Below are 72,089 nucleotides of genomic sequence, written 5' to 3'. Positions count from 1 at the left end.
GTGCTTCCTATGTGATTTCGTATCATTTAAAGTCATTGCTTTCAACTTCCCCTTCCTGTATTGATTCCTGCTTCACTTCCCACTGTGGCAACAATGGCTGATCCCTCAAGAGCAAGTTGCTCTTGCTGGGAGCAACATGATGTAGTATGCAATGTAATATGGCAAGTTATTTGCTCCTAAAATAAGACATACTACTGAGATATTATTTTGAACAGGATGTTTGTTTATCCATTGACATATGGCAACTAGCATTGAACTAACAAAGTACATATTGATGACATTCTGAACTACATGAGAAAACACACTACTGCTAATTGGGTAGATTATGTTTCATTCAGTGCCTATGAATAGTTTAATCACCAAACTCTTCCTATATGTTGTACACGTTTATTAGGCATTGCACAAAGACCTGATGATGTGTTTAGATAACAAAATCTAACAAAACATTACTGTTTCAGCTTGTACATTTTTTTTTAAATGTTACCTGCTTTGGATGGCTTGGAGTCTTGTTTCTCATGAACACTCGTTTACTCGCTCTAATCTCCTGACTTGTTAACTGGCCTTCTGATGATGAAGATAACTTGAAATCTGGTTGAATCTTGAAGTGACGGTATTCGTATCTCATTATTAAGACGAAAGGAATTGATGGTTGTTGAAGGTGGCTAAAATTTTGCCAAAGATCTAAAAGGAGGTCAAAGTAAAGCAAAGATGGTACCTGACCTGTCACAAGGGACTTCACATTTTGAGAACTCATTATATTTTATCTACAGTAAGAGATGATTCTGAGTGCATGGTTGAAGCAGTTGTAGTTTTGACTATCTCATCTTTGCTTTCTGTGCCACTGTCCTTTACTGCAAATCTAGAGATCCGCAACATTGGTGCTCTTACTGTGAGACTAAAGTGTTTTGCAATATCTTCTCATTTGGCCTTCTATAAATTTCATGGTTCCTTGGAGCCCATGGAGAAAGCGATTGATCTCTGTATGTTGTCTTATTGCATTATTCAAATACCACTGAAACATAAAGGAAGTTTGCCAATTAATAGTGAAAAGTAAATGGACAAGTTTTATTATGGATAAAAATATTAGGGTTGAAAAGTGACTTTAATATTTCCTTCAAATAGTTTTAGCTTTTTTCTGATGAAGAATAAGAATGATTCTCATGATGGATGTTTAGTTTTTTCTGATGAAGAATAAGAATGATTCTCATGATGAATGTTAATGTTGATATTTCTGTACATCTAACATTTATTGGCTTATTTCATTTTCTGTAACCAATTGTTATTCTGCTCCTCATGCATTGTAGTCATTCATTGTTTAACTTCCATCTTTAGATGCTCGGGCTGCTGCTGGACACATGCATTTTGGTCTCTCTCTCCCTCTTGTGTGTGCTCCCTCTGTTTTATATGCTGCTTATAGGCAGAAACCCTGCAATAACTTCAATTCTATTTCTAGATGCTATATTAGAAGGGATTGTTGAATCATGCTTGCTGCTATGCTCTTTTTTTCTGTCTTCTTGGCATGCACACTTTGTTTCTTCATACCTCATCTTGCTCCTCTGTATTCACTGCATCTGACCATCCTTTCCCTTACTATATTTAATGCCACATCAGCCAATTCACCTTCTTGAAATGTTCATGTTATGTAACTCTTCCCTTTCCTGGTCACTGACCCATGATTCTCCACCTCTGGAAACCCTCACTGTTTCTATTCATGCCTCCAAGATTTCTCGTCTTTCACTTTAACCCTTGGGGACCTATGGCAATTCCATCCCCCCTAACACAGACCAATACATGCTGGTCACCTTAGGCAAAGTGCTTTTTGAGGAAAACTTGCATTCCTCCCAATTTTGAGGGTGGATCCACCATGCCAATCCATATCATTGCTTTCCATTATGTGGATGCATATTTATCAGCCAATCATAAATGCGAACAATTTCAGTACACTGTGATGAAGACATGTGATTAAGTTTCTTGTGGATTATGCATGTGATCTTTGATTACAGGATCCACTCTAAGGTGCGATCTGGAAATTGCCAATTTGTTCTCTTCCCACAGCTATATCCTCATTAGCCTAGTTCTTCCCATGCCAAGTTTATAGGAACCTTGATTTACACCCAAAATTGTCATGAAAAGCTGTTAAATGCATGAACTGGTTCATGACAAATTACAAAAGAAACATCCATATTGATAGCCAAGTTATTACTGTTTCACCAGGATGAAGCCTTTATCTAGCGGAACAATGGCTGAATTTTCAATTATGGAATGATAGGCCCAGGTGGAGATTGACATGCTAAATTAAACAAGGCAATTTATGCTGATGATTTAGTCTGCCTGCACTTTACGTTTAGGTTTGAGGTCACGTATTTTTCACAGGTGCTGTGCACCCGTGCCCCATGGTGCAGGTGCCATTTGATCACATTTGAACTTCTCTTGTCAATCCTATTAATTTTTTTTCATGTTACTAAAAGAAAAAGATCCTATTATGCTGTTCTATATTGTGGTATCTTTAATGCTAGATTAGATATCCTTAAAATTGTTCAAAATTGCTTTCATACAGTGATTTTCTCAAAGTTAGCTTCTTCATTTCCTGCCTCTCAATTTTCAATAATGTTGTGCCTCTTACGGCCTGCTTGTTGAAGTAATTCCCTTCAGGAGCTATGATGATGATTTCTCCCTGTTTCAGGTACAACAGTCTGTTAAAAGGAACATCAAAAGTTCAGTACTGAAATTGTTTGACTGGAAGCAATAAAATCTCTCCAGAATTTTTGCTGACATCACTCAATGAGCGTGAGCTGTTTTATTTCATCATCTCATCAATTATGATTGGGCTGTGCTTATCATTATACAGTGAGATGCCTTTGCAATATCTGTTCTAATCATTACTAAAGTTGCATTTTGGTCCATTTCACGATTTGATGACCATGGATTGACATGAGCATGAACGTTTTTTTACCCTTCTGTTGATGCATGTCTGTGAGAATGATAATTTTTTGAAAAACTACAATAGTTGAGTCAAAGAAGATGAAATTCTAACAAGATTTCTCGTTTTTTAGAATGGTTGGTAGACCTCGCATTGAAATTGGATGAATCTGAGCACAATTATCTTCCCAAGCAATGACAGATACCTGTGTGAGTGACAAAGATGCTCCTAACAAAGTAGAGAAATTAGAAAGTGGTTTTGCGAATGCGTGGATGATACAAACACCTAATACCAACTACAATAATTGTGCAGATGATATAAGTCTTCATTGCCAAAATGTCGTTATTCCCTACATTTGTCAGAAATTTGTGATTTTTCACCAAAAAATTGCTTCATCATGATGGTGTTTCGTGCATTATTAACTGTTAGAAGAAATTTTCAGTATCATCATAGACATTTGCAACACTTTTTATAATTTTGTAGAACTTATTAGCCATTAATGCAAAGGGTCAGATATCTTTTCCTCTAGACAAGTAAGCCGGAGTGGTCAGATCAGTTCGACAAAGAGGAATCTTGAGGTTTTAATCCACAACTGCATTTCTAAGAGCTTGACTGCTGGGTAACTGAAGGGGCAGCCTTACCACCTGGATCTTGATTACCAGGAGTTCCACACGTGCACGCACAAACATGCATGCCCGAGCACGCACACACACACACATGCATGTATGTTACTTTGACAGTATCTTGCTTGATAAAACACTTGATAGAAAAGGATTAAACATCCCCCCAAACAAAAAAAGATAATCTGCATCCAAGATGGTGCATAAGACAAAGGATTTCTGATGCAGAGCATCTAGAGACAGAAGCGGATTTGGATCACAATCCAAATATCCAGACCCGTTTCGGACATCGCTATCCAAGGCGATCCACACCCTTGCAGGACATCCGTGGTCTTAGTGGATCTCCCAGTTAGTTGATGCTCATCGTGATCCTTTTATTGCTTTGATTCCATTACGGAATCATATTTTTGGATTTTACTTTATCAATAGTTATTTTATGTAATTTTTTTTTTATTTTGTTTTAGGAGCCAGATTCTATGGATTCGGATAGTTCTGGTACCCTGTAGGATCTTTTTGTGGTACTAGAGGGTGTATGGGGTCCAAGGGTAGTTTTTATTTTTTCGCAAATTCGTTTCTCTCTTGGTGTTGGTGCAGGATCCAATTCACAGCCTATTTGGATTCGGATCTTGATCCATCTTCATGAAGGGGGTCCTAGGTGGCACCACTTTAGTGTGGTCCATCTTGGACCTCATTTAAATTCATGTTGACCAGCTCAAAGTCAAAAATGGACTGTTGGTGGAGTTATTAGCATTTGACAAAATCTAGGCTTGCACACTCGTTTTTTGTGCAAAGCTTGGGAAGGCCAAGGTCTCTTTATTGTGGCTCTTCCCAAGCAACCTAAGCCCTTAACTAGGGAGGTAGTCCAAGGGGTGGGGGGTCTTGTTCAATTTCGAAATTGGTAGTGTGACTTGTTCTAGAGTGAGAAAAATCAAGTTTTTGGTGTGGTTGGTGCTAAAAAGAAAGCTATCATGGTGTGAAAGAAAAATCGAACTTCGTTTTTGTGTGGAAGGTGCTCTTGTGAAGAGGTTCTATTCGTGGTGGCTGTTCTAAGTTTGATTTTGGTGGTTGGTAATCCATCCTTATTGTTCGTGGTTCATCTTGTGGCGTCGGTTGCTTCCCAACGACGACCATTATCGATTTCAGCCAGGATATCAACATTGGTTCTTCGTTCTTGTCCTTTACTACCTTGATTCGCATTTGCTTGCGATTGTTCATGTTTTATTGTTGCTAAGTTGTATTGAATCATTAGAGAGTTGCAAATACATGCTTAGAGGAATTTTATATTAAAATTTGTCTTCTTTGGTCTTAAGTTCTTTCGGATTATTGTTGTGTGTGAATGAACTCGGTCACTACAAAAAAGACCAAAAAGTTGTTACGAGATAACAGAGGAGTCTCTGATAAAACATCCGTATCGGACTCAATACTGAACGGATTTTCGTGTTCTTTAGCTTCCTGGAAAGCTAAAACAATTTCCTACAACTGTGTAGTTGAAAGGTTTCTGAGATTCGTCCGTTTGAACCTCTCAAATTGTCTGTCAAGTTGTTAGATTGACAGAAATCCCCTGTTACATTTCTGCTACAGAACCAACTTAATAGTGTTCGGTATTTTCTGATTATCTGGAGATTCCCTGAATGAAATTTTGATTTTTTTGATTCTTGTGGAAAGTTATAATCTAGACCTACAACTTTCATGTTTTTGGTTTTGATTGAATCGTTGTTTAGTTGCCTCAAAAATATTGATCTTTTCTGCTACTGTCGAATTTTTGAATTTTATTTTCTGAAACAATAACTCATATCATTCTGAAATTCAAAAATTCGTAGAGGACTGTAGAAAATTCTAAAAATTGCGATCTTTAGTGTTCTGGAAAGGTTTGTATCTGACCTTTATTTCGTCAGTTATGAGTTTGTCCAAACTTCAACGTTTGAAGGGTCAAAATTCCCTTCAAACAGTCTACCCCTAAATTTTGATAATCTGTGTTGGACTTGTTTAGCAGTCCCAATGTCGAGTCCGTGGAGCGGTAGTTCTTGCTCCGAATTTAGTATTTTTGGATTCGTTGGAAATATGTGCGAATCACGCACAACTTTCATTTGGATTTCCTTTGTCGAAATAGAGCGCACAGATCCCGAAAATCAGTTTTTCAGAGTTCTGTCTGGACTCTATATCATTTCAGCTTCCGCGTGCGTTTGGATCTTGGATCGTGGATCGTTGTGTACCGAGTCCACCGTAGCATTTCATCATTTTGGTATCCGAGCGAGGGTTGCTGGATTTTTTAATCCGACACGATTTCCTGTGTTGCGGGGAGTTCAAAAAAAAGATTTAGGTACCATTCACCATGGCGGGTCGAATGGGCGGTCGAGGTCAAACTAATTTTAATAGGGAAAATGATGATCGTGACCATCGATATGAGGTGCGAGATCTGCGAAGACAACTGACTGAGGCTAATCGCCGAGTTAAAGATTTAACTCGTCAAATGACCGAGAATGTTAGATTTAACGATCGGCGTGAGGAAAAAAGTTCGCATAGTTCTCGAGGAAATCGAGAAACCCAATCGTATGATTCTGATGATGACTTTGAGTCACATCGACGAAGTCCAGAAAGAAGAGATAACTTACAGCCACGAAGATCCCATTGGGATTCGGGCTTACGTTTTTATATCTCAGAATTTAAGGGAACTGGAACTCCCGAGGAATTCCTGGATTGGATTAGCGAAGTTCGCGAAATCCTTGAGTTTAAGGAGGTACTTGAAGATCGTCGTGTGGGATTATTATCTCTCAAATTAAAGGGTCGAGCTGCAGCTTGGTGGCGTCAGCTCAAGCAGAAACGCAGACATCAGGGCCGAGCCCCGATTGAGTGATGGGAGCACATGGAGCAGAAGCTTCAGGCTCAGTTTTTGCCGTTAAACTATCATCGTGAGCTATATCAGAAATATCAAAGTCTGAAACAAGAAACCAGATCGGTGGATCAATACACTAAAGAATTTCATGATCTCGTGGCACAGAACGACATTCGTGAGAGTGAAGAACAATTAGTTTCAAAGTATATTGGAGGACTGAACTTTCAATTACAAGATATGTTGACCCAGAGATTGAATCCTTTGAAGAAAAACCAGAAGAAGAATTTGGGGAAGATGATATATTGCTACCTGATCAAGGTGAAGCACTCATCACGAGGCGAGTTTGTTTGGTCCCGAGGCAAGAAATGAGTGATCGATGGCTAAGAACTCACATATTTGAGTTTGCTTGCACCATTAATGGGAAAATGTGTCAGTTCATCATAGACTCAGGTTGCTGTGAGAATGTCATTTCAGTTGAAGCCATGACTAAGCTAGGTTTAAGTTGTAAGACTCATCCTCGTCTGTATCAGATGTCTTGGCTCCAAAAGAGCGTTGATGTTCGTGTCGACCGACAATGCTTGGTCAAATTTTCGATTGGAAACACCTATTTCGATCAAGTATGGTGTGATGTGCTTCCCATGGATGCTAGTCATATCATACTCGGAAGACCATGGCAGTATGACCGTTCCGTTATTCATAATGGTCGATCCAACTCATACTCATTCACATTCGATGGGCGGAAGATCCATTTAAAGCCATCAAAGGATCTACCACCTTTGTCTTCATCTTCGTCATCTGCTTCATCTTCTCGTACTCCAGTTTCCACCCAAATTTCTCACCCCACTTCATCCAAACTTGCTCCTTCAAAAGTTAAGCTTTCAAGTGCTTTTATTGCTAGACACGAGCTCCAAGAGGCTCTGAGTCAATCTAGCATGTGTTACTTCTTGTTCTCTGTTGATTCTAATTCATCTCGTGGTGAGTCAAAGTCTGACACCATAGATCCTAGAGTCACACCCCTTTTAGAGGAATTCTGTGAAGTCTTTTCCCATGAATTACCGGATGGATTACCCCCTCCGCGGGAAGTCCAACATCATATTGATCTACACCCTGGCGCAGTATTGCCACATGCTCCGCATTATCGCATGAGTCCTATAGAATATGAAGAGCTTCGTAGACAGGTTGAAGAATTGCTGACTAAGGGTCACATTCGTGAAAGTGTTAGTCCATGTGTGGTTCCTTCTCTTCTTGTTCCCAAGAAGAATGGAACGTGGCGGATGTGCATTGATAGTCGAGCTATCAATAAGATAACCATCAAGTATAGGTTTCCAATTCCGAGATTAGATGATCTGTTCGACCAATTGACTGGTTCAAAGATATTTTCTAAGTTAGATCTGCGTAGCGGATATCATCAAATACGAGTTAGGCCTGGCAATGAATGGAAAACCGCATTTAAAACTCGTGATGGTCTCTATGAATGGCTCGTAATGCCATTTGGTCTATCCAATGCTCCATCTACCTTCATGAGAATCATGAATCAAATTTTTCGACCTTACATCGGTAAATTTTTGGTCATTTATTTTGATGACATTCTCATATATAGTCAAACCGAACCTGAACATCTAGAACACTTACGTTTAGTGTTCGATATCCTCAGAAAGGAACAATTTTATGCATCTATCGATAAGTGTGTCTTTTGGGCCACTGAAGTTTTATTCTTTGGTTACGTGGTCTCGACGTCAGGTATATCTGTTGACCCTTCGAAAGTCAAGTCGATTCGAGATTGGCCTGTGCCAAACTCCATTACTTCCGTGCGTAGCTTTCATGGGTTAGCTTCCTTCTATAGGAGGTTCATTCCGCATTTTAGCAGTATTGCTGCTCTATTGACCGATTGTGTTAAAGGTAAGACCTTTCAATGGAATCCAGAGTTTCAACAATCATTTGAGTGTTTGAAATCCTATCTTTGTTCGACATCGGTATTAGTATTGCCTAATTTTAGTCTTGCTTTCGAGTTGTCATGTGATGCATCTGGTGTAGGTATAGGTGTTGTGTTGAGTCAAGAAGGTAAACCTGTGGCTTATTTTAGTGAGAAACTGAATGAAGCCAAATTGAAGTATAGTACCTATGATAAGGAATTCTATGCTATCGTCAGAGCATTAATGCACTGGAGGCATTATTTGGTGCATCGAGAATTTATTCTCCATACTGACCACGAGGCTCTCAAATACATCAATGGTCAGCATAAGTTGAATGCCCGTAGAGCCAAATGGGTAGAATATCTGCAAGAGTTCACATTCGTTCTGAAACATAAGGCAGGAAAGGATAATGTTGTCGCTGATGCCTTAAGTAGGAAAACCATTCTCCTGTCTACCATGAAATCATCCGTTTGGGGTTTTGAGGAGTTCGCGTCATTATATGAGTCAGATAGCTATTTCTCAAAAATTATTAAGGAAGTGACAAGTCATCCTCATGACAATTTCTCACTGGTTGATGTGTTTTTATTTAAAGGAAATTTACTTTGTATCCCAGACTGTTCCCTGAGGCAACGTTTGATTTCTGAGATACATAATGAGGGACATTTTGGTTGAGATAAAACAATGCATTTAGTGTCTTCAACATATTTTTAGCCCCATATGCGAAAGGAAGTGAATAGATTCATGGAAAAATGTCATACATGTCATATCGCGAAAGGAAATGTCACAAATGCTGGGTTGTATTTGCCGTTGCCTATTCCTGAAAAACCTTGGCAAGATATAACCATGGATTTCGTTTTAGGATTACCTAAGACCTCTCATGGTCTTGATTATGTCTTTGTGGTCGTCGACCGATACACAAAAATGGCTCATTTTATTCCGTGTAGAAAAACCATGGATGCATCTCATATTGCGGATTTGTTTTTCAAAAAAATCTATAAATTGCATGGTATTCCAAAAACTATCACTTCTGATAGAGATGTTAAATTTGTAGGTCATTTTTGGCATCAATTATGGAAAAAGTTAGGAACCAATCTACAATTTAGCACTGTCCATCATCCTCAGACCGACGGTCAAACTGAAGTTGTTAATCGGTCCTTAGGAAATTTGTTGCGAGCTTTAATTAATGATAAACCTATGTCATGGACTCAAATAATTGCACAAGCTGAATTTGCCTTCAATAAATATGTGAATCGTTCTACTGGATTTAGCCCTTTTACTGTTTTGTTTGGTTTTAATCCATGTTCTCCTGTTGACTTAGCTCCTATTTCTATTGTTGGTCTTGTTTTAAATTCTGTTCAAGATCATGTTTCTTTGTTGCAAGATATTCATGAACATGTACATTTGAATCTTCAAGACAACATCAGTAAGTATAAAGCAAGCTATGATAAGAAGCATCGACAAGTATTGTTTGAACTTGGAGATCTGGTATGGGTTACTCTTACTAAAGAACATTTACCTTCTGAGTTGCATGGTAAGTTGGCGCCTAAGCGCATTGGTCCTTGTGCAGTTACTGACATTATTAATTCTAATGCTTACAGGGTTCAGTTGCCGCCTCAATTCAAAACTTCGAATGTGTTCAATGTCAAACACTTGGAGCGGTACCGTGGTGATTCTTGGTGTTGGTGCATGATCGAATTCACAACCTATTTGGATCCGGATCTTGATCCGTCTTCATGAAGGGGGTCCTAGGTGGCACCACTTTAGTGTGGTCCATCTTGGACCTCATTTGAATTCATGTTGACCAGCTCAAAGTAAAAAATGGACTGTTGGTGGAGTTATTAGCATTTGACAAAATCTAGGCTTGCACACACGTTTGTTTCAAAGCTTGGGAAGGCCAAGGTCTCTTTATTGTGGCTCTTCCTAAGCAACCTAAGCCCTTAACTAGGGAGGTAGTCCAAGGAGTGGGGGGTCTTGTTCAATTTCAAATTTGGTAGTGTGACTGGTTCTAGAGTGAGAAAAATCAAGTTTTGGGTGTGGTTGGTGCTAAAAAGAAAGTTATCTTGGCGTGAAAGAAAAATCGAACTTCGTTTTTGTGTGGAAGGTGCTCTTGTGAAGAGGTTCTATTCGTGGTGGTTGTTCTAAGTTTGATTTTGGTGGTTGGTAATCCATCTTTATTGTTCGTGGTTCATCTTGTGGCGTCGGTTGCTTTCCAACGACGACCATTATCGATTTCAGCCCGGATATCAACATTGGTTCTTCGTTCTTGTCCTTTACTACCTTGATTCGCATTTGCTTGCGATTGTTCATATTTTATTGTTGCTAAGTTGTATTGAATCATTAGAGAGTTGCAAATACATGCTTAGAGGAGTTTTATATTAAAATTTGTCTTCTTTGGTCTTAAGTTCTTTCGGATTATTGTTGTGTGTGAATGAACTCGGTCACTACCAAAAAGACCAAAAAGTTGTTACGAGATAACAGAGAAGTCTCTGATAAAACATCCGTATCAGACTCAATACTGAACGGATTTTCGTGTTCTTTAGCTTTCTGGAAAGCTAAAACAATTTCCTACAATTGTGTAGTTGAAAGGTTTCTGAGATTCGTCCGTTTGAACCTCTAAAATTGTCTGTCAAGTTGTTGGACTGACAGAAATCCCCTGTTACATTTCTGCTACAGAACCAACTTAATAGTGTTCGGTATTTTCTGATTATCTGGAGATTCCCTGAATGAAATTTTGATTTTTTTGATTCTTGTGGAAAGTTATAATCTAGACCTACAACTTTCATGTTTTTGGTTTTGATTGAATCGTTGTTTAGTTGCCTCAAAAATATTGATCTTTTCTGCTACTGTCGAATTTTTGAATTTTATTTTCTGAAACAATAACTCATATCATTCCGAAATTCAAAAATTCTTAGAGGACTGTAGAAAATTCCAAAAATTGGGATCTTTAGTGTTCTGGAAAGGTCTGAATTTGACCTTCATTTCGTCAGTTGTGAGTTTGTCCAAACTCCAACGTTTGAAGGGTCAAAATTCCCTTCAAACAGTCTACCATTGAATTTTGATAATCTGTGTTGGACTTGTTTAGCAGTCCCGGTGTCGAGTCCGTGGAGCGGTCGTTCTTGCTCAGAATTTAGTATTTTTGGATTTGTTGGAAAGCTGTGCGAATCACGCACAACTTTCATTTGGATTTCTTCTGTCGAAATAGAGCGCATGGATCTTGAAAATAAGTTTTACAGAGTTCTGTCTGGACTCTATATCATTTCAGCTTCCGCGTGCATTTGGATCTTGGATCGTGGATCGGTGTGTACCGAGTCCACCGTAGCATTGCATCAATTTCTAATCGAAGTTTCTTATTTGTATAATTTAGTATTTATTTCATAAACTATGGATGAGTCTCTTTCACGCAACTGTCAAATTTCGATCACCCAAGGCACAGAGAAATCAGGTCATGCCTGCAAGGGCTAGTGTCCACCTGCTTGATCCTCACTTAACCGTGCAACTATTTTTCCTGTATATGGATCAGCCTATCCGGATCCAAGTACTATACGAGTTGGACCTGATTTAGATTGATGGGGTTAGGTTCAGAAGGTTTCTGCCGATACATTGCTCTAAATGCCTAGGTGTCATATATGCCTTTAATGAGACCTGTGTTCAGCTCACTGGATCTAGTCAAAGGGCTCTAATCCAAATCCAACCAATTTGCAGCACATATCTACGTCGTAGCAACAGTCCTCTGCTCAACATTTACACTAGTATGAGCAATGGGTTCCTGCAGCTTATATTTTTGCTTACATGCAAAACTAGACAACGAAACTGATTGTAAGTGAAATCTTCAGCCAATTTGAGAATCAGTCAAAATACAAAATGCAGTAAAAGTATTGTTTGAGTTGGAAGAAATAGAGGTTCGGTGTGGATGGTATGGAGGAAGACGCAATCAAGTCTTGTACGTGAGTAATTGGAATAGATTCAATCCAGCAGTCGACTGAATTATAAAATTCAAACTCACATTTATGATACTTCATACATAGTTATTATAAATGAGTTATCATTCAGGATATAGTTCATAATTTATAAAACTTTAAAAATTATATATGAATCATTGAGCCAAATCTATCACAATGGTTTCTTGACCCAGCTCTAGATTCTAATGAAAAAAAAACCTTGACTTCCCACTCAAAATGAAATGAAAGCTTTGCTTCAAAGGAACCCCACTTTTTATATTAATATTAAAAGGACCCTTAAATTTTGGTACAACTGGCTATATGAAATGATGGAGAGCTGACAGTTGGTTTGTACCTTGGTACCAGTAAGAACAATTGCGCAGAAATTGTGTTTACTCATGCCACTGTGTTAACTTCAAGATGCCAAAGTCATAGTACCAAATATCGGTGATATAAAACCTGATATAATCGCAAAAAATCGTGATATTGTATAAATATTGCCTATTTTGAAAATATCATGATTTTGTGACTATATTGTTGCCTTATTAATAATGTATTATCATTTTATTGTATATTGTTAATGTTTTTATTTTATTTTATTATATATATATATATATACATTTTTTAGTTTGATATATGTATTTATATTTATATATTTTCAGCCTGCCCCCAAGTTGCCCAAGTGGGTAGGGTGATTCTTGGGGAGGGTGTGGAGCCCCATCTTGCCCAAGATCGATTCTCTCTATAATCAGAACAGTGGCTTGCTCAGTGGGTGTTAGGGCATCATCTGGGTCCTTATCATTAAAAAATGATATTTTTTGAAGAATTTTTTAAATTATCACGACATTATCTCTTTCTGAGAAAATCTCTTTATCGAGAAAAACAAATTCATTCTAAATTATCACAAGATAATCCCTTGCTGAGAAAATTTCAAAACCGAGATTCCTGACCATGCCCAAAGCAGATGATGGTGGTCTGGGTTCTCATGTGTCTTTCCATATACAAAGCTTACTGTTACTACCAATTATTGGTGATACTTGGCTGGATTTTAATGCGTCTTTCCAAGTATAAAGCTTAATGTTACTACCAAAATCTGGTGATAGTTTTATGGGGCTGGGTTTTAACGTGGCTTTCCATCTACAAACCCCTGCTGTCACTACCAATATCTAGTGACAGTGGACTGGATTCTCACGCGAATCTTCAAATGTGAAATCTTTAGATTGGGGTCGAATGAGATAGCTGGATGGTTAGGTCGCACTATCATAACCAAGGGGTCTCAGATTCAAATCCCAAATGATTAAAAAAAAGCAACAAACAAGATGTGCCTTCACCAATAATTCATGCACCTCGCAACCAACTTAACAATGGAACCGGCCGTTTTGGCTCATCCATTGGATTGCACCACAGTGCACCCACAAGTTAAACCCAGTTGAGAGTTTTTGGATGCCCAATCTCCCAGGCAATGTAAATTTTGGCACTGCTCATAGTTCTTTGGAAGTTGCTTGGAAAGGGAAAAGACCCTTGAATGACAATCATTCTGTATCTATAGGACGATCATGCATGTCGGAGTTTTGATGGTGATGGTGCACCCTCAGATGCATTACTGAACCCAGTTGTGTGCGGGCCCCACCTGTGTATGGGGGCGGTATGTTACCATCCCCTCACTCATAGAACAGTCAGTGTGCCATATCAGAGTTCAAGAAGAAAAGACACCCCATCCCTAGTGACTCTTCTTGTCCAATAGGACATGTGCATCACCATTTGTCCTTAGGCATGGTAAGGGAAGGAAAAGGCCAAAGCCAAACACTTAATGTGATACAAACTGTTATCAGCAAGGCTCCAAATCCCCTATATGTGATTCAACAGAAAAAGCAAGTGGGTGAGAGAAAATGATTTGTCAAGAAGCTCCATGTATAAAAATGAATCATAAAGTAAAAAGAGGGGCATACCCTAGCTAGGCATCATTTTCAGACCCAGGGTTTTATCATCATCACTACCTTATGGTTAAAAGGGACAGTACATTCTGTTGAAAATGGGATTCTTGGCTTTTACTTTGGTTGAGGATGGAAGCACCCTTATGCTGAAAAAGAAGCATGTGAAAATGGGGTTCTTGGCTTTTACTTTGGTTGAGGATGGAAGCACCCTTATGCTGAAAAAGAAGCATGTGCATCTCTGCTGTCATCTTAAAATCCTCTTCTTTTTGTTGGGATCAAGAGGATGGAGATTTGACCACTCAATGAGATCAAAGTTGGGTTGACCTTCTCCATATTAATCCAAATTCTTCAAGAAATTTAGTGAAAAATAGAGGGTTATGTAGTAAGTAATCTCAAACTTTATCTTTTTTTTTTCGACAGAGAAAGCTGGGGTTAGGCAGACCCCTACCAGTTATACAACTATACCATTGGGATTCGAACTTGCAACATCCCAACACAAGGTGACATGCACTAACTGCTCACTAATCTCAAACTTGAAGATGCCACCTGTTTGTTAGGGTGAGCATCGAGATGTCCGGAGGCCCCGGAAGTCACCAGTTTGATTCCATCTAGGACCAAAGCCTGCAACAGCTGTGGAAGAGCACTGTGGGGTTACTCGATTCTCTCAGTATTTATCACTGTAGGGTGTCCAGTTAGGGCTCAGTCCTGGTAAGTTCCTTATCATTAAAAACTCAACCTTGAAAGTTATTTAACTGAAATGTTATTCATGACACTACGAGTTCTCTTTTCTTATGGTTATAATTCAAGACTTGTTTTTTTTTTTTTTATGACGAAGAACTCTCGCTGAGAACTGGGTTACTTAATGGGCCCACCCCCACGCGAACTAAACCCCAGGTGGGATTTACCATCAACCTAGCCCTTACAGAGCCCACCAGTTAAAGGCACGGGCACAATGGCCTTAGGCTTCATTTTTTTTCAAGGAGCCTTAAGCTTCATTTTAAACCACCCATTTTGAAAAGAATTAGTCGTTATGATAAATCTCAATCAATAACACGATTTGTGAAAATCCTACATAAGCGATAATCCACTGTTGACGTGCCTATATTCATATTATAAGGGCCCAGTTTCACACGCGCCACTTGCTTGCTTGTTTATTGACCAATAAAGCAATCACGTTATTATAAAAATAAAGAGAACTAAAAAAAAGCAGATTTATGTTTAAATTGTACCGGTCTATCTTGATAAAAAAAATTTAAAAAAAATGTCAATATGATATATCAACATGTTGGTGAAGATGCAAACAGTATGCATCTATAAACAAAAATCCATACTAGGTATTCAGTCTCTAGTCACACAATAGAAAAACTGAGTGTGAAAATGAGAGCATAGGCACAAACACATGCATACAAACATATGAGAGAGAAGGGGAGAGAGATTTTCAGTGCTTTGGTCACAGGCAATGTTGCCAAAATCGGCCTGAGTCGGCCGATTCAGGATAGAATAGGCAAAAAGGGCCGATCCACCTGTCATTTCAACTTTATTTATGAAATATTTTTAAAAGGTTATTTTTTTTAATATTTTTTATTGTTTAATAACGCGCACCATCTGATGTAGGGATGGCAGTGGGGCGGGGCGGGGGACAAGGTCTCCACCCCCGCCTCCATCCCCGGCAGGGATGGATTTTATCCTCCACCCCCGCCGTCATCCCCGGTTCAAATGGGGATGAGGCAGGGCGGGGATATTGCGGGGAAAAGTGGTCGGGGCGGGGCAGGAAAAAGTGCACGTCCATCTCCGGACGGGGATGGATTTTAACCTTCGTCCCCGCCTCCATCCCCGGTCCAAACGGGGCGAGGTGGGGCGGGGCCCAGCTTTCCCCGGTCCACTGCCATCCCTAATCTGATGGTAAAAAGTTGCCTATTCACAATTGATTTCATTTGATTAAGGTTTCTTTTTAGGAAAACGATGCACCTAGTGAATCGATTTTAACAACATTGCAAACATGCATTATTGAAAAAAAAAAAGCTGAGAAAGCCTAACAGAGTCATACGCTGCCAGGACAGCGACCATGAGTGTGGCAGGTAGAGCCAGAGAGCTAGGTCTTTGATCCTCAAGGCAGTTTCTCTTTGTAAATATAAAAAAAAAAAATTTATTAACCGCTAATTAAACATCCTACCCATATTATTTTCTCACTAAAACTAGCATTTCGAAAATGAGAAATAAACTCTCTCCCTCTCTCTTACACAGTGAGAGGGCACAGTATAAAGTGTGACGGTCCCCCAATAGAAAGATTGATGGCGTCACACAAGCCGACCAAAGTAAAAGCCAAATTCCCAATTTCACATGGTAAAAGCTGAGACCAAGAAGCAAAAGCACATATTTCATCACACCCGATAAAGGGCTTGGAAGACCGAACATAGATGCATGATATCATCTTTCAATACCAGCCCTTTATGATCAGATCCATCCATCCATACGTCTCACAAGAGACGAGCCATAGTTGCACTGCAGCCCCTCCGCCCCCCCACCCCCCCCCCACCATGTCAATTGGCAGCCTTTCACCAAAAAAATGTCTAGAGAGCCTGAAATAAAACAAACCCACGCCCGACATCTTAAACCCCACCACCACCATCACCAACTTCAAGTCTTATCAATCAAACCATCCATTCAATAATCAAATGAGAATGTTGTTGGAAATAACTTATTGCTTGTATGATTTATCCATGACTAAACGCCAACCTTCATTTCCTCATTGCCAACCATGTTAACACACGCATGTTAATTAAGAGTAGTGTCCATGGGTAGAAAAAAAAGGAAAATTTTAATTTAGAAACGACCTAAGTTTGAATAATATTGTTAACAACACACCTAAGTATATGCTTTGTTAATTAAAAACACATTTTCAATAAATTAAGTTGAGTTAATAGGATAAAGTTACTGATTTACCTTTAAAACAATAATATTTTCAGAAAAAAGCTTTCAAAAAATACACCTAAAGTTTGGGTGATAATTAAAACCTAAGTTTTCAAAAATGAGAAATAACTCCCTCTCTCTCTCTCTACATTTAATGGAAACTTTGACAGAAGTAAACATTGAGTTTTTTTTTTTAAATTAACCATGAAAAAGTTTAGGTGTGCTTTTCTATAAAAAAAAAATCAAATTGTAAGCTTATTTTTAAACTTAATTAAAAAATGCATCTATATATTAAAAAACTTCAAAAAATGAACATAAACCATGTTATGGTTAATAAAAAATACCCTTGAAATGTAACTGTGGATCCTAGATCATGTAACTCGTCCGGCCAAGGTGATCATGCATTGAGTCATTAGGAGAGATACGGTTTGTATTGTGAATGCTCAGCTAGAAGGTAGAGGGCGTCTACCAACGGGGGGCTCCACTTGTTTGGTAGGAGCTGTTAGTACATGTCACCTTGTGTTGGGACGTTTTAAGTTCAAATCCCAGTGGTATGATGTATAACTGGTGGGGGTCTGTCTAACCCCAGCTTGCCAATAAAAAAAAAAGGTAAGAAGAGGTCCGGGCTTGATTACAAACCAGCTTTGCAATGTTTTTTTTTTTAGTTTAACAGGTCAGAGTTATTAGAGTTCCCAGATCTTGTAATTTTGTTTCTAGAACTTTAGCAGAGCTAGCAGTTCTAAATCCTTGTTTATCTGGAAGGATAAACCTCCTGACTGGTTTCCTTCTGGTTTATCTTCTTTGAGGCGATCTTGATTAATTCAATTCAATGAACAGGTAAGGGTCTGCCTAACCCCAGCTTTATCATAAAAAATGGCATTGAATTTTTAGCAGAATTTTAAATATGACCTTTACAAATTTAATTATTAATCACTTTTTTCGTCTTCTCCTTTAAAGTTCAATCCCTTTTCCCTATAACTTAAAACTAATTTGTTGTGGCATGAAAATCAAGATGGTCGTAAAGATCAATGTCTTTTAAGTAAAACACAATAAAAGCCAAAATCAAGAGATCAGGAAGCTACCAAGAATCTGCCTTATTCCTAAGCCTCCCAAAGCAAGGTTGGCATATGAGACCAAGAGTATATTCTAATCGTTAGTGGACAAAAAGGTAACTTTTTTTTATACTAAACTAATACATAATGTTACTAGCTAGCAACGACAGTTCATTTTTTAAAAAAGTTTGTTCTTGACAGATACAATCTAAACTTTGGTGTCTTTTTTAAAATCTTCAAATATCAGTGTATATTTTCCAATTACACCAAAAGTTTAGGTGCCATCTTGGGATTTACCATATCTTTTTTGCCATTTACTAGATCTAAGTATGGAGCTAGGTATTAATACTAACATCTTTACTCTTAGTTGTGGCAATTATTGCAGAGACCTTGACAACAAGAGCATCGGATAGACTCGTAGTTGTTTCCTTCCAAAAGTCGTTGACATCATGTGCTTCATGTTTTCTCCTTTTTTTCTTTAAGGATCAGAAAAGAAGTGTCGGCAATTATGATAAATGGGTCAAGGGCATAATGTTAATGCATTAAAGTTTCCCCTTCCTTTCCCTTTGTTTGCTTTTCTTCCTCTCTTCCTTTGCCTTTAGTTGACAGGTCCCTTTTTAGATGAGCCATAGACCATGTGCCCCCATCACCCCCCACCCCATGGTGGTGGATCATTGGGTATGAAAGACAAAAAATATAAAACAAAAAGTGATAAAAATAAAAAGCATCAAGTAGTACTATGTCACACTAGAGATAAGAAAGGTATTACAACTAAAAAGCTTGCCTGACATGACAGGAACATTGGGGTGCTAGAGGATGCAAAGACGTCTGAACCACATATTTTAAATGCTTTTAGAATGACCTAGCTAAGCAAAACCCTAATCATTATTGAACATTGAGATCCTTCCTTTTGGCTCCATGGCCCTTGTATCTATGCATACTTGATTACTAATATATACATACTTTAAAAAAACAGAAAATGACATGACTCTAGGGTTAATATAACATAATTTTTTTAAAATCTTATAATTTTTTATATTTTTTTGATGTTTAAAATTGTAAATATTTGATAGCATTGGAACACTTTTACCCTTTGCAACTGCAAATTTATGCATTTTTGTGATCAAATTATGTTGCCCATCGAATATGTCCAACAACCACTTAAATCCAAAATTGTAGGTTTTTTTATGTGAATTTAGACCTCACGAACTCGCATAAATTTGTTTATAAAATTTTGGTGAAATTGAAACCACCAAAATAAAAAATATTATACTCTTTCACATATAATAAATATTTTTGCATAAAAATATTTATGAAACATCTCTCACAAATAAAATATTTTCACATATATTCTGAAATCACATAAATTTATGTGTGAAACACTTACCACTAATTTTGCAAATATAGCTTATGTTTTCACATATATTACACACTTTTGCATGAAGTTATTTGCAAATCTCTAGATATCACAAATATCATACTTAAATATTTGCAAAACTATGATAAATATGCGATATTTCTTAATTTTTGTGAATTTTTTGAAACATATAGAAACTTGTTATGGTCCCCAACCTGCTTATTTTTACATAATCTAGGACTTTTTTTTGTCTTTTCTCTCCAACCAGTGGTCCACAACCTGCTTTCCTTCTAACTACTAATAACAGTAACTATTTTCAACTCATTTATGTATATCATACTTGTTCACATATATGTTCTAAAATCTCGTGAAGTATAGTTATGAAAATCCCATTGATTGGCAAAATTCAAACAGTTTTGCAAAATTGTTTCTCTATTAACAATTGCAAAAATCATACAATCAATATGATTAACATAGAACTAAATATAGTTGGTTTGCACAAAATCAGATAACTTGAAGTTTAACAATTATAAAGTTATATTCAATACATGAGATTCATCATAAATTTATAGTCAAAGTTTAACTTGATCCATCTAATTACAAATGTAAGTTTAACTTGATCTATTACAAAGGTGCATAATTGTCTATAACTCAGCTAGTTGGATAGACTTTTCATTATCTTTCGCACTCTTAGAAGCCTTTTCCTTCTTGTACTTGTAGAACTTGATCATACGATTCTATATCTGTGATATTTTATTGAAAATAATCTTTTATTAGCAAACAACTAACTACAGTGAACATCTCAAACTAGTGAACAACTGACATATAAACGCATACTTGCATAAAGTTCAATCTTCAGTTTTTGCCCAAGTAATGCATATACCGCATGACAAATATACCACAATTATACTAGTAAAATGAGGAAATAAGAAGTAAAAAATATGTACATGTACAAAATGAATTAACAAACAAATGCAAAGTAATTACTCATTCTCTTATTAAGGAATACCCTCCATCCCCTGCACCATCCAATTTTTATAACAGTCGAACCCAAGCTGCGCTAAAAAAAATAAACTTGCAATACATATGCTCAAAAAGGCGATAACAAATATAAAAAAATAAATAAATAACAAACATACAAAAAAAGGCAAGTACATTATTGAGTAAATTATGTTATCATACTATTTGTTTGATATTTTTATCTACTAAATATGTGTTCGGCATAAAATTGTACATCCTGAAATCCTTTTCCTTTATGTTCATTTACCAAAGAACCCATTGCTTATTGCCTTAGTTAAAAAGAATTAAAAGCTGCAACACAAATATAGTGTAACGTCGTTGTGCACATAAAAAATTAGTTGCAAGTATGCAAATTTGTGTAAAAACATACATTGCCAACATCAAGAAATTGATATGGCAAGTCATTGCTCTCTAAGCAGTCAGTTGCCCCACATTGCTGCCCTTTAGTTATGATCATTTACTGTGAACAAACAAGGTTTATCAATTAGTTTTTATTAATCGGTAGTAAAATAATATAAACATCACTTTTATAACTTACTGAAAAATATGGGATAAGGTAAAGGGTCTTCAAAAAGTTCTTTCTTTTTTTGTCCTCGTTGTGAGCCACTTAGATTCTTTCTATGAATCTTGTTAGATGCTACATAGTAAATCCAGTGTGGTAATAAAAGAACAAACAAAATTATGTGCAAACGCAACAAAAAATAAACAAACTAACATGTAAAACTGACACTTACGCCATTTGCCAAAAGAGTATTTGTCAAACTCATACTCTTTCGGCTTTAGGGTGTTCTCTTCTATAGGTTTTTCTTTCTCATTAACATGTTCTTAACAATAAAATAAATTATATATGATTAATATCAAATATAGACACATGATTTGGGATTTTGCTTATACCTCATGTACAACTAGCTGTTCCTTTTTATTCAAAACTGAGGGCTCTTTGAAACACTTTCTTTTATAAGAACATGTGCGGCCATACATTTCAAACTACCTATATATATACATAAAGAAACAACTAATTTAAAATATTGGATATACACATAAAAAATAATTAATTAAAAAACACTAGAATACACATAAAGAAGAAATTAATTAAAAAGTACTGGATATGCACACAAAGAAGTAATTAATTAAAAAACACTGGATATGCACACAAAGAAGCAATGCATTAAACATCACTAGATATATATACATATTATTATTCATGGTGTTGTTTGTTATGGCCAACCTTACCACATACGCTGCACTTGTATGGCACAACATTCTTATGTTATGTTCTTCACCTATTAACCTTAGGTCGCTCTGCTTTACGAATCACTTTTGGTAGATAGATAACTATAAGAGTAGGTGGATCGATATGTAAGACATTATCCATCATCCAGAAGAATGAATATTTATTATATGCAGCTCGATATGATTCAACTTTGAACCACTTGTCGTAGTAATCTTTTGGTAGGTTTTCCTCATACAAAATGCATATGATCGTATATTCTTAAGGAATCTCACTAACCTGTCATTCTTCACAAGAGCACAAGTGTATATAAAGATCAACATTATACCTGTAAGATCAATCACGGGTTTTGTACCATTGTCAGAGGCAATGCACTACTTGCACACATATTTGTTGTACCTTTTTTTCAGATCTTCTAGCTTTTCTTTGATCATTGGCACCACAATGCTTATCATATGCTGCCCTACAATCTTTCTTTTCTTAAAAGGTTTCATCAGCAAGAGATAAAGCTTTTCAATAAATGCAATTAAGAGCTTGTCATGTATGGCGAGAATCCATAAATTAAAGCTCTCCGCTATATTATATATTAAGTAGTCATATTTTTTATTTTGAAAGTGACAGTTAGCCCAATGTTTTGAATACACATTGGTGATAATATAATTGTATGTGTTTGTACTTTGTTCCTTCACTTTGTCAAGAAAATAATTTCATTGTTGTTTTGTAGTTGCTTAAGTTGTACTCCACTAAAGTACACTGAGTGGTGAACTAAATTTTTTCAAAAAGTTATACATCAAATACTTCATGCAAAATCCAACATGACATATAAGCCATGTGTGAGGGATAATATACTTTGAACCTAGATGCCTATCTGAGATAACTGTTAATACTCCTCTTTCTCTAAACTCATCAAAGTCTATGAATTCATACATTAATACCTCTAAAAATGATAATCATGAATCTTTGGACTCCTTATCAGCAACTGCAAATGCTACCAAAAATATCTCACCATAAAGATGAATATTATGGGTTGACAATAATATATTCATGTATCTTCTTTTTATAAATGGGTCATCTACCATAAGAACTGCAGGGCATCCATTCAAAAAACCATCAATGCTTGGCCGAAAGGATAAGAACATACACTTAAATCGATCTTTTTAATCGGTCTTAATATACCTTATCGATCCTCGGTTAGCATTCATCAGATGATCCAAATAGGCAAAAAGTATTTTGAAGGATTATTTAAATGAACTATATAATGCAGTCATAGTGTGTTCTTGTTCACGCCATGCTTGTTTGTAAGTAACCTTCATATCTTCCTTGTGATTGATGTCATTCATGACTTCTCTTAGAGTCATCTTTAGGTTATCATACATGTGTTTATTGAAATATACTTGGAAGACACTTTCTCCACTACAAGGTTGATCAATGATCCACCACATATATGATCTCTATCACACTACAAGAAAAATGCTAATTAGCGACGAAAATTTGTGACAGATTTTTTCTATCGCAAATTTGTGACAGAGTAGCGAGAGAAAACTCTATGTTGCTAACATTTGAATTATTTGTGAAATTAGCGACGAAAAAAATCCATTGTGAATCCATTGCTAATTAGCGACGGATTTGCGGCAGAAAAATTATATCTCAAACTTCGTCGACATTTAGCGACGAAAAACTTTCCATAGCTAATATGTCGCTAATTAGCGATGGATTCGCAGTGGAATTTTTTCGTTGCCAAACATTACAAAAAAATGCTAATTAGCGACGAAATTAGTGAGGGAATTTTTTCGTCGCTAATTAGCGACGGAATTAGCGAAGGATTTTTTTTGTCTCTAATTCATCCCTAATTAGTGACAGATTAGCAAAAAAAAATTCTCTTGTTAATTCCGTTGCTAATTTTTAATTTAAACCCCCCATCTAGGGCACACAAATTTTCCTTGCTCCCTGTGCGAAATTTAAATCGACCCGTTCAATTAAAGCGTCAGATGATGTGCTTCTCTTTCAGATCGTTTGGCTTCCCTGAGAAGCCTCGCAGGTGACGACCGGAATCTGAGGTCGCTGAGTTCTGCCAGATGGGAGAACTCTCACCGGAATAACGGGCGATCTGCAGTTCTCGCCGGATTTCTCTAGTTTTTGGTCTGGTGGCTCTTTATCTCTGGTTTCTCCCAAGAGATCTCGTGAAAAACTGCCTCTCTCTCTCTCTCTCTATCTATCTATCTATCTATCTATCTCTGTGTGTGTGATGTGGTGATCTAACATTTTGGTTTGCCGTCTATCTCAGATCTCAGCCTTAGAGATGGCATTGGCTCCAGCCGAGGCTCGGTTGCGTATGGTTGGGTTGCTAGTTGAGCTCTAGTTTGGTAAGGCATTGGAAACCCTTGTTGTCATCAACCTTCTAAAGGTGACTCTGCTCCAAGTAATCCCTTTTCTCTCCTCTCTCCTTGCATTGATTTTTTTTAATCATTTTTTTTTTGTTTCTGTTGCTCTCGTCGGTTAGCGGAACGAAAAATATTTCATATTATTTCCCCCCTTTTTTTTCGAATTAATGATCTTTCCTCTTGTATGCAAATGTGGCATATCTTTGTAGTGGCAGGTTGGGTCGGATAAGCGGGGAACCAGGTCGAGAGGGCGCCAGAGTGCGCGTCGGTTTTATGCAGAAGACTCCGCAGTGGCGGGCCGTGCCGCTCGACTCTAAGACCCTGTGCAATGCCTGTGTGGTGCGGTATAAGTCTTGCCTATTGCTGCCGAAATACTGCTCGACCGGGAGCAAAAAAAAATTTTGTTTTTTATTTTAATTTAACGACGGATTAGTGACAGATAATGTCGATCACAAAAACAAATCTATACTTATTTAGCAACGGACTCGCGACGGATCATGTCCATCGCTAATCTATCGCAAATTAGCTATGGATTGGCGACAGATAAATTCTATTGCAGTTTAGCGACAGACGTTATCTGCCGCAAAGGTTGTCGCTAACATATTTAGTGATGAATTAGCGACGGTGTAGCGATGGATAGCGTATGTCGCTAATACATATTTTTTTTGTACTGTCATACCTCTTAAGTTAAGAGAAAACCGCTTTGCATACCTTTATGCAATGGATCTTTCAAGGGTAATCAACTGTCATATGAGTGTTCTTCCTCGTACATACTACAATGACTCGTAAAAAATATATACTTAAATCAATCTTTCTGATCAATCTTAATATACTTTAGTGATCATTGATTCACATTCATCAGATAAACCAAATAGAATGAAAGCATCTTGAAGGACTGTTCAAAAGAACCATATAATGCAGCCTTAGTGTGTTTTCATTCATGCTGTGTGTTTATAAGTAACCTCCACACCTTCCTTATGATTGATGTCATTCATGCTTTTTTTGGAGTTATCTTTGGGTTATCGTGCATGCATTTATGAACAACAAATGAAAGACACTTTCTCCACTATAAGGTTACCCAGTGATCCACCACATATATGCTCGCTATCATACCTCTTAACTTGAAAGAATCTCATTGTGTACCTTTGTGCAATAGATCTTTCAAGGGCAATCAATCATCATATGAGTATTCTTTCTCATGCATACGATTGTGACTCTGTTATTACAGCTCTTTAAAAATCTTGCTTTATAGTTATTCATGATCACATGATCTTTCAAAAATGAGTGGCAATGTTGGAGATCATTAAACCTTTTGCTGAAAAAAGTTTCTCGATCATTTGAGTGTGTTGATACCCATTAAGATTGTTTACAATCATTAAGTCTTTCATTACGCAATTGCTCATATAATCAGATGTTTTTGCCTAATTATTTTTAATTGTTCTTCATTGTATAAGAATTCATTAAACAAGAACCAAGGGTTCACATTCTCCAATGTCATTGGTGCATTGCTTTCACCCTCTCTTATCAACATGGTATACTCATCATCATCAATATCATCCGATTATGCACGATCGCTACTATCACTAATTGATTGTTCAATTTTGTCAACTACATCAAAATATATTATATGTATCGCTTCATTTGCTTTCATATATGCATTTTTAACATTCAAGATTAACCATCAAAATATCACATTTATCATCGCACCTACATCTCAACCATAAATTACATCAAATTTATAACTTGTACCTAGCATTGTCATATGCCTGAAAATGTTGCATGTCATTTATATTATTGTGATGAAGTTAATCAATTACTTCTTGTTTAATTGCTCATTCATTAACTTTGTATACTTTCAAGTAAATATCATCACTAAATAACATTGATTCTACATCATCATCATCCTCAACATCTATCAATATTTCTTGGTTGTTTAAGTTTAGAGAATAAGTATATTGGAGGCTCGATAAGTCTATCACATATCTAATTTTATGCGACATCAAAGCTGTAAATTTCTTAAAGGTAATATTTTTGGAGACCACTATAGATTTTCAATTAGTATAATAAAATCTATGATAATATGCTTTAAACCTTTCAGACACCATCATTGACTACCTATAACAATGATAGTGTACTTTAGCCCTTTTAATGCTTATGCAGAGTGAACCCTAACCCCATTATACCAATACAAGAATAACAAATTTAACTAAATAGATAAATAAATAATCATAAACAATTTATAATAATATATATTTTTATAAAAAAAATATAAACATAGCAAACCCTAAACAGAAGTTGATCACAAGTATGATACCACAACCTCGTAAGAAATATGCATGGGGATACACAGGAATATATTATATGGAACTCACCTTTCAAAACTATAGATGAGGAAGCCTATCACAAGGATGATATTGTGACCTCAAAATGCAGGATTTGCAGCAAGGGTTCTACAAAGAAGTTTTTTGCAAACAGAAACAAGAAGAAGAAATCTTAGAATAAAAACAAGTACATATGTGATTCGACGAAATCACAACTCTTGAAAAAAATCACATAATAAAAAAAATTCAAATATGTAAGTAACATATTTGCGATTTTGTTGGTTCCTTTTAAGTAGAGTTTTGCACATAAATTTATATGATTTAAGGATATATGCAAAAGTATGTTATTTGCGAGAGATGTTTTATAAATATTTTTATGCAAAATAATTATTATATGCAAAAGAGTATGATATTTGTGATTTTTATGGTTTTAGTTTCACCAAGATTTTGCAAATAAATTTATGCGAGTTTGTGAGGCCTAAATTTGCATAAAAAAATATGTGATTCTAGAATTAATTGGGTGTTGGATATATTTGATAGGCGATACAATTTTATAAAAAAAATGCATAAATTCGCAATTGCAAAGGATAAAAGTATCATAACGATGTCAGGTATTTGCGATTTTGGACATCAAGAGAATATAAAAAATTATAGATTTTTTAGGGAATCACATTAAATTAGTTGTACAGTATAGTCATTTTCCGTTTAATATTGCCAAAGTAGATACCATACATGTAGGGGTGTCAACGGGTCAGGTTTACCCGAACCAAACTCTATAGGGTATGGGTACAGTGATAAATTAGAAAACCCAATAAGACCCGGGTTCGGACCCAAAGGTCCGATTAGTACATGAACCTAGGTATAGTTAGTGAAATTTTATACAAACCCTGACCTGACCCGAGTTTCGATTTTGACCTACAAATTTTCAATGTAAAAATGATAAAAAAAAATATGGTTTTGCCGAGTATGGTCCTGGTTTCGTTGATGTAATTCTTATCGTGTCTGGGTATGATTTTTTCTTATAGTGGACTCGATTAGATGGCGTGTTCCGGACTTGATATCATACCCAAAAATCTGATCCAAGTCTGATTTCACCTGGGTCTGAACCAAACCTGACCCACCCGTACATACATGTGATGTAAAATCTAAGCTCTTGCTTGTGAATCATAAAAGGCAAGTCAAACACTATATTATTCAATATTTGCTATCAATCTCTAGTGGAAAGCTTGTCCTTTACCATATCTAAGGTTAAAATTCATGATTACATGAGATGTTACAGCACAAAAGACATCTTATAAATGCTGGACTGGTATCCTACAAGGGAAAATCATCTTGTAGTGTTATACTTTATTATTTATTAATTAATACATGTTGGTTCCCTCATTCCTACAATGGCATGTATCATGTCAGAGCAAGTCCTAAGAATAAAGGCCACATATATACTTAAGCCTTGTGAATGCTCTCTGTCTATAGCGGTTGATTGAAAATGAAAGGTGATTGTGGTTGATTATCACGTCCACAACTCATTGCATCTTAGCATATTGGTCATTGCTTTGTCAGTTTATCCAGTTTATCTTAGTTTTTGGAACAAGTGTCACTAATTTTATATTAGTATCCAACTAGTTCTACGCATCTATTCAGATGTATCCTTTGTGACAAGATATTTGGTAGCTTTATGCACTTGATTATGTCTCCTACTTGGCAAGGTGTACACTCAAGTCATTATCATAACAGTGATACTATCAATTCATGCAATTTCAGATAAATCTGGATCGTTTTCATGGATGATTTTGTGTTTGTGGGGGAAGGGAGAAAGGTATGCACTTGGGTTTTTTTTTTTATAAAAATTCTGAATAATGCTGCACATGATAGCATGAACCTCAGATGAATACATTTTTCTTTTTCTTTTGTTTTTTTAGGAATCTCATATGATTATATTTTAATATGAAAACAATGGGCACTTTGGCATTTCTAAAAGACATCTGGGATTTTAGGGGCCATCTTTGCCAATTATAAAGCCACTTGCACCTTTTTAGATAAGGATATTTTTTGTCATTTGTAAAATGCAGCAATCCCTTTTTACACATGGGAATATCTTTGTCATTCACAAAGTTTACCTTTTACAATTGCTGGGAAGGTTTCTTTTTTCCAACAAATATTGTTTTCTTAGTCTTGCCTTTTCTTTTGGTGAGGGGTGGTTTAGGTTTTGGCCTGCATGTGGCACCAAGCTATGTTGGATTAAATAGGCTATTCCCAGGGTATCCCCCCTTTGAATGCATGTGAAGCGTGGCCTTGTCTAGAGACTTTAGATTTTTCCAAATCCTAATCTTTAAAGCAAATGCACCACATTGTAGTGTTGTATAGTTCAAGCTCTTTAGCTTCTCTTAGGAAAACAAAAAGACTTTAAAAGTGATATACTCTCTCTCTCTCTCTCTCTCTCTCTCTCTCTCTCTCTCTCTCTCTATATATATATATATATATATATATATATATATATATATATATATATATATATATATATATATATATGTTAACTGGAAATATGTGAACGGGAACTATGGATTTCTAATTTTTTTTTTAAATCCAACCCTACAAATGTATTCGGCATGGTCCATTTGATAGCAATCAATTGTTGGATCATGCATTTTTACAAAAATTATGAGAGTTGATTTTCAAGCCTTAAAAAATTCTTCGTATGCATCATAATCGAATTATCCAAGAGTCAGTTTCTATCCAACCAAGCATCTAGATCACATCTGTACAGTGAAATTTAAGAAAAAAAACCCCCATGAAAATCTCAGTTTATACTCCAGTTAACATATGAGTGGCGATATATATATATATATATATATATATATATATATATATATATATATATATATATATATATATATCTTACGAAACAAACAACCTTGGTTTTTATTATTTTCTTTATTTTTTGTCAAACTAGGTTGACCCAAACTAGCTGTTAAGATAGTTTCTAGCAGCTAGTTGGAGGAGGTCCAAGGTCCAACTAGTTGTTGAACTTCCCTCCAACTGGCCATTAGGCTAGTCCCTCTCCCGATTGTATATATGTGTGTGTAAGTAAAAGGTGAGAGAGGATGGACTTATGTAGTGTGTGTGCATGAGTATTTTAGTAAGGTGTGTATTTTTTGTACATTTTCAATAATAAAATATTTATTTTTTTATATCTTGTTTTCTTCATGGCTATGCATAGTATATATATATATATATATATATATATATATATATATATATATATATATATATATATATATATATATATATATATATATATATATATATATATCGCCAATCAAATATGTTAACTGGAATATAAAATGAGATTTTCATGGTTTTTTTTTCTTAAATTTCACTGTACAGATGTGATCTAGATGCTTGGTTTTATAGAAACTGACTCTTGGATCATTCGATTATGATGCATACGAAGGATTTTTTAAGGGTTGAAAATCAACGTCTCAAAATTTTTGTAAATATTCAAGCATCCAAAAATCATATTTTTTCATCGAAAATGCATGATCCAACAGTTGATTCCTATCAAATGGATCTAGCCCTTCCCGATGGAGCAACATGACATACTAGTCCAATAGAATCAGTTAAAACTTAACATTGATGCTAAGATTTATTTTCCAAGCTACAAAATATGCACTGTAGATTTTCTAAGTGGCTCTATCGAGATATTCAGTTTTGTTGGTGCCTGTTTAATTGAAAATCAACCATATTGGATGTTCCAAATTGGAATGGTGCATTATTTGGCAAGCTGAGTAAATTGAAGTAGAGGAATTTTTTTTCTTCCAATTTGACATAATTTTATCTAATAGTCAGAAAAAAAAAGAATAATAGAAAATGTGAAGGTTGGGCATTGAACTTGCTTTGATTTCATTAACCTTCAAACCTATCATAATTTTCTTGGTAGAAATTCCCTTTTCTTAATTAAGATAGACTTTGCATTTTTAATTTGGGTAGAATCCTCTTAATATAGTTAAGTCAAATATTTACCAGTCTAAATGACTTAATCAGCTCAAATAACCTAAAGTTCATTCAATTAAATCATCTAGTCCTCAAACCAACCCACATCCTGACCCAGTTAGTGCATACCATTATGAAATCCACATGAAACAATATAAGACATAAAGGCAACAAGTGGGTCTCCCATCATGCTTGGCTGCAAATTGTGTTCATTTCCCTTAATCATATTGATGTGTTATCACATATAAATGCTGATAGAAGGGAGCATTTGCTAGAATACATTGTCATTTGTCATTTGTGGAATTCATTTGTATGTGAAGAGAGAATGGGTAGCTTTCTTTATCCTCTTTGATGAGAGCACAGGGAATCAGGGCCATGTCCCACACCCTTATTGGTCAAACAAATTGGTGAGCCATGTTGGTTGATTCACTAAATGAATGGGTATATGTATTGGGACCTCCATATGCAGATATATCTTTCAAAACATTGCCTTTTAGATTTTCATAGAAAGCTTTATTCCTGCTCATTTCCATGAAAGTTTCCACTGCTCCTCCTTGGAGACATGGCTGTCATCTACTGCGTATAATCTTTTGCTTGGGCAGTGGCATGGGACCCCAACAATGCAATAATTGTCAACCAATGAACCTTGGGGAAAAAGAAACAGCTAGCCTAAATAATGGATGACAGAGTCTAGCTAACATTATTTCTTGTGTTTTCAGGGGAATTTCTTTTATTTCTAAAAGCTATAATACATACATTAATAACATATGAATACATACCAAAGAAAAATTAAAAGAGGTTGAACTGCACTGAGTTATACCAATAATTGTAAACGGTCATTGCATTTGAAAGCTGCCACAATACATGCCATGAAAATCATCCTCATCAATATTATTATTATTATTATTATTATTATTATTATTAAAAGAAAATTAAAAGAAGCAGCACTGCTGCATAAAAAATGTCTTCTTTTTAAATTAGGTTACTAATCCAACCTAAACCCAACTTTCAGAACCCGGTGGGCAGAGGAGGTACTTGTGGAGTTTTACACTAGAGATACCAAAATAGGGCCATCGATAACATGCTATGTCACATGGGTATGAAGAATACGACACGGCAATTTCAAAAAATGTGGATACAGTAACATGACTATATATATATATATATATATATATATATATATATATATATATATATATATATATATATTATAAATATAAAATAAATTGAATATAATTTAAATATATGATATATATAAAATATAAAGTTATAAACTGAAAATATAATTATAAATTATAAATTGAATACAAACTTGTATGTAGGAAGGGTAAAATGGCCTGTCCAGGTGTCAGCGCACCCATGTCTACAGGGGTACGGAGGGGGGTGTCTGTGTGACATAGATAACATGACACCTCCTGACTTGGAACAGAACATCCAAATCATAATGGTGGCTGCTCCTTGTTAAAATGATTAAAAAAAGAAAAAGATATACCAACTTCCAAATCGGGCTTAATAAGCTCAAGTCTTCATGGCACCTAGGTGGGGGACCTTAGTGCAAGGGTAAAGTGCTCAAGCTGTCTCTGAGAACACAGGTTCATGTGACCAGAATGGCTACATGATGCAAAAGGCAGAAAGTTAGGACTGTCTCCACTCCCGGCCTCCATAACCCTATCTAATATAGACCTAGGACCACGTTGGGTATGACCCATTTTTTCAAGGCATGGCCCAAAGCCCAAAGGAAACTTGCACAGACTCAGACCAAGCATATGACTGACCTGACGCTCACCCATTGTATGCGAGTACTAACTATTGATATAATAATAATAATTTTATTACTTAGAAGAAGCTCAATTATTGTTATGAGATACGAACAAACCAAATTATATGAGAACAAAACAAACAAGTAGGACAGTGGTGTACAATGTGTGCTTTTTAACCTGTCTTATCTTATTATCTAGTCTTCAACCTCAACATAGATACCTATAAGGACAGGTTTTTACTGGAATGGATAAGGTGGAGTTGGACAAACTCAAGATGGGGGACTGGGTAAAAGACAATGAGGCAGGGGAGTTGTGAGAGTGAGGAAACAGGGTTCTAAACTGGATTTGCCTTATAGAAACAAAGATATCTAACCAGAGGGGATGGAATCATTGCAATTAAATAATTATTTTTTATATTATTTTGTAGGGACCCCACGAGACAAGACAATCGTAGAATATTGTGTTTGGAATCATCTTACCTCCATTAAATTCATCTGAGCACTTGCTGTTTCTTTGCTCCATGACCACCACTTCAATAAAATGCATTTTTTTGGCCTCAATTCAATTTATAAATTCCCAATGAGACAATGGAGAAAAAAAACACTGATTCTTTGAGGTGAATTAGGGAGGGGGGGGGGGGTGTGACATAGCTCACCACCTTGGTCTCGGCTCAAAATTTTGCTCTCCATCTCTGGTCTATTTTTGTGACGGGATTTATTTTTACATCCATCTTGGTCCATTATTTCAAGTCCTTCATCAGCGTTCTAAATGGGACGGGTTGGGACATATCCTGTTTCTCTCTGGTATAGGATTTAAATGATCGTTCTTTTGAGTCGTTAGACTAAGGAAAGGATGGAGAGAGGAGAGAAAGGAAACTCTTTTTTAGGGTTAAAAAGTAAGAACTTAAAGTTTTATATATATATATATATATAATTTAAATATATATAAAATTTAAATATCATTTTATAATAGAATAAAGGTATATTACTAATTTTAGTAACGAGGATCAAGAATAGGGCGGGCAAGAGTAAGTCCATCACTGCTTTCATCCTGGCACGGGTTTTGATTTTCACCTTCATCCACGGTTTATTTCTTCATTTCATGTCCTCCATCCCCACCCAAAACGTGGCGGGTTTGGATGAATCCCCATTTCTTCCAGTCCAAAGCCATCCCTAAGGTGAATAATGAACATGTTTAGGTTTTGTCATGATATAATTCATGAACTTGGTCAGGTTTACTTCTGCCATGTTATTTTTTACTAGGAAAGATACCCAAGAGATGTCACGTTGACCATAGCTCTGATTCAGTGTCTGTGCTATAAAACTCCATTACTCTCAAGCTGCCATCTGGGGATAATTTTCCAATGACTTCATTTATAAAGTAATGGATGCACACTCTCGAGCATCAACTCACAATGTCCTTCAATTTGATTGCTATAAATTGATCCACCAAGTCAGGCGTGCAGAGAGCTTGTAAGTCAATGCTAAGCTCCTTGCTAAAATAGAAACTTAGGCTATGTTTGAAAACTGGTAGCTGAGATGGGAGTTTAAGCATTTGGGAGAGGAAGTAAGATTGTCTTTCCTTTATATTTGCACCAAAGAGTGGATTTGGCAGCTACCACTTTATATTTTCAGTAAGCATCTGTTTGAAAACTGTTTGTCCAAGAAAACATTTGAAACCTTCAAATTTGAGATCTAAGGGTCTCAAACACAAAATTCTTTGACTTGAACCATCTCAAATCCTCCAATTTGAAATCCCCATTCGCAAGATCAGTGGATCTGGTGTTTTCCACGTGCCGGAACCTACCTCAGGTATTGAGATCAGGAGCACTCAAATGCACCCTTATGGTACGTTTGGATATACTTTGATTTGGAATTCCGTTAATAAGCTAGAATTGTTTTCCCTTGAGAAATCCCAAAATATTATTAGTTCCAAATCCAGAATCCAAAGCCTAGTTAATCCAAAAACAGGTAGGTCCTCCTGGTGATTATCTTTGTGATTTGCTTCATCCATATTAATGAAAACAAAAGAATTCCTACAACTGCACTCAACCTTATAGTACCATTCAAAAATTGCCTTGAATTTTATTGAAACCTAACATGGCGCTAGTCCATTTAATGGCACTCTTGATACCATAAAACGGGTTTCTTTTTATTATCATAAAATGGGTTTAAAGTTGGGATGCAAATGGGTATGGAAGTTTTGCAAATTTTTACCTTTCTGTATCCCATTTCGATCTGAATTTTCATGTATTTAGCTATTCCAGGTCAGAACCGTCGGTATCCCTCCCTACTATCTAGTTTAATGAACAAAGAAAACATTTTTCAGAATATATTAGTAACCATCTATAAGATGATGGGTCTTGGTACCAGATCCGTATATGATCATAGAATCTCACAAGATGAACCCCAAGAGCTACGCTATGGTGGGATCTTTAAAAATAATTATGTAATATAATTATATAATTTAAAATAATTTATGAACTGCATGTAACCTAATAAACATGTTTATGTTTGGGGTTACAAAACTAATGGACATTATCTCCAAGTTTAATAATGAAATCAATCCTGTCTTTCTTGGTTGTCTATATAATGGTTCATGGTCATGATCAGAAAGATAAGAGCATAATGAAGGTCTGTGAAAAAACTCAGAGCTTAGAAAGAGCTGAAATAGCGCAACTAAAGAGTGTGTGTGTTATTCATGAGGTTGGAGATTCAACGCTTGGTTCCTACACACATACCATATTCGATTCAGGTGACCCATCCATATCGATCTTCGGATCCTCTGGGATCCAACAATAAAATGTGAGATAGAGGTGTGGGACTAGGCAAGAAGACACCAAAAGTAGCATGATAAGAGTCATAGGGGAAGCTGATCTACTTATATCATATCTGAGACACCAGCTAAGAAGCCTAAGGTTGGTTCACACTCACCAGTCCACTAGCATGTGATCCCCAAATGTGAGTGTTTGTCTCGTGGGAGTTTGGATTCAAGCGTGTGTTGCTAGTGCCCATGCCAGCCTAAGCACAGGACTCCTTTAAAATTAATAAAAAACATTTAAAGAAAAAGTTGAGGAAATTATTAAAGCATTAGCTGGACTGGGGTCAGGGAGGGCATCTCTCTCTCTCTCTCTCTCTCTCTACCCAATGGCTGGTTGTCAAACGTGTGGAAGCCATACTTTTGGCACGTGTGGTGTTTTGTCTTCAATTTGCAGATAGGACAAGTTTGGACAACGGGGCTGACGAGGGAATGGAAGTGTACGTTTGGTGGGCGGCGTCAAAAAAATAAAGAAAGGTTTTCAGGTGTCAAATCTGGGTTTAAAGCGTCAAATCGGCAGCGGTGGGTTGCCGTACAATCCTTTGGCTTTTTTTTTTAAATAAACCACCTTTGAACACCATAAAATGACATAAACGCCCATGAAGTTTGGGTATTCCAAATTCACTATTGAAAAACCTAGGGGATTTCGAGAATCTGGAGACTCGGATTTGAAACGACTCGGGGAGGTGGTGTGTGATTTTTGTTGGAAGTTTTTCTTTCTTTCAAATAGCCACCTCTCTTTTTAAAAATGACACAAAGACCCTTGATTGTTCTACTGACAGTCTGAACATATTTCTATCAGAATCAGATAAATTACTATTAGTAGTGAACGCCTACGTTATGGCCATGGCTTTGGATTATCTTGGTTGGAAGCGTTGAGCACATCCAAACACACCATTGGAATTGGTTAGAGTTTGAAAATTAGAAACCTCATTGCATAGTGCCATTGTAACCTTTTGTAAAAATGGTATAGGCGAGTTTGAATCCCTCGGATTTGAAATCAAAAGAGGTGTTTTATTGCCTCGGATCTTATATCCAAGACTCTAATCTGGTTTCCTAATATCTATCTATCTATCTATATATATATATATACATATAGAGAGAGAGAGAGGCGTATCATCGAACCCCATTCCCATTTTCAATTTTGCGCAAAAATGTGATTTAGCAATGCTAAAAGCTTGTTTTCCACACAGGTCTTTAGCGGTGGTCAACGATATATATATATATATATATATATATATATATATATATATATATATATATATATATAGAGAGAGAGAGAGAGAAACAATGGAATTTGTAAACTAGCAAAATATATAAACTAGTATGAACCAAGATTTTCATAGGTTTTTTGCAAATCTTACTTTAGAGATGCATTCAACATGATCCATTTGCTTGAAATCGACTATTGAATCATGGTAATCAGATCAAGAAATGTGATTTTGTATGATAAAATATTTAAAAAATAAATTGAACGGCTCATTTTCAAGCCTTAAAAGATCTTTTTTATACATTGTAATCAAATGATTTGAGAGTCTTATTCTGTATAACAAGCATCTAGATTGCATTCTTATGGTGAAATTTTAAAAAGAAATAAAAAAATTTATTAAAATCTTATAAGTATATACTAATTTATATATTTGGTTGGTTTACACATTTCAGTTATAAATATATATATATATATATATATATATATATATATATATATATATGTATATATATATATATGTATATATATATATAGGGAATGGAAACTGTCCACACTAAGAAAGGTTCAAAATATACAATCAACGATGATGAGATGACTTTTCTTCTCCAATGCTTGATCATCTCATGGATTGGACCTCATATTTGTTTTTTATAATTTATTTAGTATGAAATATGCTTTACACGATGATTTTAAGAGATATAAACATGTTTTTCAAAACATGAAAAATCAACAACTCAATGCATTTAAAACTTTACAATACAAAGTATTGTGACACATTGATTTTTTGCACTTTCAAAAGCACATCTAAACATAAAAAAAACTATAATCCAAATGGTGTTGCTCACTGAATGAATGATAAAAAATCAATATGTAAAGTTTGATCGTTGAAAAACTCGATTGTTAAAAAAGGAACGCCATTTTGAATCTTTTTTTGATTGGACAGTCCCCCTTACACACACACACACAGATCTCATGTTAACATTTGAGGTCCTCCATTTAATCGGTGGTCCAATCTAGCATGGGTCCCAAGCCTTGATCTGTGTGTTGGGAGATCTTTGCCTGAGATCTGTGGCATTCAAACACAGCTTAACGGATCGGATTGCAAAATGCATGGATTAAAGATACACGTATCTATATATATGAATTAGGGTTGTTTTGAAGACCTCATGTTCACATTTGAGGTCCTCCATTTGATAGGTGGTCCAATCTAACATGGGTCCCAAGCCTTGATCTGTGTGCTAGGAGATCTTTGGCTGTGAGATCTGTGGCATTCAAACACAGCTTAACGGATCGGATTGCAAAATGCATGGATTAAAGATACACGTATCTCTGGCCCGACACCTGGCTCATGCTCCACTAAAATGCTAATCTCAGATCTTTGTTTCTTATGTGACCCGATTACCTCAACTCTTGGCATGGGCCCCACCCATATCCCAGCAATCAAATGTTGCCCATGTCTCCTTTCCCATACCCTAGAAAACTCCAATGGCTCTTTTTAGTTTGTGTATCTCCATCTTGACAAACCTGATTTGCATAAAATAACTAAAAAGTGTATCTATATTATCTAACACAAAGGCAATTATTTCCAAGCAAACCCTAATAACCATATCCAATGAGCATGCAACACAAGCAGCTCTCTCTAACCCCCAAGATTAAGAAGGCTTTAAGGTCCTAGGAGATACTTTTATTCACTACAAATTTTAATATTGCAATATATTCATACAAATTAAGGCAAAAAATATCCATTTCTTTAACTTTTCAATATCATTTTGAAAAGTGGTTCTCCATTTTTCCTTTTAAACTAATACTTGGACCACCATGTTTCCTTAAGCCCCACCCCCCTTTTTGCATTTTGCTACATCAAGTCTCTGTTGGTCCTACTATATTTCCTTCAACCTGTAGTTAAGTCACTGCTTATGAGGGTCAATTTAGCATATTAAAGATGTCTTGAGGAACTACTGTCATTTCATTGTCTTCCTTCTTTCGGTGAAGATACCCTAAACTTTCTCTAATGTAATTGTTCATTTTTTTCTTTATTCTTCATAATTCCCAAGATTTGAATTAAATGTATCTATATCTTCCCCAAAAGGTCAGTGGGGTTACTTTGTTACAAAAAACTACTCAATGGAATTTAATTAAAATACAGATTTTTGTGATCCTCATCCTTGACACAACCAACTTTTGTTTCCCTATAAAATATGTAAACAATCTAAACACAATATATCAAGTTTTATAATTACCAAATAATTAAGAAATTTCTAGAAGTTGGTTGTAAAATTGACCCTATATAAATAAACATACTAAGGTTTCTTTGTGTTTAACCTGGGAAAGGTGAAGTTGCCCTATACCCCAATCCGAACCTCTCCAAGGTCAATGCTGCACAAGTGAATCTCTTCGGGCCAATGTTGTCAGTACCTGAATGGTTGAGCCACATATTCAGGTGTGCCGATACTCGGCTGTATTGTTCCGTATCGGCCCAAAAATAATAAAAAATTATTATGTGCCAACACATGTTAAAACTATTAAAATACATTTTAAAAATATTTTTAGTATTTTTTTATATTTATTAAAAAATAGCCTATTCAGGCCTGCAGCGTATTGAAATTCTGCCCGTACGATATACACGTATCTGCAGCTGCACCAATACTGATAACATTGCTTCGGGCTTTGTATTTTCTCCAATAAGACTAACTGACTTTGCAATATTGTTCGCATCAACAGACCAGATATTAATAAGGTATAAATTACAACTTCATTCTTCGCAATTTCCAGCAAATGACACTATCATATATAGGGTGTATTTGGTACCAACGAAGGTAAAGAACTATTGAGCCAAAAAAGTATGGTTGCAAATGATATTGACTTGGTCTGACCACAAAGATGCGTTCATCATGACTTGTTTGTTAGTGATTAGACCTTCTATTATGCTTTTCTAACATAGGAATACAATCTTTTAAATCATGTACCTCGGTGGTTACCCATGTGGTCAGTGGGGTCTTATATCATCCTGAAGGCTTAGTATCAAATTTCACTGGCACATGGGGTTTGCTGTTGCTTTAACACAGTTGGACCACATAAGGCTGGGTGGTACCCAAAGTTTTACCTTGTGCAAAGGTGGAACCATTAAGTGACCCAGCTCTCGATGTAGGTTTTCCTTTCTCACAAAAAATATCTTTAAAATCATGAAATTTTGGTGCATTAATATAAGCTATTAATTTTTAAGTCTTTCAAAAACTTGTTTATGTATCATAATCACATGATTCAAAACTCATTCCTTACTAAACAAGTAATATAGATCACATTTGTAGGGTTTGATGATCTACCAATTTTTTTTTTTTAAGAAAAATAGTGATTTCTATCTACTCAACAGTTGAATGCCTTCATGGGTACAAACCACTTTTTTAAATCCGTGTTTGGCATGGTCCATTCCCTAAGAATAACTAACACTTGCTTCATGGTTTCTTAATGAAAACTTATAAATTTTTGAGCTTTATAAAATTACAAAGATTGTGGGTTGTCTTCGCTTTTTTGAAGCCCTAAAAAGACCGGCAGAGACCTCTTAAATGGACAATTCAAGGCCGCGTCCTCCAAAACCAAGCACGTAAAAAATGTAAAGCGGGTAGTCCATCACATTAAATTTATAGGAATAGGCTCTTAGATCATCTAAGGCGTCAAATACTAAACGGAGACCTAGCCGTGCTGGTTCAGCCTGCCGTACTTAAACGGAGGGGGTTTAGGGCGTCAAATACTAAACGGAGGTTTGGTAATTATGACGGTCATGATGACGGCTCCCAGATGATGGCAGCTCTGGGAATCCACGTCGCTCCCCGAGAATACAAAACCCACGGCGTCAAGGAACCGTCAAGCTAACCTTTCTTTTCCTTTTTGGGAAAATTTCATTTGGTGGTCAACTGTTTACTATTAATTATAAATATGCGTCCTACGTTTCTGAAATTTCAAATATTACCACACCTTTTTTTAAAAACCGTCAAATATAAACATATAAAACCAAAATCATATCGGAAAAGGTGAGACTTTCTTTAGGGGCGTTTGCATGTCGCGGAATGGAGTGCTTAGTCTGTCACAGAAATAAACAGTTTTCGCAGAAAACCCATGTTCAACGTGTAAAATGGCATACCAGGGTTTTTCACAAAAATGGTATTGAGCCCCATAAAAAATGCATAATCGTCGATGCGTTTCTGCAGAAACAGCTCCCTTTCCGTGACGCACAAACGCACCTTTAGTTTCTTATATTGTCCTTCAAAACTGATAAGTCTCTCTTTATTTTCATAAAAAAAAAAAGAAGTAAATAGTGTGAAATTTTAATGAAGCTCAATGCCATAATTTGAGTTATGATTTAACCTCAGTTAAAAAGGGATACCACTGCATGTGGTAAGTGGGGTCCATAGAGTCCACTTAACCTCAGCTTGCCTATCATAAATAAATAAATAAATAGTTTTTAAGTAAAAAGTTAAATATTTAGATTTTTAGTAGCATGTGGCGGCCTATATTTGGAATTAAGGCAAAAGATTGGTACGTAAATGAAATCTTCCCTTTCCATACACATCCAATCAAAGTCAAAATGTCAAGGTGACGACAGGCTGTCCGGCACGTGCCAAGTCACTTCGCTCCTTTGCTTTTACAACGGCGTTCGTGTCTGCGTGATGTCATGATTCTCTCACCTGGCGAGATGTCGACGTGGCTGTTCGCTTTTTCCAGCCCTAGGTAGAGGAACGGGCCCACTCACCACTCGTGTGTGTGTCGAAGATGCAGCGATACACGTGTGCATCTCTTTCGATCAGCCACGTACCAGTCGCCACCTCCTTATTTCTTCTCTCTCTCTCTCTTTCATTTTGATTGGGACGTGGCACGTTGAGGGGGGGTTACGGTTTGACACAAACGGTGGAAAAAAGCGATATGTCAAAGGTAATTGTTTGACTTGCCTCGGAGTTGGTAAATCATTATTTACTTTGCCTCAATGGTTTGTGTTTGACTCGGATCCGACTCGTATCATACCCGTGTAGGGTCAGGGTTTGGTATAAACAAAAAGGTCCGATTAGAATCTATGTAAGGTCCGAAATGTCCAATTAATATATAGATCCGAAATGCCCAATTAATATATGGATCCGAATATGGTTTGTGAAATTTCATACCAGACCTGGGTCGGACCGACTAAGATCCATAATTTTTCAATGTTAAAAAGATTAAAAAAATATTATTTTATCGGGTATGGTCTGGTTCATGGAATCCTTATAGGATCTGGGTATCCTATCTCTTATGGTTAGTTCGATTAGACGCTGATCCGGACCAGGTACCATCATCTCAAATCAGGTCTGGGTTTGATTTAACCTGGGTCCGAACCAAACCCGACCCTTAATATGACCCCTACTTTTAGCTTTTGCTTTCTTTTGGTTTTGTGTTAGTTTTTTTAACTTAGTGAGAGAGAGAGAGATCCAGGCTCACATCATCAGTACATTCGTACACAATCCACAGCAATTATTTAATGATGAAAATAAAAGTAGAAGAAACAGAATGGGAGATTTTGCATAAAATATTTTTCTTATTCTTGTGGGATAGGTCGAGGTTCGTTACATGGCGATAGGTTTGTTTAGCTTAACGAGATTCACCTATATATGGTTAGTCGAAGCTTTTCTCTGAGCTACCCATAACAATTAATTATGAAAAACGATGGGTTTAGCCTTAAAAAATTCTTGCTTATGTATGATAATCGGATGATTCAAGCGCTGGTTTTTATAAGAGCAAGCAAGTAGATCATATCTGCATGGTACCATTTAAGAGAAAAGAATAAAAAGTTGATGAAAATCTTAGTTGACACAGTAACTCTCATATTTTATTGGCCCATCTTGTTAGTGTACGTTCTATCTATTTTATTTTATAAAGCTGAATATTTTTCTTTCAAAAAAAATTTTTTTTGATCATTCACCCACAACATATCTCATCCCAGGCTGTCATCATATAGAGCTTCCTCCGTCTTTATCTTCATCCCACACACCACCATTTCCAGGTCTCTCTATGAGAAGGCTGATCGGCTCCCTCTCATTTTTATTTAGTTTTTCTCATGCTACACAAACAAGTGAAATTTTTTCTAAATATCATATCAAAAACTTCTCTTAGGCACATTTTTCTTTTACTGTGAGAATTTTTCTAATTGCTTCCAAATGTGCCCTAGGCGTATTCAATGTATTTTGTATTGATTTTTTTCTACATTGTCAATGTTATTATGGTAAGTGTTATCTTGAAACGGGATATTGAACGCTCCACTCGGCCAATTTGCCAGGTATTACTAGACTAAACAACCAACTTATGTGAATTTCCTCAGACTGTAAATTTGAGAACATAAGAAGATTCAGTTAGGCCTAGAACAAGCTTAATTACCATGGCTAGATGTAAGTCTGTTCATCAAGGACATAGATATAAACCTAATTGGCCCGATCCAAAAGACAATTGTGCAACACACATAATTCACAGATATCCCAATCCAACATAAGTTATCGGATCAACTGATCAAGAAACTTGGGTATTGTCGAGTCGTTTCGATCTTAGCAGCCTATGAAATCGTTTGAGCCCCAAGGCGTAGGTCCAATCCATACGGTTTATATTGGATTCCACGTTACCTCTGAATTTAATTTGGGCATTCGGTTCCACTCATGTAGAGGGAAAAGTACTTGCTGTCTTATCGGGAAATTCATGGGTCTCTCTCTCTCTCTCCTGTTTTTCGTTGGGGGTGAACCTCTCTCTCTCTCTCTCCCTTCTTGTTTCTGGTTGGGGTGAACCTTGGCTTTTTTCAGCCATTCCGACAGCACCTATCACAAAATTGTCTTTTTCCTTTTCTCCCTTTCTTTTTTTCTCTTCATAAAGAGAAATCTAAACCCACCTCACGAGAGAGAGAAACATAGAGTACTTCCAATCTGTAATGTGTTCAGGTATTTAGGGTTTAATGGGTGGGCTTGGAATACAAACAAATATATACCAGACAGGAAGGGCAGCTGACAGAGTTGCTGGCCCATTACCATCTATCAATTATTGACACAGTAGAATAATAACATGTACTGAGATAGACATGGCAAAAATACCACATTACGAAAAAACCAATAGTAACTGTTTTCCTTCTATTATCATGCTATCACTGTGGTGGCGTGGTGGTGTGTACCAACGTCCCATTCTCATGAAACCTCTCTACCACAACTCCCAGTTCCATTAAGGGTCTGTTTGGAATCTAGGAACTGGGCTAGGAGTTAATGCATTTGCCAAAAAGTTGGTCATGGCTGATTGGAAACTGGTAGTTGGGATGGGAGTTAATGCATTTGGGATGGGAAGTGGCATTGTATTTACACCAAATCCAGGATTTGGCAGCTGCCACTTCCCACCTCAGCTACTAGCTTCCAAACGGGGCCTAATAAAAAGTGTAATGGAATTGACGTGGTGGGTAATCTTTCAACCAACCACATTGTTTAGAATTTTTTTTGAAAGAAAACCCCATTGTTTCCAAACAGCGCCTAATAAAAAAAGGGAATGGAATTGACGTTGGTTGATGAGATTCCTTTGATCAAAGACACTTGGGGAGGATGATTGTTGGTTGCTGGTCTGGAGAAACAAAAGCACAATAAGCCTGTGTGTGTTTTCGATTAAAAAATTGCTCTCACTTGGGCTGCATGTGTTTAAAGGGTCCAAACTCCATCATCCCCCCATACTTGCAGCAAATAAACAAACAAATGAGTGCCCTCCTTTCCAGATAAACTCACCCTCCAGTGTGTTTCTTTAAGTAGATGTGAAGGATTAAGAAGGGTGGAACCATAATGGTGGCCATCAATTGGGCCCCACTGCTTTTGAGATTGCCCACACTAGTAAACCATATTTTATCAAAGTTTTATTTTAAACAAACCCCAGCTTGTTTTCTAGCTTTACAAAGCTTCACAGTTCAGAAAGGTCGTTGGGTTTTGCACAACAGAATAAAATCCCTAACTATAAATTGACCATTTTATCTTATTTAATAATTTGCAAAAGTTAATGTGGAGAGGGGGAGTCTCTAACTATAAATTGACTCTTTTATCTTATTTATTAATTTGCAAAAGTAGGGAGGAAGAGGGTGAGGGTTCAAAATTTATAAACGGAAAAAAAATATCTATCTGAAATTCAGAATATAACACCATTGACCTTTTGACTATCATAGAAGACTCTAAGGGCCTGTTTGGAATCTCGGCGTTGGGATGGGAAGTGAAGCCCTTTGTCTTTTGTGTTTACACTAAATCATGAATTTGGCAGCTACCGCTTCTTCAAATGCATAAACTCCATAAACGCCTTTCCCAGCTACAGATTCCAAACATGCCCTAAAGAACTAATTTCCGTAAACCATGTATTAAGAAAGAAAACTTTTATCCTCTTTTTAAAAAAATCAAGGGGCAGTCCTTTCTTTCAATGCTAAAAAATTTCTCTTTACAAGATATACTCCTCGGGTCATTTATATGGAATCTGAGACTTTTTATCACTTTGTGTGTAAAGCCCAAAATCGTAGTTTCCAGAGAAAATTATTTCTGATACTAATTTTAGCCTCAAGAGAAAACACTTTATAAAACCCCAGGTCCAGAGAGACAGAGAGAGCTCACTTGTACTGGGGTCGCTATACATTTGTGCATGCAAATTACTGTATGATCAATTATTAATGTTTGTTTCTTTGTGAGGATGTTTTTTTTCTTGGTGTCCACAGAGAGAGAGAGAGGTTCCATTTTCGAGCAATTTGATCGGGCTTGGAAAGGGTTTTAAGGGGGTGGAGAGAGAGAGAGAGTGCCTCTGCATAGTTTGTGGAAGGTGGTGAAAGCTGAAAGTCTCTTTTACGTTAGACTGAAACATTTTCTCTTTTTATGCCTGCACACACCATCCCACACCCCCAACCCTCCCTCCCCAACAAACAACTTCTCTCTTTCTGTGATGATGGCCCTAAACACAACTAGCCTGGATTCGTTTTAATTATTGCTCTTCTTATCCTAAAGAGGTCAGATTATGTGTTGAGAAGAAAGCAAAGATGCTATTCAAGGCCTCTTGAACTGAGAGGTATATGGTCTTGCTCACATCCTTTCTTCAAACTGTCAATGGTGTTCTCCTTGTTGCAACTCGTGATTTGAAAGGGATCAAGGGAAAATTCCCCACAAAGATCCATGTTTAGTACTCGATCAGCAGGCTCCACGCCGCCTCTAGGCAACTCCTCCTATCAATCCGTATCCGTCTTTCCTTTTGTAGATAATGGAAGCAGCAAGAGGAAAAGGAGGCCCGCTGGCACCCCAGGTTCTCCCTTTCTCTCTATATATATAGCTTCAACATGGGGAATAACAAAGATGGTATCTCTATTTTCAATTGTTGTGGGTCATTCTTGCTAAAAAAGGGAAAAAAATACTTGGGTCTTCTTTATTTCTTCCTGTCAAGCTTCAACAAGGTCAAAATCCTAAATCTAAATGGCTATTCTTTTCTTGATGTGGGCATCCTTGGTTTTAAAATGATGATGAAAGAATTGCTATCTTACACTGTTTTTTCCATCGTTGTTGATGTTTTTTTAATCTCATGATATGGATAAAGATCCAGATGCTGAGGTCGTCTCCCTCTCGCCCAAAACGTTGCTGGAATCGGACCGTTATGTGTGTGAGATCTGCAACCAAGGGTTTCAGAGGGACCAGAACCTTCAGATGCACCGCCGGCGGCACAAGGTGCCGTGGAAGCTGCTGAAGAGGGAGACGCCGGAGATCAGAAAGCGGGTGTTCGTCTGCCCGGAGCAGACGTGCCTCCACCACGATCCTTGCCACGCTCTCGGAGATCTCGTCGGAATAAAGAAGCATTTCCGGCGAAAGCACAGCGACCAGAAGCAGTGGACGTGCGAGAAGTGCTCAAAAGGCTATGCTGTTCAATCGGACTACAAGGCCCATCTCAAGACCTGCGGCACCAGAGGCCATTCTTGTGACTGTGGCCGTGTCTTCTCCAGGTCTCAACCATCCTTTAAAGTCTCCACTTTGGACTCCTTCAAATCACATCATACCAATCCAGAATAAGCAAAGAAATCTTGATGATAATTTTGTTCTTTAAAAAACAATTTCCTGTTTACTTCTTGTTGCACAGTTCAGGTTCTTAAAAAAATAAAAAAATGAGAGAAAAAAGGCTATTTAATTTGATGTCACTTGACCTTCTATCTAGGTATGTCTTTCCTAACTCAAAGTTTTAGGTTTTCTGATTGGTACTTCTCTTAATCTATTCCAAAAACACTGAGTCCCCATGACAAGAAATAGGAAGTTTAAAGCTTCTATCCTTTGTTGGTTATTGTATTTAGTGCCCTTTTCTTTCCTTTTAACAGACAAGACTTCCCCCATAATAAACCCTGGTTCTGGTTGATGAATCCTGAATTTTATGACCAGATACTAGAAAGGAAAAAAAATATGATAATGATTATCTTTTTTTTATTAATGTTACCAATTCAAGATTGTCAGGTCATTGATTGGATTCTGGTCCTTTTTTTATTTTTTGTGTTTGTTTTCAGGGTGGAGAGCTTCATAGAGCACCAAGATATCTGCAATGCTGGAAGAGAGCGGCAGGAATTGCAAGGTCCGCAGTCTGCCTGCTTGTCCCGAACAACTTCGAGTTCTAGCCCGTCTAGTGACACCAATTTTAGTGCAGCTGCAGGTTTTCCCATCATGAAATTTCCGAGCCACCCAGCGTGGGTTGGCTCGACCACAGACCACCCTCCCCACAATCTAGAGCTCCAGCTCTTGCCTGCAACACATCCTCACTCACCCACCAAAACCACTTCCCAACAGAAAGCAGTTGAAAACCATTCAACCAGATTGCAGCTCTCAATAGGCTTTGGCAGTCAAGAAGACACACCAAACCAACCCAATAAAAAGCCTGAGATTTCATGTCTGAACAGCATTAACAAGCCCTTGGACAGCCTCAACAGAAACCAGAGCTCCGCCGATCCGGCGCTGATCGACCCGTTCCGTATCGACGCCGCCCCAGCTTTGAAGCTGAAGGAGCAAGCTGTGGAGCAGCTCAAGTTGGCCACCGCAGAGAAGGCGTACGCAGAAGAGGCCAGGCAGCAAGCCAAACTTCAGATTGAATTAGCAGAGAAGGAATTTGCCAATGCCAAGAGGATCAGGCAGCAAGCTCAAGCTGAACTGGACAAGGCTCAGATTATGAGGGAACAAGCAATCAAGCAAGTGAACAACACCATCCTGCAGATCACATGCCAATCCTGCAAGCAGCATTTTCGAGCTGCAGCTCAACCTTCGGATGGGAATTCACTGGCTGTGAGCTATATGTCATCAGTTGTCACAGAAGGCCAAGGTGAACGTAATAACAAACACCCCACAAAAATGATAGCCCTCTAGCACATGTAAGCACTAGTGCACTTTATTCAGTTTCATTATTTAGTTTTTTTTTTTCCTCCTTTTCTGTTTGAATTCATATGGTGGTGATTATGGGGTAGATTTTGAATTAAAGGCAGCTGAAATTCTGCATTGGATTCATGTAATACCCCTCCTTTTGTAGAGGAAAAGAATTGCATCATTATATATATGCATCTTTGAAAACCATAGACGCTTAGGTTTTGTGACTATGTATTTGCACAGTTTTGTTTGTAACGGGTTCTTTTTTTTCAATTTATATTCTGTTAGCTTTTTTTGTTGAGATTTCTGGGTGGGCGGTTTGTGCAACGACTCTAGTGGTTGAGTTTATGATGTTGATTTCAAGTTAAAGGTGACCTAAATTTCAACAGTTGCTTTATGTAATACTACTTTTGTTTTATTAAGAAAAGAATTGCATCGAAAGTGTGATCTCGAGAATGCTAAGATACCACAAAATCTTTAGCCTCCAGATTATTTTATTATTAAGTACTGGCAGCCCCTTTGCTTTGCTTTGCTTTGCTTTTTCAGTGCAGATGTGGCTCACGTTAGAGAACCATATATTTGTGACTACAGTGCAATTTTGAAACAGTTCCTTAACTTTACGATGAAAATGTGCACTCGTGTGTGTGTTTGTGTGCGTGCGCATGCATGCGCTTGTGACTTGTGAGCAACTTTTTAGGGTTTTGGCATAACATTACATCCGTTAAATATTTATATTATCAGGCGAGCTCATTAGTGTAAAAACCCTAGGTCCACTTTGCCCACCAAGGAGTACATTCAGCTTTGGCCGTGGGTCCGGACTTGTGACATATAGTTTCAGCTTCATGTCGTTCATGAGTTGCCCTTACCAGATGAGCACAGCCCTTGCCAGCATATTCTCAGGTCCGGTATAACAGACAGTTTTTTTTTTTCTTTTTGCGCTTGGATTCAATTTTTTGGCTAGAATTAAAGAGAGACGGTATTCCCTATTTACTTAGACTAATAAATTGTTGAATATTTAGATAATTCTATTTCTTAATGAAACCAAACCACCTCTCTCTCTCTCTCTCTCTCTCCACGCGAAAGGAACAAGAAGGAAAAAAATAATAAAATTGGAAAAACGGGTCATCTTCAAAAACACATACTAAGTATCCCTTCTGGGTACGTGAGAAGATTGGTTTAGGGGGACGAGATGGAAGCAGTGAATAGAAATGGCATTGAAAGGATTCTGACGAGATTAACTCTTGCTTCATCAGAAACAAAAAAAAGATTATAAATACTATGGAGAAAAGAAACCACTCCCCCCCCCCCCCCCCCCCCCCCCCCACACACACACACACACACCAAAAAAAGTGTACAAGCACAAACTACAAAGGTGGAGTAGGAAGGTCAGAATTTTCTGATATAAGTTGTCTCTTTCTCATACTGTTGTTTGCTTTCATTATTATTTTTTCTCAGAAGAAAAGACGAAGGGTAGAGGATGAACATTTCTTCCTTGTATTTATGGCGGCATGCTTTTTCCCATAAGGCCATATTTTTCAGTGCCAAAGTTTTTGTGTGAAGTAAAGGCAACGATGGCTTCTTCAGGCCCTGAAACTGACCGTGCTCAGTGTCAATCCATGGGGCATCTTTTCCATTTATTGCACACAATCCAGTGTGCAGTGTCGCTGTGGTTGTGGCTGTCTGTGTGTGTATGTGTTTTGTGTGGGTGTTTTCTTTTTATCCTGGGGGTAAACAAGGGTAAAAAAACTGGGGGGAGGGGTGAAAACAAGTTGACATGCAACTATTTGAAGGATTCTTTCAGCTTTTTAACCCTTTTAAACTTTAAATGCAATAATCACAATTCTTTCTCCCATGTTTCTTTCTATCAATTGGTCTTCTGGGTTGCAGTTGTACGGGTGATTGGTTGCAGAGAGATAATAGGTCTTGGGAGCCATAATGCAGGTCAAATTGTGGGCAGGCAGTCGCATGTGTGAGTGCGCCTGTCATTGTGTGCGAGTTAGAGAGAGAGTGAGAGAGAGCGCTATATTTTCTTTAAAAAAAAGAAGTATTTCTATGCTTATACCTGAAACCAACTACCATCCTAGGCTCCTAGCCCTAAAGAGAGCACTCCATTTCTGTAGGGCATGGCCTATGTGAATCCAATAGAGGACATCAATAATCACAGTTTCTTTTTCCGTGTTTCTTTCTATCAATTGGTCTTCTGGGTTGCAGACTTGCAGTTGTATGGGTGATTAGTTGCAGAGATAATAGGTCTTGGGAGCCATAACAAATTTTGGGCAGGCAGTCGCATATGTGAGTGCGTCTGTCATTCTGGGTGCGAGCTAGAGAGAGTGTGAGTGAGATAGAAAGAGAGAGAGCTCTGTATTTTCTTTCAAAAAAAAAGTAGTATTTCTATGCTTATATCTAAAACCAACTACCATCCTCGCCCCAAAGATAACACTCCATTTCTGTAGGGCATGGCCTATGTGAATCCAATAGAGGCCCTTATCTCAAAAAAAAAAAGGGGGGGGGGGGGGGGGGGGGGGGGGGGGGGGTGGATTGGGGGGGCGGGGTTCCAGTAGGGGCCATAATAGACTACAGAGCAAAAAAAGGTTGCACATGACATGCCTTTATGATTTTTTTTTTCTAAAAGGCAAAATTAATGCCTGTTCGTGGTCGAATCCGAGGCCCATGGGCTAAGATCCCAACACATTGGCTTTCTACTAGTAAATACCAATTTCCATTTCTTCCTCATGAAGCAGATGGCTCCAACCTTTACTTACAATATAGCAACAATAATCTCATGGAAAACCAAGAAATCCAGGCCTAGGGCTGCATGTAAGGCATCTTTAATATTACCTTACATTGATGATCAGGTCATTTACATCATTGAACCATAGTCACATATCTCATTATCGAGGTTTTTTTGGGCAAAGAAAACATCTCAATAAATTAAAATTTTGTTTTCCTTTGGAAAATTTTGGAACATCAGTACATTAAATTTTAAGAATATTTAAATAAAATACGAAAAAACATTAAACACATATAACATACAAAAATATAAATATCATGTTAATAACACAATAATATTAAGTGTGGAAAAATAGTAGATATTTTGAAAATATCATGTCTTATGATTATATTGGCTTTAAAAAAAAAGAGGAGAATCATAACTTATTGGCTCTATTTCCAAAACATCGTTATGGATCAAGATTCCCAACCGACTGTCCAATAGCTTATGTCATGCCTTGCACTTTAAGTTTGTTTGATTCTAAATGCTGGTGGGGAAAACCTTAGGAACAGGTGCCCAAAGGAATATCGAGGAGATCAAGCATACCTGTACTGCTGTTACCCGAGCACGATATGTAGATTTGTTTGGTCTCATCATCTACATATAGAAAACAAGTTAAATTTGAGTGTCACACATGAATTTTATGTGTCCCTAGGAGAGAGATTTTTTGGATGTACCCACATCACCTAAAAAGTTGAACGAGCTAATATGAGTCGTAGATCAATCTCCAAGCAAATTCTTGACTAGCCTAATCATATAAATGAAAAAGGCAAATAAAAAATTGGTGTATCATATGATATGAAACTAAAATTCCATAAAACTTACGGCTTGTTTGGATGCACCCCACTGATGCAAAGAAATGGGACTACCTAGGAGATTTTCTCTGTGGATCACAACACAATAATCTTTCTTATCCTACCATATAGTGAGAAGCTAAATTTAAGGGTGCGTTTGATTACCTTGGATTTAAGATCCATGGTTTTTTAACTAATTTATCTAGAGATCCGCTCGTCCGACGAGTTGAGATCCTCCATTTGCATGGAGGTTGGATCAAGGTGTGCCCCCCATGCCTCGATCCATGAAACTTCAGTTCAGCTCAAAGATCTGAGGTAATCAAATGCACCCTAAAAGAGTTGGTAGTCCATTATAAGGTTAAAGAGATAAATGATTGTCTCTTCTCTTCTGAACATCTTACAATTGATTCCCCATGTCTGCAACCGTATTAAAGCACTAGGAGTACCTTCTTTGTAAGCGAAAGAACGATCATAGGGTTTTACTATAAAAGCACGTAGATTTCAAACCCACATGGAACAGTCTCACACCTGAAACATGTTTCTTCATCACAAAAAAGAGTAGGTATTGATGATATTCCAAGGGTTTTGTAGAGCATGCTTGAATTGAAACTTCATGGTGTGCTTGTTCATGTTGAAGAATAGGAGCATTCATTTTTTTCAGTTATCATTAAATTCGACCTATATTGACCATCTCTTTTGCTAGTTGAATTAAAACTTTGATGGAGAAAATATAGATGTAGGTAGGACATCATCGACTTAGTGAAAATTTTGAGCATTCATCTTGGCCATTTGTCATCAACCATAGCTCTGTCAAGGGAACAAGTTGTAAATATATGATTTTCATGAGCATATGTAGTTCCCAATAAGCAAAATAGATAAGAAAAGCGTTGTGTGAAGTTGAAGCGGTGAAGCGATTGTTAAAAAGTAGTATGAAGTGTATGAGAAGCTATTGTTAAAATATTCATTTGGAAGCTATTCTAGAAGTGTATGAGAAGCTAAAAAGAAGACCTAAGGAAACAAGGAGGAAACGAGTGGGAAGCAAAGGGAAAACAAAAAAGTATTAATATTAATATAAAAAACACAAAAATCAACAGATAAAAGAGAGAAAAACAAGTAGAAAGTGACAGGAATTGAGTGAGAAACGAAAAGGATGCAAGAGGAAAGAGAGTGGGAAGTGCGCTTCCCACAAATGGAAAGCAAGTTTCCCCACGCTTCCCCTTTTGGAGGAAGCATGATGCTTCCTGCTTCGAAAGCTCGTTTTCGGTAACTATAGACTTGAGTTCATTGCTGTAGCACTTTTCATATATTAAAAACAACCCACATGCTTAGTTTGTTCTTTTACTTTTTTGCTCCATATAGTGATGTGCTTGTCAAGGTTGAAGCATCATCTCAATGACCCTTTGAGTATTTTTGTTTAGTTGATCTCCAAAAAGGCAAAGGAAAGGAAAAAGGCATTTAACAAATGACTTAGCTTCTTGGGGTTTAGTTTACTGGACTCCTTAAATGTTGATCACTTAGTTTCCCATATATTGGACACACGCACTGAATCAGTAGGTTGTAACAATGGCAATAATTATATTTGGCTGCCTGTTTTTATACATTTATGTTTCAAACGCATGCTTGGTCTTAAAATTAATCAAATGCCGTATTGATTTTTTTAACAAAGACCACAAGGTGACACAATAAGATTTCTATAAAAGCAGGACAAGTGTTGTTTCATAACTCAGGCGGGCATTTGAAATGCATATTCGAACAAAGTAGGTTGTTGAATGTAATAACCTAAACATTGGGCGGATTTTTCTAAACAGATGATAAATTAGGTTGCTTTTGTAAATTACTCTGATGTATTTGTTCTAATTAAAAAAACTTATTAAAATAATTAAAATAACATGGAGGCTTAATTGAAAAGGATATCTTATATTAGAATGACATATCATTTTGCAAGGGAATAGACAGTGTGTTGGAGGAGTGATGTTTCCCACCAGAATATAAATCATAAATTTTGATGGATCCAACTTCACGATAAGTTGGTTGGGATTGCAAGGAAGTGGGGCCCCTGCTTGTAAGGTAAGAGTTTGGGGGCGATAGCCCCGAGAAGCATTCTTTTAGGGCATTTTTGTAGTTGTATCTTAGACTCGATATTATCTTTCTTTGCATTACTTACTGGTGGTGATGAGCTAGAATGTTTTAGTGAAGAAATAAAGGTTAATGATTATCTCTAGTGGCAGTCAACTATAGAAGAAGATATGAACTCATTGCACGCAAATCAAACATGAGAGTTAACTTAGCTACCAAGGGGCAAAAAGGCACTTTATAATCAATGGGTTTATCGAATTAAGAAAGAATACAATGGCAGCAAGAGATATAAAGTGAGACTGATTACAAAAAGATTTCAATAGAAAGAAGGTATTGACTACTCTAAGATTTTCTCTCTTGTGGTTGAATTAACTATATAATCAGGCTTGTATTGAGTACTGTTGCAATTAAAAATGTGCACTTAAAGCAGTTAAATGTGAAAATTGATTTTCTTTATGGTGATCTGAAAGAAGACGTCTACATGATGCAACCAGAAGGGTGTATTGTGCAGGGTAAGGAAGAGCTTGTATGCAAGCTGAATAAAAAACCTGTATGATTTAAAACAAGCCCTTAGATAGTGGTGTAAGAAGTTTGATGAATTCATTTGTAACCACAGATTCAGAAGATGTTTGATGGATCATTGTTGTTACCTTAAAAAGTTTGATGATTGCTATATTATTTTGCTCTTGTATGTAAATGATATACTCATTTCAAGGCCTAATGTTCAAGAGATTAACAAGTTAAAGCAACAATTATCAAAGGAATTTGCTATGAAGGATCTAAGGGTTGCCAAGAAAATAGTTTGGATAAGAATTTCTCAAAATAAAAAAACTGGCACTTTGAAGTTATTGCAGACAAATTATATTGAAAATGTATTAAGCATATTTTGCATGCAGGATACAAAGTCCATAAGTACTTTTTTGGCAAGTTATTTCAAATTATTGAAAGAGTAGTCAGTTCAAAGTTTCATATGCTTCAACAGTTAATAGTTTGATGTATATTATAATTTATACCAGGCCAAAAAAAGCTCAAGCAATGGGAGTTGTGATCAGGTACATGACATATCTAGGGAAGCTTTAAAATGAATATTTTGATACTTGAGAGGTACTACAGATATGTCACCTTGTTTTGACTTTGTTGATACAGATTTAGGTGGTGATGTTCAGAGTTGGACCTGTAAATAGGCCAATGAGGCTTGGGCCTCAGAGCCCCTGGGGCCCAAAAAAATTTTAGGGGCCCATTTTTAAGGCCCGAGCTCCCCATTTGTCGACCCGGATCCGATTAAACATTAAAAACCCATGTGCCCCCTCGTCTTCTTCAATTTTTATTTAATATAATATAAATATTTGGAATATTATATTTGTTTAATATGAATGCAAATTTTATTGTTATTTTGATTCTTTAAAAAAGATTTGGAGGCGTTGCCCCCGAACTCCTACTATTAATAGGGGGCCCATTTTTTTCCTCCGCCTCAGGCCCCATAAAACACAGGTACGGCTCTGGTGATATTGACAATCATAAAAGTACCATAAGTTATGTCTATACTTTGGGTGGCACTACTATAAGTTGAGTCTTTCAATTATAAAAGATTATGGCTCTCTCCACCACGAAAGCCAACAAAAAAATGAATTGGTTGAAGATTTTTTTGAAAGAGTTTAACAAAAGCAGAGCAATAATGTCCTTTTTTGAGACTATAAAAGTGTGATTCATCTAGCAAAAAAAACAATATTTTATGCCAGAATGAAACATGTTCAGATGGAGTATCATATTATTCATGATTTGTTCACTAATGGGGCACTGTCAATACGTGGATCAAAAAGTCTGGTAGACATGTTAACCAAGACAGTTATTGCAAAGAAGCTAGGTAGTGCACAATCTTAGTTGACCTTCATGGATAGTAGTTGGAGGTGTTGCATTGAGATTCTGGACTGTTTGAGGAGAGAAGTTACAAAGTGTGGTTGCTGAAGGAAATCAGTCTTCAAGTGATAGATTGTTAGAACAGTGTGGAATCTATTTCATACCTTAACTTTTTGTTGATCCAACTTTATGGTAAGTTTGTCAGGAGTACGTCCCATACCCGTAAGGTGGGGGTTCAGGGTGGTAGCCTCAAAGGAAAAAAAATTTAGAGTATTTTTATAATTTTACCCTATACTCCTTGGATAGTCCAACTACACTTGAAAGATCCTTGTTATATCCAGTAACACTGGTAGTAGACTCCTCTTATTTAAGGAGGCATCCATCCTCTATATTTTACATCCCAATCAATAAAAGAAGGCTCATTGCAATTGTGGACATAAGCAGTTTTTGCTTAACCGTAAAATCCTCATTTTTGTTTGCCTTTTTCATGCTTGTTTCTTGAATCCATCAGTAGCTCGAAGGGTCATTCCCTGACATAGTGCCATGAGAGGGATCCTATCACTAGCAATGTTGTGAAACCTGACCCACTTTTATGCTTCATGACAGCAATCTTTTCAACACAACTCTCCTGAGTTATGATTTCAGTGTGATGTAACTAGTGTCTAATTTCTTTGCTTTGGCGGTTTTCCCCAATTATGAAGAGATTTCTTTTCCATAATTTCTAGTTGATTATTCTCAATGTTAAATTAGTTTGCATAACTATAACACAAAAATTAATATTCTAAAGAGTGTATCTTAGGCTTGTTGTTTGTTTTTTTTTCTTCCTCAGGTGCTATTACATATCTTTTATTTAGTGAGTGCAAGCTTTTTAGTGACAATCATAACTGCAACTTATATTTATCTAGTGGTATTACCTTATAAGATAAAAAAAAAATCACTTCTGTTGGTCTCATATGTATAGTGATTATTAGACTATATATTCAGTCTATATCTCAAGCCACTTCATAATTCAACTATAGAAGTCGCAGTTAGATACTGCCAGTTCCAGTTCTTAAGATTTTAAAAGGCACAAGGTGGGCATTCTTCTTTGTTGCAATTTGTGCGATATTGGTGTGCAGCAATTTATGAGAGATACCACTTATGCGATTTACAAGAGATTGCCATGTAGCGATTTATGAGAGATACCACCATGTAGCGATTTATGAGATGACTCACACCACCATGTAGCGATTTATGAGTTGACCCATGTAACGATATGAAGATAGGAAGTGATTTACATGTATCACTGTGTAACGATTTACACAGTGTACCAGATGGATCACGAACACGATTTGCCACAAGAAGGAATTAACGTGGTTCAGTCATATTAGACCTACATCCACGACAAACACTCTCGCTCTCTTTTTTCTTATTTTGAATCATCCAGGAATACAGTATTTATAATACACAACATATAACTAACTTGAAAACTCATAGCGGTACGATATACAGTTTCCATAACCAACTTGATACACAGAGATATTTCCCGTAATTGTTTGGATGAGACGAGATCAGATTCCGTAAATCAAGGAGAGAGAGGTGAGAAGGGGTATTGTCAACACTCTCCCTCAAGTGAGGTGTAGATGTTTGCACAACCCCACTTGTCGAGAAAGTCACGATGATGATCTCGACTCAGTCCTTTGGTGAATCCATCAGCAAGTTGTTCTGAACTTTTAGTATATGGAGTAGAGATCTCTCCTCTTTGAACCTTTTCATGAACATAATGACAATCGATTTCGTTATACTTAGTCCGTTCATGAAAGACTGAATTTGTTGTAATATGTATTATTGCTTGATTGTCACGAAACATGGAAATAGGTAGATCGACTGACATCTTCATTTTTGTTAGAAACGTTTTGGCCCAGGTTATTTCACTGGCGGTAGTTGCCATGACCCTATACTCGGCTTCTGCACTAGATCTGGCAACCACCCCTTGATTTTTGCTTTTCCAAGTAACCATATTGCCACCAACAAATACACAATATCCTATGTTAGACCTTCTGTCTAAACTTCATGCCCAGTCTGCATCTATGAACACTTGAATTTGATGACAATCGTTCCGCTTATACCATAATCCTTGGCCTGGCGTTCCTTTCAAATACTGCAATATTCGATTTACGATTTGCTTATGTAGTTCCTGAGGAGCATGCATACATTGGCTTGCGAGGTTAATGGCATATGTAATGTCTGGTCGACTAATAGTTAAGTAGATTAGTTTTCCAACTAATCTCTGGTATCCTTCCTTATTAATGGTTACATCATCAAGAGAGATAATAGATTTTTGTCCGCTTTCCACCGGAGTTTTAACGGGCTTACACCCAATTTTTCTTGTACTTTTAAGAAGATCTAACGTATATTTCCTTTGAGATAAAAACATACCCTTTCTTGAATGAGCTATTTCAATGCCTAAGAAGTAGCAAAGTTTGCCCAAATCTTTTATGTAAAAGGTGTTATGCAGAAGCCTCTTTGTTTCTTGAATGCCTTCATCATCTGTACCTATCACAATGATATCATCCAAGATAATAACCAAGTGATTACCTTCTCTTTTGACAAACATTGAATTGTCAACATTGCTTCTGACAAATTTATGTTGTTCCAAACAACTGCTCAACCGATGGTACCATGCCTTGGGAGATTGTTTCAGACCATAAATGGCTTTATGTAGTTTGCATACTCTATCATTATTTTCTTTTTCAGAATGTCTAGGTGGAAGTTTCATATATACTTTTTCTTTTAAATCTCCCTGCAAGAAAGCATTTTTAACATATAATTGATAGAGAGGCCAATTGTAATTATAAGCAACAGATAAGAGAATTCTGACGGTATTCATTTTGGCAATGGGAGAAAATGTTTCATTGTAATCAAGACCTTGAGTCTGAGTATACCCTTTACCCACCAACCTAACCTTATATCTCTTTATAGTCCCATCACTGTTATGTTTTATCTTATATACCCAGCAGCATTCGACTGGCTTTTTCCAAGAGGTAAAGGAACAACTTCTGAGATCTTATTTTTATAAAGAGCTTGTAGCTCTTCATTCATAGCTTGAACCCATATTGGATCAATTCTAGCTTCCTCATATGTGGATGGCTCCTTAATCTGAGAAATGCGACTGATGTAGGCTTTGTGAGTCCTGCTAATTTTGTGATACCCAATATAATTTTCAATAGGATACATGACTGAGAATGTAACATAATCATTTAAATGAGCAAGAGCTCTAGATTGACGCTCTGACCTTCTTAGAAAAGGTTGATTTTCTGTTTCAGAGTTTTCCTCTTGCGATGAGTCCAAAGTTCTTCCTATGCTGGTGGCAATTTCCTCATATGAGTTGGTCGCAGGCAGAATTACTTCTTCCTGAGAATAGTTTTTCTCAAATATGTCTCTAGACGTTGTCTCCCCGTGGCATTGATTTTGCTGAAAGTATAAAACATTTTCGTTGAATTCGACATCCCTGGTGATAAAAATATGTTGCTCTTATACATTATAGCATTTATATCCCTTTTGAAACGCGGAATACCCCAAGAAGACACATTTGGAAGCATGACTGCTAAGTTTATCCAATCCTTGTTTGGCTATGAATACAACACATCCAAAGGTTCTCATGTGGTTTAAATTGAGTTTTTGTCCCTTTAAAATCTCAAGAAGAGAGTGTTTTTTTTTTTAAATGGGCTAGACATACGATTTATAATATAGCAAGCAGTCAGAACAGCTTCACTTCAAAACATTTTTGGAACATTCATTTGGAATAACAGGGTTTTGGTAACTTCAAGCAAATGCCGATTTTTTCTTTCAGCTACTCCATTTTGTTGAGGAGTACTTACGCAGGTAAATTGATGGTTTACACCCTTTTGTTTTTCAAATTCGTCAAACTGAGTATTCTTGTACTCAGTGTCGTTATCAGATCTTAGGATCTTGATTTTTGTATCATATTGGTTTTCTGCCATAGAGAAAAACTCTTTAAATTTACTAAGGACTTTATCTTTGATCTTAAGTAAATAGATCCAAGTAGCCTTTGAAAAATCATCAATGAATGTTAGATAATATCTAAAACCAGAGTAAGACATCACAGGAGAAGGTCCCCACACATCAGTATGAATTAGATCAAATGGTTTTTTGGCAATATTATCTGATCTAGGAAATGGAAGTCTAGTCATTCGAGCATATCTACAAACATCACACGAATGACAATTAAATTGAAAATCAGAAAACAAAATGTTCAATTACTGGCTTGATGGGTGTCCTAGGCATTTATGTTACAGACATCCTTCATATTTTCCAGCAAGCATAGCTGTTTCGTGTCTTCCAAGCACATAAAGACCGTCTGAATTTTTTTTTTTCACCAATCACTTTCTTCGTCGCTCTGTCCTAAAATATCACATTATATGGTGAGAAAGTGATATTGCAATTAAGCTCATTTGTAATTTTTGACACCGATAATAAGTTGGTCGATAAGCTTGGGACTACCATAACATCCAGTTCATTTCCATGATCAAATGGCTGAAATCTACTAATACCTGTTACCTCAACTTTTGTTCCATCCGCAATGACAACAAGCTTGCAGTCACAAATTGGTTTTAGCCTGGATTTATCGGTTATGGTCGAACACATGTGTTCACTTGCTCCCAAATTAATGATCCAATTTTTATCATTGTGATGAACAAAAATATTACTTGGATTTGAAGGAGAGTGTGTGGAGGTTGTCATAGCTACTTGATCATTTTTTTGACAAACGGTTTTAAGCAGCTCAGCAATATTCTTCAATTGAGTAGGCAAGTCTTCTGAGCTAACTTTATCATTCGGGTTTAAAGTGGTAGCCACATGACTAGATGGTGCGGCTTCATGGGGACGTCGAGCTAGAGCAACTCCTGGTTTACCGTGAAGGTTCCAGCATCTATCCCGGGTATGTCTAGTTTTTTTACAAAAGGTACAAGAAATCTTGTTTCTTATTTTGTGGCCTGATGATTCATAGTTTTTTGCTGCACATGCTACAACATCAGAAAAAGAGCTCTATCGGATGCTTTAGGGAGAGACTTCTCTACATTCATTACTCGACGACAAGTTTTCTCTTTCATTATGATAGAGCATATATTATTAATCGATGTTAATTCGGTTGATAACAAGATCTGGCTTCGAACTTGATCAAATTCATTCCCTAACCCAACGAGCAAGTTGAATGCTTTTTCCTTTTCACAAAGATTTTTGAAGGAAATCATATCCGTGCATGTGGATGTATATGACTCATATTTATCCCATAGACGCTTTATTTTTTCAAAAAAGTCAGAGAAACCTTGAGTATCCTTCTTGAGGTTATGAATCTCGCAGGACAATTGATACATACGAGCTATATTGTTTTGCATACTATACATTTCTTCAGCAGTGGTTCATATTTCTTAAGCGGTATTTAAAAATAATAAACCCTCAACAATTCAATTTTCCATCGAATTAAGAAGACACGACATAACAAGGTCATTGACAAACCTCCAATCACGATATTTGAGGTCATTTATGCTTGGCCTAGTTATTTCTTCATTAATATATCCGAGTTTAGATCTACCGCTTAAGTATAGGGAAACCGATTTGGATCATAAAAGATAATTTGTACCATTCAATAATATCGATGTGATTTTTGTATTAGGTACCTGGTCCTGAACGAGGATTCGCTCTATTGATGATGGAGATTGAGGTTGTCCTGACGAGTTGTTCGCCATGAAGAGGAAACATATACAGTGACCAGTAACACTTGACAAGAATGAGAGGAGAACGCAACAGCCAGAGATCAACTACGCTCTGATACGCTGTTGTGATTTGTGCGATATCACCGTGTAGTAATTTATGAGAGATACCACTGTAGCGATTTACGAGAGATTGCCATGTGGGGATTTATGAGAGATACCACCATGTAGCGATTTATGAGATCACTCACACCACCATGTAGCGATTTATGAGTTGACCCATGTAACGATATGAAGATAGGAAGCGATTTACATGTATCACTGTGTAACGATTTACACAGTGTACCAGATGGATCACGAACACGATTTGCCACAAGAAAGAATTAACGTGGTTCAGTCATATTAGATCTACATCCATGACAAACACTCTCGCTCGCTTTTTTCTTATTTTGAATCATCCAGGAATACAGTATTTATAATACACAACATATAACTAACTTGGAAACTCATAGCGGTACGAGATACAGTTTCCATAACCAACTTGATACGCAGAGATATTTCATGTAATCGTTTGGATGAGACGAGATCAGATCCCGTAAATCAAGGAGAGAGAGGTGAGAAGGGGTATCGTCAACATTCTTCCTGCTCAAAGTGCTTTGCATATCCATCCCCATTAACATATATTGGTTGGCCATGTCTAACGGAGCGATCATGAACTAAAACTTGAAATTGCAACAGACTAATTTCATTTAAGAGAGAAACAAAAGCATTCCATAATCATCAGCTGAAGCAAAATCATTCTATGGTTGTGGCGAGATTACATGGCTTTAATTGCCTTTTTATTCCAACAAATGAAAAATGTGCAGATATCTTAACAAAATCACTTACTAGACTGCATTTATTTGTTTGACAACCAAGTTAGACACCTTTGATAACCAGGCTCCATCTTGATAGGGACTGTTAGCACATTACTGAGCTGGCCAGGTTGGTGAAAATAATTAAGCAGTTTCAGTTTGAAATTTGTACATGTAAACTAACTTAGTATTTAATCCTAGAGAAAGGGGACCATAGTTCAATTTTATAAACTTGTCATATATATCATATCCATGAGAATGAAGAGTAACCTTGCCAATTTATTCACTTTCACCTCTTTACAGTTATTTTACTTAAAAACTTCAGTTTGATTCAGTGAAGGATATATCTAAAGCATATCTTACCGACACTAATGCTAGCCTAGATACACGCCCTAAAATTACTACAATTCAATCCCCAAAGTGAAAGCTATGGGTCTAGTCCTCTCGAAAAAAAATCCTATAAAAAGAAATTTCCTCTCGAAAAAGAAAACTATGGGTCTAGATGATAATTCACTCTCTTTTTTTCGATAAGCGATAATTCATTCTTTTTAAGCGGACAGTGGTCTAGTTTTTCTGTGAGAGTCTAATAGTAGTAGTCTACAGAATGGGTCTTGTGATTGGATCTGAAACCTTTCCCCAGAACTATGGCTTCCAAATTGACACTGTTTTGTTTGTATCACTTTTATTTCATGTACTCTTCCATAAATCTGAAGAGAATTTTGCTAATCTCTGATGCTTGAATGCTTTATTGCCATAATTCTCTTCTGTCTTTTGAGATCTACAGTCCCCAATTTTCAACAACTTTAGACATAGAGGGATCCAAGAAAACAAACCCTTTTATGTTTTGTATGAACTATGAAGTGTGGATTACTAAGTACAACAGGGACTATCACCTTGGCTATGTAAATGAAAGTCTGTTAAAGGAGGGAATATGTCCGTAGCCCAAGCACTAGAAAGACAAAAAAGAAGTCAAAGATTGTACAATTCCCACTATCACCACACACAAAAGATGCACAGATCAGAAAGTGAAGGCACTATTTCTCGGTACACAAAATAGTATAGAGACCCTATCATGACACATAAACCAAGTTAAGACATGGTCCTGGTTACAAGAAACCTTCAAGACCTTGATCTTTTGAGGCACTATTTTGGATACATGATGGGAATAGCCCAAGGCAGACTAGGCTCTAACTGCAACCAAATACACTAGTGGTTGCCAGTAGATCGGTTGTGGGGTTGTTAAGCAGCCTTATGGATGCCACAGTTGCTAAATAATTGACAAGGCCCATGCAGATACGTGGAGTACACTAAGGCCATGACATTAGCACCCATAATTTGGGGTAGGGGGTCAATATTAGGGTGGCAACGGGTCGGGTTTACCCGGACCTGGTCCGTACCAAACCCTATAGGGTCCGGGTATGGTGATAAATAAGAAGACCCGATTAAGACCCGGGTCCAGACCTGAAGCTCCGATTAATACATGGAGCTGGGTATAGTTTGTTAAATTTTATACCAGACCCGGCCGAGGGCGCCCGACCCGAGTTTCGATTAAGACCTGCAAATTTTCAATGTAAACATGATAAAAAATAATATTTTGCCAGGTATGCCCGGGTCTGGTTCATGTAGTTCTTATCAGCTCCGGGTGTGGTTTCTCTTACGGTGGATCCGATTAGACTCGGGCTGGACCCGATATCATAACTGAAAATTGGGCCAGATCGGGCCCGAAACAGTTAATTTTTTTTTTTTAAAGCCCAGCCCTGATTCCATATGAAATAGATTTTTATCCATTTTTGTAGCTCAGCCCAGTCCTAGCCCAGCCCTGACTGCAGCAAATAGTTTGATTTTTCCAAATGAAATAGATTTTTATTAATAATTGTAGTCATTTTTTATTTTATCTCAAAAAAAAAATTTTCCGGGGCGCTGCCCCCGAACCCCCGACTATCGCACAAATAAAAAAATTTTTGCTACACCCCTGTTTGCCCCCCCCCCCCTCACATGAATCCTAGCTACGCCCCTGCCTGGGTCCGAACCAAACCTGACCCGTTGAGTACACCCCTAGACTCGGTATTACACTTAAATGAGTCAGTTGAAATTCAGGCTATTGCTTGTAATCTTTGAGGCCATTTTGGCAAGGTGGTCTCTCTCTCTCTCTCTCTCTCTCTCTCTCTCTATATATATATATATATATATATATATATATATATATGCAAGCTCAGGCCCATGCCATTAGAATTGAGCTTCTATAACATGTTCGCTCACTAGAACAAATCAATGATATAAGTATGAAGGTTTTAACGGCCAAATAAGATATCCGAACTTTGTAGAGTTGCACTATCTTATTGCAGGTATCCCCCTGTTTAGATATCGAAGGAAGGTGCAGCACATGAAGAACTTAAAACCGAAGTCTATTTATGATGTTTCCAGAGTTCCATGTATTAGGCAGAAACCATGTTGTAATGACCTACCGAAAACTATATAAATCAAGGCATGAATTTAGACTGCCCTTAGCTTCACTGAAGTTCATATCTCGCATATTGAGAAAGAGTTAATAGCTGTGTACTCTTTTATCTGTGCCGTAAATGTCAGGAGTTTTGAACCAAGGAATAGACAACTCATGATGCTGAAATTAAATCAAGATATGCTTGGTATGAGAGTGCCATACTTCTTGCAGTCCTACCAACATCTCTAGATAACAATTCCAATCTCATTGATGCCACACTCCTTTAAAATTTATTTGAATCAAACATGACCAACGCTACATTGCGTGGTACGGACATGCCAACTCAAGCAAAACTTTCCTCAACTTTCAACGAATGAAAATCTGAAATGTTTACATAAGGAAACCATTGATAGATGGACAAGCTACCACTATTTACTACTTTTCTGTGAATATGTTTGTGCATGTATGAACTGCAAATACTGTTATATGGTCCACAGGTTAATGCTCTCGTGTGATGATGAACTGATATCTTTTGCTGCTCTACATTCTTCTGATCATTCATGTCCATTCATGCTTATGCATGTCATGTATCCGTCTATGTAAACTGTAGTCAGTTATATTCAATACCCACCGCACATCTCACTTGGGATATGTGAGTGGGTCCCACCCACACAAACCATGATGTGATATGTGCAGTGGTGAGGGATATAATGAGTAATTTGTTTATATGCAATATGACCGCATCTGATCTCATTACAACCATGATGAAGCTCAAGCCAGTGCCCATGAGATGCAGCAGGTGAAGTTTAATGTGAAACCCACCAAGGCTGAACTTCCTATTTCTATCCGTCATCAGGAATGTGGTTTTTGGATCTTTAAGCTCTATCTATTTCACCAACAGATGACTGGTGCCCCTTGCTGTACTGAATGAGAACCTGGGCTTGCTTAAGTGCCTGCCTGTGTGACACAGGAAAATCACATGATAGCATTCCATGGGCGCCAGAGCAACAGAGTAGACCCCACTAAGAATTTTATGTGTTTTGTCTGTCACATGGGCAGGCACTTAGGCCATCCTTGTATCCCTGCAAACGGGTCAGAGTTCTAACCCAGATCCAACCATTAATTTTTGGATCCAGATAGTATCTATCCAAACATGGGTCAGATTAAAAAAAAAAGAAACATGATTTGAGTGTCAATTCTCAGTAAATCAACCACATCTATTTGGTTAGAATCACGAAAATATACTAGAGAAGCTAAAAAAACCCATTTAACGCGTTTGCATTTTTTTTTTTTTGAGAGAGAGGTCAAGTGATATATAACAACCTATGTAACATAGGTGTAGGTGCGGCGATGCGGCACTTTAAAAAAAACTTGGGTGTGGGGGTGCAGGAGGGTATATATATATATATATAAAGCAATTATCATATCATCAATTCATCATGCATGCAATAAATCAAATTAACAATCTATAATTCTATTCTTCGTAAATAAAAACTAACACTACAATTAGATCAACCTAAATATATTATGAAAACCATCAAACAAGTAAAGTAGAAAAGAAGTAAATTATACTAATAAAATAAGCAAACAATACATAATTACATACCAAAAGTATATCCTACACAATGTATATGACGATGAGCTAATGATCCTAATAATTTTTCTTTTCATCAACAAAATTATCATAAAAAGAAAGAGCAGGCTCAGATAAATTCATGTTTATAATGTTGAAATCATGCTCTCTCTCTCTCTAAGTCACACTCTTCTTGGTTTATATCCTAAAATTTGGATGATCCTTGTCTGTATTACAATTAAAATTTTAAATGTTAAATACTTGCATATTTAAATAAAAAACTAAGAAATAGTCAAATAACTAATAGAGCAATTAACACTTATATTCTTTATTGGTTCACGAAAGTAATTGATGATTAGAATGAACAAAGACTAAATCATCTACACGCTTGCTAGTGAGTTTGTTTCTCTTCATGTTGTAGATTTAAGTGTATATGCTCTCATTTCTTTTACAACAAGTTAAACTCTATTTTCATCTCATTGCAAGGCTCCCAAACATAGCCTAAAATTCTTTACAAACACTACAAGAAAAATGCTACTTAGCGACGGAAATTGGCGACGGATTTTTTCCGTCGTCAATTTGCGACGGATTAGCGAGCGAAAACTATTTGTCGCTAACGTTTGAAATATTTGCAAAATTAGCGATGGAAATATCTTCGTCGCTAAAGTCGTCGCTAATTAGCGAGGGATTAGCGACAACATTTTTTCGTCTCCAAAAACATTACAAAAAATGCTAATTAGTGACGGAATTAGCGAGGGAATTTTTCCGTCGCTAATTAGCGACGGATTAGGGATGGAAAAATTCTCTCGCTAATTTTCGTCCCACCTGAGGCGCGAAATTTTCCCTCCCTCCGTTCAAAAATTTTCCTCCATTTGTTTTTCCCTCCCGTTCGATTTAAACCATCCCCACTTGAGGTGCTTCTCAGGATGCCAGAAGCCCCGCTGACGACGCGCACAAAGAGTCGATCCCCACCTATGGAGAAGTCGCAGATGGAGCCGCCGTGGCTTCGCCAGAGCCGAGACGTCAAGGGGGCGATGAAGAGGAGGCTGTTGTTGGGGAGCCACTGGAGCCTTCCGGAGTCGAAGAGAGTGGTGATGAAGAGGAGGCTGTTGTTGGAGAGCCACTGGAGCCTGTCGGAGTCGCGAAGATCTGCGCAGAGTCGCGAAGAGCCTGCCGGAGTCGCGAAGAGCCTACCGGAGTCGCGAAGATATCGTACTCATTGCTCCTCCCCCTGCAGCTCGCGAAGATCTGCGCGGAGTCGCAGCTGAAGCTGAGCGCCCCCGTCGTGAAGCTCTTCGGCTGGTTCTCATGGCAGACCTGTGGAACTTGAAGAGGATCTCCCCCCGGAACGCGCCCCCGCCGTGAAGCTCTTCGGTTGGTTCTCGTGGCAGACCTGGAACTTAAAGAGGAGCTCCCCCCGGATCCGTGCGGAGTTGCAGCCTGCCGAAACGCGTCGGTTCTGTGTAAAAAAAATTGCTCTTTGCCGGAGAACGCGCTGGCAGCGAGCAATTTTTTTTTTAGTTTTTTTTAAATTTAACGACGGATTAGCGACGGATATTATCTATCGCTAATTTAAAATAGTGAAAGACTCGCGATGGATCATATCTGTCGCAAATTAGCGACGAACTTAGCGGCGGATAAGTTTTGGCACTACTTAGCGTCGAAAAAATCGCGATGAAAGTTTTCCGTCGCTAATCCGACGCTAATCCGTTGCTAAACAGTTTAGCGACGAATTAGCGTCGGATTAGCGATGAATTTAGGTTGTCGCTAATCCACAAGTTTCTTGTAGTGAAAGGCATTCTAATCCAATTATATTAACAAAATTCAAGGACTATTGCAACCACCATATGAGTCCTCTAAATCCCCCAATCAATGAAGACTGAGAATTACCATCATCACCATAATCATGCCCAACATCATGATGTGTTGTCCTTGGATGGGAAGATTGGATCATTACAGCAAAAATTGTGCATGAGAATAAAATAAAATTAAAAAAAGAAAAGTTTAACAATGTGTGTGTGTTGGAGACAGAGCATTCACAACCATGAAAGATGAATAAGATATCTGAAATTTTGAATTCAATGAAGGAATAGTGTGAATGGAAAACATTATTACGCCATACATACCTTGGCCGCTCAAGTCAATCTTCATGTTTCTATACATCTAATTCCAAACAATCAACATAAAAAGAATACATAATATCACCATTCTTATTAATAATAAGACAATATAAAAAGCAACCAAAAATGAAAATCATGAGCAATAATTAAAAAAAAAAAACCTAATTTTTAGAAAAAACATCAAAACATTGTGATCACCCTCACTACAATGATGCAGGTCAATAGTGGTGAGATATCTCACCGTTATTGCCCTATTTCTTGCTGCTATAGGCATATAACGAAAAGAATTCTCATGGACAATTTGCTAAAGAAAATGACCTTTAAGTAATAACGACAACATTTATAGCTCACCGTTAAAGGTTGAACCAACACCAACAATGAATCTCATCAAAACTGAGAACACCAATAGTGGCATGACAATTTTTAACAATGAGGTTATTTTAACAACAATATAGGATATAACAGCAAGATCCCTGCCTCGCTGCTATAACGACAAGATCCCTATCCCTCCATTATAGGGTATAACAGAGAGAACTGGCTTGCCGTTATAGGCTATAACGGCAAGACAGGGATCTCGCCTATAATGACAAGACAGGGATTTCAACATTTTAGGCTATAAACTTGCAAAAAACAAAAAATTAATGGACATCACCATGTTTGTTCTAGGGCCCACTACAACAAAACATAGCCGAAGAAACAAAACATATGTAAAAAACAATCAAAGGGCATTACTTAGTCCAATATGACCAAAACAAGTGATGGTTAAATAAGTTCAGTCAAAATATGGCATGCAAATAACTTGCATGACACATGAAACAAGATTGGATCTTTGCATCTATGGGACATGTTCATAACATACTAGAAAGAGAGAGGTGGTTGTAGATTTAGGATAAAATTTCCTTGTCATGAGGCATATCTAGGGGATTTTTGAGTTGTGGATGATATTCATCCTTTTGGGGCCAGATTGATGGTTGGAATACAACCTAGAGTGTGAAGAATCATAGTGAGAGCAATATTTAATGAAATCAGAATTACTGAGTAGTTTTTGTGAAGAATGAAATGGCAGCATGTTTAATACAAGAAAATAAGTCATTGTTGATGATATTTATCGTCAGCAATATATGATTTATGGTAGCCAATAACATAAATGATGATATTTGTTGTTACTCTAGGAATCGGCTTTTTACGATCATTTATATTATCATTTTTTATGATATTTATATATCATCTTTTTATAAAAATAAATTCAACAATATGACATAGGCGGTAGAAAATGGTCCACTCTAGAATGTCATCGGTAATAGTAATTAAAGGCAACGATAATTATCATCAGTTATACTAGTTTTAACCGATGATAAATATTGTCGACTATAGTAATTAAATTTGATGATAAATATCGTCAATATCGTCAACTATATTTAATATCAGCGATGATATTTATCATCGATTCTTTCTTAAAGGCGATAGACAATTATCATCATCTTTATATTAAAAATTCATATATATCCAAAAAGCCAATGACAAATATTGTCGGCTACTTGGATAAAACCGATGATAAATATCATTGCCTATATTATTTTAAGCTAACGATAAATATCATTGTGTATAGATTAAAGTCGATGATAAATATTGTTAGTTATATTAAGAAAACCAACGATAAAATACAATGAAATGTGCATGGAATCGTACCAATTTGTATAAAACTTTCGCATAGTTAAATGAAAATTCGCTTTACAACAACAACAACAACTACGCCTTCATCCCAAAACAATTGGGGTCAGCGATATGAACCAAAAAAGAAATTCATTTTGGGTCTTCCACATGAATCCTTTTCCTCCAATCATTTCTATCCAACGCCATGTCCTCGGTGAGGTTCAAAGCATTCATATCCTTTCCTATCATCTCCATCCAAGTCTTCCTAGGCCTACCCCGACCTCTTTTAACTAATATATTTTCCCATTTCTCCAACCTTCTAACTGGAGCATCATTAGGCCTTCGCCGAATATGTCCAAACCACCGTAAACGATTCTCTCGCATCTTATTTTCAATGGGTGCAACACCTACCTTCTTACGTATCTCTTCGTTCCGAATCTTATCTTTTATTGTATTTTCACACATCCATCTAAGCATCCGCATCTCAGCTACACTCATTTTTTGAATATGATGTCTCTTGGCAGCCCAACATTCCGTACCATATAGTAAAGCGGGTCTAATAGTCGTCCTATAAAACTTTCCCTTCAACCGCAATGGCATTCTACGATCGCACAGCACTCCAGTAGCACTTTTCCATTTCATCCACCCAACCTTTATCCTATGATTTACATCTCCATCAATTTCTCCATACTTTTGAATGATGGATCCCAAATATTTGAAATAATCATTCACCGGTATATCTTGCTCACCAAGCTTCACTACACTCCCATCACTACTTCGTTGCTTACTAAACCGACATTCCATATATTCAGTCTTACTCTTACTCAACTTAAAACCTCTAGCTTCCAATGTCTGTCTCCATAATTCTAACTTAGCATTAACCCCAGCTCTAGACTCATCAATCAAAACAATATCATCAGCAAACAACATACACCACGGTACATTTTCTTGAATTGATCTCGTAAGCTCATCCATCACTATAGCAAATAGGAAAGGGCTTAAAGCAGATCCTTGATGTAACCCAACCGTTATCGGGAAATTGGTTGTCACCCCTCCACAAGTGCGGACATTGGTTACTACTCCTTCATACATATCTTTAATTATACTAATGTACTTGAGAGAAACACCTTTCTTCATCATTGTCCACCAGAGAACGTCCCTAGGTACTCTATCGTATGCCTTCTCTAAATCAATAAAAACCATATGCAAATCTTTGTTCCTCTCTCTATATCTTTCAATAAGTTGTCTAAGAAGATGTATAGCTTCCATAGTTGATCTTCCAGGCATAAAACCAAATTGATTCTCCGATATCATGACAACCTTCCTCAACCTAGACTCAATCACCCTCTCCCAAAGTTTCATAGTATGACTCATGAGTTTTATACCACGATAGTTTGTGCAATCTTGTATATCACCCTTATTCTTATATAAAGGCACCAAAGTACTCTTCCTCCACTCATTAGGCATCTTATTTGTTCGCCAAATCAAGTTAAAAAGATTTGTCAACCATTCTAAACCTTTCTCTCCCAAGCATTTCCAAGCCTCGATAGGTATACCATCTGGGCCAACTGCCCTTCTTGATTTCATTTTCTTCAAAGCCTCTGCAATTTCTTTCTTTTGAATCTTGCGCATGAAGTCACGATTTATCTCATGAAAAGGAATGGAGAAGTCTCCAAGATCTTGAGCATGACTATCATTAAATAGCTTATCAAAATAATCTTTCCATCTCTCCTTAATCTCCTCATCTTTGACTAAAACCCTTTGCGTTTCATCTTTGATACATCTAACCATACCCAAATCCTTCGATTTCCTATCTCTCATCTTTGCAAGCCTATAAATATTCTTCTCGCCTTCTTTGGTATCCAACTTGTCATAAACCTCCTTATATACCTTAGCCCTCGCGTTTCGAACAACTTTTTTAGCTTCCTTCTTTGCTATCATATACTTCTCCAAATTCTCATTATCACGACTCTTACTTAGATTTCTATAACACTCTCTTTTAACCTTAATAGCTAATTTGACATCCTCGTTCCACCATGATGTATCCTTACCTAGTGGTGCACCGCCTTTAGACTCACCCAATACCTCCTTAGCTACTTTTCTCATACCACCCGCTATCTTATTCCACATTGATTCTGAATCCTCCTCGAGACACCAATCAACTTCCTTAACTACCTGCTCTACAAACATTCCTTGTTTAGCTCCTTTCAGTGCCCACCACTTAATTCTAGGATCTATCCTATGTCTATCCCTTTTGTGGCATTGTCTAATTCTAAGATCTAAAATTAAGACTCTATGTTGTGTAGCTACACTTTCTCCTGGTATAACCTTACAATCGATGCAACAACCCCTATCTCTCTTTCTAAGTAGGAAAAAATCTATCTGACTCGTATTAACCCCACTTTTAAATGTTACTAGGTGAGACTCCCTCTTCCTAAACCAAGTGTTTGCTAAGATCATATCATAGGACAAACAAAAATCTAAAATCCTTTCTCCACTTTCATTTCTTTCTCCTATACCATAGCCTCCATGGATATTCTCAAATCCATGGAATAACTTTCACTTAAATGAAAATTCGCTTTATTAGAAGAAAAATCACATGGAATAACTTTCACTTAATTTGATATAAAATTGCAGAATTAAAAAAAAAATG

At 36.9% G+C, this 72,089-nt stretch overlaps 1 protein-coding gene across 1 annotated transcript; it reads left to right on the top strand.

Moving 5' to 3' along the window:
- The first annotated feature begins 45,818 nt into the window (after window positions 1–45,818).
- On the top strand, window positions 45,819–66,993 carry LOC149812377 (zinc finger protein SHOOT GRAVITROPISM 5-like). Its single transcript, XM_089993039.1, has 5 exons — window positions 45,819–46,195; window positions 46,745–47,547; window positions 49,476–49,557; window positions 49,800–49,815; window positions 66,589–66,993. The coding sequence occupies exons 1-5, from the start codon at window positions 45,903–45,905 to the stop codon at window positions 66,991–66,993; spliced, it is 1,599 nt and encodes a 532-aa protein (XP_089849165.1). The 5' UTR covers window positions 45,819–45,902.
- Window positions 66,994–72,089: the final 5,096 nt, after the last annotated feature.

The sequence above is a fragment of the Nuphar pumila genome, chromosome 17, assembly GCF_984573655.1.
Source record: "Nuphar pumila chromosome 17, dmNupPumi1.hap1.1, whole genome shotgun sequence".
Taxonomy (NCBI): Eukaryota; Viridiplantae; Streptophyta; class Magnoliopsida; order Nymphaeales; family Nymphaeaceae; genus Nuphar; species Nuphar pumila.
Note: the sequence above shows the minus strand (reverse complement) of the source record. Positions and strands in the feature narration are given on the sequence as shown.

What these genes read in the sequence shown, in the direction of transcription:
- LOC149812377 (XM_089993039.1), top strand. Translation starts at nt 45,903, where the DNA reads ATGCACCGCCGGCGGCACAAGGTGCCGTGGAAGCTGCTGAAGAGGGAG. An exon ending in TGTGGCCGTGTCTTCTCCAG is followed by an intron (nt 46,196 to 46,744) that starts GTCTCAACCATC and finishes GTTTGTTTTCAG; the next exon opens with GGTGGAGAGCTTCATAGAGC. An exon ending in AGTTGTCACAGAAGGCCAAG is followed by an intron (nt 47,548 to 49,475) that starts GTGAACGTAATA and finishes TCTGGGTTGCAG; the next exon opens with TTGTACGGGTGATTGGTTGC.